The sequence below is a fragment of the Ascidiella aspersa genome, chromosome 3, assembly GCF_963924565.1.
Source record: "Ascidiella aspersa chromosome 3, kaAscAspe10.2, whole genome shotgun sequence".
NCBI lineage: Eukaryota > Metazoa > Chordata > Ascidiacea > Phlebobranchia > Ascidiidae > Ascidiella > Ascidiella aspersa.
The window spans coordinates 7,066,183-7,122,643 of NC_139449.1; the positions used below are offsets into that span (position 1 = coordinate 7,066,183).

General features: G+C 36.7%; 1 protein-coding gene and 2 non-coding genes across 3 annotated transcripts; 2 read left to right on the forward strand and 1 right to left on the reverse strand.

The window, feature by feature from the left end:
* Window positions 1-23,073: 23,073 nt before the first annotated feature.
* On the forward strand, window positions 23,074-54,820 carry LOC146158980 (sushi, von Willebrand factor type A, EGF and pentraxin domain-containing protein 1-like). The gene is made up of 25 exons (XM_083384816.1): window positions 23,074-23,179; window positions 25,497-25,691; window positions 26,372-26,475; window positions 27,742-27,955; window positions 30,877-31,056; window positions 32,309-32,488; window positions 33,334-33,525; window positions 35,161-35,352; window positions 36,453-36,644; window positions 37,681-37,872; window positions 39,159-39,350; window positions 41,018-41,209; window positions 42,027-42,224; window positions 43,071-43,262; window positions 44,374-44,565; window positions 45,088-45,276; window positions 45,952-46,143; window positions 46,405-46,599; window positions 47,215-47,409; window positions 47,991-48,185; window positions 49,532-49,726; window positions 51,636-51,815; window positions 52,515-52,712; window positions 53,492-53,689; window positions 54,633-54,820. The coding sequence occupies exons 1-25, from the start codon at window positions 23,125-23,127 to the stop codon at window positions 54,818-54,820; spliced, it is 4,587 nt and encodes a 1,528-aa protein (XP_083240942.1). The 5' UTR covers window positions 23,074-23,124.
* On the forward strand, window positions 24,864-24,938 carry Trnat-ggu (transfer RNA threonine (anticodon GGU)). Its single transcript has one exon. It is a non-coding gene; the product is annotated as a tRNA-Thr (tRNA).
* On the reverse strand, window positions 40,788-40,863 carry Trnat-ggu (transfer RNA threonine (anticodon GGU)). Its single transcript has one exon. It is a non-coding gene; the product is annotated as a tRNA-Thr (tRNA).
* Window positions 54,821-56,461: the final 1,641 nt, after the last annotated feature.

Below are 56,461 nucleotides of genomic sequence, written 5' to 3' on the forward strand. Positions count from 1 at the left end.
AACTTGACCGGCCTTTAATTACAAAAGGAAACTCGGAATTCGGGGGTTGTTGACCTAACTAGAGTAAGCCGTACTGATAGTCTAACAAATTTCCATGGTATGAATATGGTTATTCATTTTATAACATATGATTTTCCCTGCATTGTGCAATAACAGCATTGGTTTCTGTTAAAGCATACCTGCTCCATGATGTTGTAGATTGAACTATAAAGGCGTTGCAGCTAATCGATACGGTTTTATTGATATTTATGCACATGACCGATATAGCTCGGCAAATGTTCACCCGCAGATATCTTAAACAGTAAAGATGACGCGTTGTATAGTAAGGATGATGGAGCAAAAGTTTAAGTGACAGCTAGAATATTGCTCGGCCGAATTTATCGATCCTAACGGACTATATTCTTGTAAACTCCCTATCATTATGCGACTATAAATTTAATCACCGGTATACTTTTTTAAATCACCGGTATACTTTTTTAGCATTCTCATTTGTGAAATATGATATTTGGTTGCTGAAAAAGAAAAACATTTCGTTAAAGTTTTACAGATGTGTACTTTTATTTCCAAACTATATGAAACGTATAAGCTTGGCAATGAATCTCAAACCACAAAATGTCGAGTGAACCGACATTATTTTGATAAAGACGTTTCGATACGAACGTATCTTCTTTCTTATACTTCAAGTGATGATGATACAAGTACGTATCGAAACGCCTATATCAAGGTAACGTCGGTTTACTCGACATTTTTGGCTTTGAGATTAATTATCAAGTTGCATTACACATCCGTGCATAGTGTACTTAGGCCAGGGGTTCTTGAACTTTTTTTACCGCGGACCCCTAAAATTTTCTTTCATCTCGCGTGGACCACTGTGGGCAAAAAAAAATTAAAAAATGACGTCATAAAATACGGTCACAGTACAAATAGACTTCATAAATTTGCTGATTTTGGTCCAAAATTGTGAAAGTGAAATGGAGTTTAAATACATTCAGTGCAAAACCGTTTTATTGTTAATTAAATTGATTTCTTTAATAAATTGATTACTTCTTAAATAAACACTGATATTTCAATTATACCTTCATGGACACCCTAAAACTAGTTCATGGACCCCCAAGGGGTTCATGGACCCCAGTTTAAGAACCCCTGACTTAGGCGAATGAAATGTTGTTTTGAACTTTAAAATATATTTAAAACTTTTAAATCAGTTTGTTTTTTATGTTGCCGGTTGCAGGTTCAGTGATCTAAACAACTTTACCTTCATCAGCATATTTATTGTGTACAATGTGCCATTGGCCGCCAAACTTGCTCTTAATAAGAGGTCAGGTTGTAACGCGATTGTGGGCGAAATTCGATGTTCTCACAACTCGCGTGTCTGTATGTTACACGTCATTTGGGTTCTTCCGTTCAAAGTTGCATGGCATCAGCCACGTACGCAAGGCTATACGTGATGCATAGCTGGACTGGTATCGACTTTATTTTGATTGCTTGGGTCTGGTTGGCAGCTAAGACAGCTAGGATAACGATTTTGGCCCACTTGGCTGAAGCTAACCAGTGGAACTTTTTAAAGCAGAGTGGAGTAACTTTAACTTTATTTTCTTAGTTTAATGACTAGCGGCCTATCAGCTTGGTAGGTCGCACCAATAAACAACCTATATTTTAACTTTTGTGAATTTTACATTTACCACACGTTAACCATCGCCAGATTTATTACATATTTTAGGTTATTTTACCCTCAAACAAATAAAGATAGAAAAAACATCATTCTCCACTGCTGAGTTGTCGATTACTTAATTTGACGTTTATGTTATTAAAATTTGGCGTTTGATGTAGTGTTTGTGATCGACGTGTTCAACAACCCAGTTTACAATTGTAACAAAACTATTCAACATACCGGCATGCCTAAACTAAAATTTTCATACGGCCTAAATGGGTGACATTAATATAAGTCCAACTTCGTGGTTCCATAGACTGAAGGTTAAATTATACATCGATTAATTACCCATGTTCATTTTCATGCTATTTTATTTCAAGATAAAACGAAAAATTTACAGTTTTTATATATTTGAGTTGGAATTCGTTGATTGTTTTTAACAGCATAAGACAAGTTGTACCAGTAGGTATTCTACAAAAAATTAAACACTACCAATTCACGGTTTCGACTAGCAATTCTCCTCTCGTGTGATAAATGCATTTTTGTTTTTGTATTTTTCACATTAAACCTGTTCCAGGAACACTGTTGATCACGCAGCCTTGCAAGGCTAAATAAAGGATTCGCAGCCGTGATCAAATGTACTGTCTTGAAACGCAAATTGTACAACAATCGATAAAACGATTGGTTCTCATTGAAACAATATCCGGCTTTAGCGGAGCCTTGGAACGCATTACGGCAAGCTCTTTTATTCACAAAAATTATTGGGGAGTTTTGAGGTTTGAGGGGGGGGGGGGGATTTAGAATTTGTGTAAGAAATTGTGGTCTTTGTTAATTTTTTACTGGGACAAGCGAAATCCTCTATGTTTCATTGTACGTGTCGTTTCGCTTGACCCATGTCTTCTAGCTAAACTAAAATTCCCTACAGATGTGGGTCAATGTTTTACATTTTTTTTAAAATCACCTTGATGATATGATCCAATGATCCAATATTTGAAGAAGCGGGCTGATATTTTTTGTCTAATATATCATGAAACTTCCCAAATCAGTTTTTCGAAAATTTGTCCAAACCATGCAACGCAACCGAAAACTAGTTAAAAAAGAAAACCTTGTAATTAGTAAATTATATTTTTTTAGGTATAAGGCATTTGCGCCCCACTTAATTGCGAAATTTTCACGCCTTTTCCTCCATGGGTTCTCGCTCCCAAGTTTAAGAGGAACTGCTCTAGATTGTCTTTAATCTTTCAGCAGCGACAGGTGCTAAGTTCACCGGGTTTAATTATTTCCGGAGCAGGTAAATTTGTTTACCGACCGGGTATTCCCCCGTGGGTGGTGCTTGAAATCACGGCGGTCGGCGTTTCTTTATGGGGAACTCACTCGGGATTGCCGGGGAATTCCCGCGGGGGCTTGGTCGCTTGCATGTCAATGCCAGTGACGTCATGTGACCTATTGTGTGTTTTGCATCTTGCTCGATGCATTGCGAGATAATTGTGCAGCGTTTTTGTTGCATTCACGAATTGTAAAATCAAACGTAATTAAACTGTCGAATTGTATAGTTTAAACTTTAAAGTTTGTTTTGCGGGCTAATTGTGCAGAGTTTGTGCTGCATTCACGATTTTCGCCAAGTTTATTTTAAATCCAATAAACCTACGAATTTTTCTTGAGCTGTTTTTAATCTAATTGCAACCGTACCTAATAATATAATTTATTGATTTCCCCATGAACAAAAAATAATGTAATGCTTAAAGTTTGTTCCTTTACAAAAAGAAGAACAGAAATCTACCCTTAAGTGACATTTTAACGAAATGATTTCTGTTCAACAAGTTTGATTGAAAATGGTTCGATTTCTAATATGGCGCTATAAATAAAAAAATGCCTGAAGTTTGTTTTCTATATGACGCAAAGAAGAAAAAAATTCTACTCCTAAGTGACATTTTTACGAAATGCGGATTCCTTGTTATACAAACGAGCGAAATTCAGCAATTTTGATTGAAAATGGATGTTCGGTTTGTAATACGGCGCTTTATATAAAAAATGCCTAAAGTTTGTTTTCTATAACGTACAAAATAACAAAATTCTACTCCTAAGTGACATTTTAACGAAATGTGGATTCCTTGTTATAACGAGCGAAAATCAGCGAGGTTGATTGAAAATGGATGTTTGATTTGTAATACGGCGCTTTAAATAAAAAAAGTTTAAAGTTTGTTTTTTATAACGTAAAGGAGAAAAAATTCTACACTTAAGTAACAGTTTAACGAAATGCTAGTACCTTGTTATACAAACGAGCGAAAATCAGCAATTTTGATTGAAAATGGATGTGCGATTTGCAAAACGGCGCTTCAAGCTTTCTTTACTTTTTTGTATATCACCAGTAAACGTGCAAGTCACACGTGCTGGAGCGGGCAAGCCCAGGCATGTTTTGGCAAGGCAGACAAGTTAAACCACGCAAATCGGTGTTTTTCTTGAAGCGGCGGTGGCTCAATTACAGGCCGGAGGTGGCAATTCGATCTCTCCGTGTCATGCGGCAAACTTGTTTTCGAGGCCCATTTCAACTAATCGATAAATTCCCCACTGATTAGGAAAACGGGTCCTGATGTGTTTTTGGCGAAGAAAAATAGCTAAGGGTGTTTAACAAAAACACGGCATTGCTGTTGGGCCCTGCGCACCTGTGAAATAACTCTAAACACGAGTGTACGGTGGCTAGTAGGGATGTCCGATACTTGTCATTTTATTCCGATACCAATACTCGATATTTTGGATAAAAAGTATCGCAATCAGATCAGATACCAAATGACAACATTACCATTCTAAAGCAAGCGAAACAGGTGAAATTATAACATTTCAAGGTAATTTTTCTAGATTATGACATCATAATTAGCTTCACTGAAGAAATGTGGTTATCTTAAAATGCTAAGGTATGTTTTTCAATAAGTCTTCGTTTCAAGATCAAAATTGCTGAGTTTGATCACCTTCCTAGTGGCTATATAGTTAAAGCAGTAGGATTTAAATTCAGCAAGAACTAACTTTCTGGATATAGTTAGCAGGTGGCACTATATCAGGGGTGTCCAACTCAAACATGACGGCGTGCTAAGTTTTATCTTATAACTTCTTCCCGTGCCAAAGTTTAACCTTTTACTTGGTCTGCCAAAACCGACATTTAAGCTGCGTAGGCTAATAGCAATGCGCATTACTGCATCTATAAGTGTCCGTCGGTGAGCTGACGTTTGCTTGTTTCTTCACACCAAGCTATATAATTATGTGAAATGCAATTGGATGTATAACAAATTTAATATATTTTGACAATTGGCTGACTAACAAATGAAGTATTTTGGGGGGGCTTGGGTGCCATTTTTTATTAGATCGCGTGTCACATTTGGCACGCGTGCCGCGTATTAGACACCCCTGCACTATATAAAGACATATTGTTTTTTTTCTGGATAGCTATGCAGAATAACTATAACCAGTTAAATCAGCACAAATTGAACTGCCAGTATTGCTCTTGGAAAGCTTCGTTAACTGTCCTAAAAAAGTGTTACGTGCTTAGATTTCAGACAATAGGTTTCAGATTCCTTCAATGCAGCATTTAAATTGAGTCTGGAAAGTGGTGGGGTGTTTACCAGGCAACCCTAATTTACGTGCGAATGTTGTAGATTTAACCAAGGTAATTCCGTTAATAATTTTCACGAAACAGATTCAATCAGCTTAATTACCCATTTATTACCGCAATTGAACCCGCGCGAAACCAATTGTTGGCTAAATATAAGTTAGGCTAATTTTAAATTCTCTCATTTAAGTTCACCTGGTAAACTGGAATGGATCTTAGCAGTGATCAGCAAACATTTTTTGTCGCAGCCAAAATACTCTTTTAAAAGCTATTAGAGGCTCACTAACATGGAAGCATTAAGATAACCGGATTTTGTTTGGGGGCATTCAAATGTTTAGAATGACGTCAAAAAGTACACCATAATGTGACGTAACAAAACAATTATTAAAAAAAACATGATGTTTTAAAACAAACTCGTGGACAAAAGCAGCTAAATCGCAGTCAAATCGCGCAAAGCGAGAAAATAATTTGGTTTATTTGTTTGAAATAGGAAAAACTTAACGTGAACGCGCATAGAAGAGATTCGAATATTGCTCTAGTTCAAATCATTTATACTTAAAATTAACGGAAAGCAAACTGTAAAAATTTATCATTTACACTGCACAGCATAATGTAACATGCATAGAGCCTTTTAAAACGGATAAAAGTTCATAAAAAGCGCCAAAAAATTTGCATTTAAATCGGTAAACTTCTCTAAAAGTATAGTTTGCGTGTTTGGCATATTGACCCTGTAATGTAATGCAACAATTACCAACATAAAAAAATCTCAGCCACACCAACTTTTATAATAAAGTATATAATAATGTACGGCTATTACGCTGTCTATAATTACACCTGATAAAACTGGAACAATAATAACTAACTCGGGGCCCACTAAAAATGGCTGTGTCGCGCCCACAGTTTGCCGACCACTGGATTAAAGTATTAATAGCTATAATATAAGTCAATAAAAATTTATCAGATTATGTAAATTTTTGACAATCTCGAATCAACTTTAATAAATCATTGTGAGTAGAGGAGCACGAAAATAGCCGACTTGACCGGAGAATCGAAAATATCCGTTACGAAATGCCTATTAGTACCTTTGAATTATTAATTCAAATATAAGATGGGGTTGGCGATAATTCAATCAAACTTAGAGTGAAAAGCCTAACGTACCGACAATATAATTGGATAAAAGCCCGCAACTCTAAAGCGGATTTGTCACTTATGAGCGTTTTAAGCAAAACGCAAACAAAATGTTCTTTTTCATTCGATTAACCAATGGCCTATTTGAAATCGACAGTTCAGCTTAATTTTGTTAAACGGTAATAAAGCTTTACAATGTTGTTCTGTTCCTTTAAAAAGTCATTTAAAGAGGCTTACGCAAAACATTTTTTTCTGATCGCTTGCGAAAAGGCAGGAATCTTTTAATTTTCTTATTGATTTGAGGTTTAAAACCTTTTAAAGCCGACACCTGACGCAATTTACCAAATCGAATAATCGGCCAAAATAACTTTCACGAGATTAGAGATTTTAAATTAGGCAATAACATTGAAAAGAAATTAGGTCATAACATTGTTTCTAACCTAATTGCATTTTGCTTTGACGTTTTTTTTATAACCTCAATTGCCTACTTATACAAACGTAAAAAAAACATTAGCGAAATAATAATACGCAGCGAAATTCACTCTTCTGATTCAGATTGCATGTTAGTAAACATTTGCAATTTGGAATCACGCGAGAAAAATAGTTGATAATTTTATCAAACACACAAAATTGTTACAGTATTAAGCAAAGGGCTTTGTTTACCACACGAAAACCAATTAAGAGGCTGAATTAATTTGCTGAATAAGAAATTACACCACTTAGGTCACAATTACACCTAACAAAATTGCCAGGTCGCTAACAGACAGCAAAGGCCTTTTAAGTTGAAAATGAATAAAGAGTTATTCGAAACGTTCAAAATGATACATATTCTGTATGGGCTTTGATGTTCTTATTACGCCTTGTAAAAATGTTTGCCGGAGCAAAGTTCCAATAGCTTAACAATGACGTAAACCCGAAAAATGTTTTTACAAATCGCCCATGCCTGAAAGGTATTCTCAACATTTCGACATACAACGGCGGTACCTTTAGGGACTTTCCCGGGGTTTGTCGTTGAGACAGACAAATATTTGGCGGTGACGTAACTGTTTGACTAAGTTTCGCAATGTTTAAACGTGGTTGTCTGGCTTCCAGAACATTCTTCGCACTTCTAAAACGACTCGTATAGGCGATCTTGCCGGCTGGTCTACGGGAGGCTGGACACGTTCTGTTTGTTAAAACATGTTTAATTGTTCGGACGTAGTATAACAGTTTCCCACTTTTTCTTTTTTGAATCCCACGAAAGCTTAATCTCCGTTTTGCACGGAAACTTGACTTGAAAAGAGAATTTCTAAATCTGTACCTTAAAAAGAGAAATCAAGCTTTCAAATTTATTTTTTTGTTCCATATATTGTGGTTTATTATCTATAAATGTTTTGCTGAATTTCATTTTGAACATATTAAATATTCCAAACACGCCGTAAACAATATGGTAAGTTAACAGTAAATTATGGCCAACTTGTTTTCTGCAAAACGTAGAAACGAACTAACCGCATAAGAAAGCATTGCGACCAAAAATAAGGATCAAGAATATTTTTTAAGTCGTTCACGACGCTTTTTGTTGACAACCTCTGGCTTATTACCAAAGTCGTCAAGTGTCTATGGCAGGGGTTATTAACCAGGGGCCGTGCACCCCTTGGTGGTACGAAGCACCAAAGCAGGGGGTACGACATGCAGTATTAAAGTGTGCGCTATTTAGGCACATTCGTGAAGAATGCGTAATTTACGAAAAGCAACAACAAAAAGCCATTATTAAATGGAATGATTGTTTGTGTGTTGTAAATATTGTTGAACTTACAAGACTGTACTTAATGCAAGCATTCAACACGTAAGTTATAAATACATTGATTTCAGTTCCTATTATAACAATTTTATTTATTTCCGTCGACCTTTGTATACAGGGAGATACGAAAAAATTCCACTGAAAAGGGTACAATCGCTAAAAAGGTTAAGAAACACTGGTCTGGTGTAAAGCAACGAAGGCTCGCTATCGCTACCTGGTGTCCTAAATACTTTGGTATTGCAGAATTGTTATAAGCGTGAATAATAAAACTTTTTTTACACTGAAAAGTATGGAACATTTCGTTCCAGTAAAATGTTATTTATTAAGATTATAGAATCGTTATGAGGATCACTGTAGGGTTTGTGTCCTTTCATTTTTTCCCCGGGTAACACCGATTTTTTGAGGGCAGTATAAACTAAAACTATTACCTAATACTGACACAATATTATTACATACACCACAACCAAAAAGGCGAAAATGTTCTTCTGCCGATGCGCAGTTATAACTCGAGCCCGCCCTCCGCCTTTTCACTTTCACCCTTTACTTTACACTTACTTTCTTTACAATATTTTAGTTAGTAAAAAAAAGTTATCAGGATCACGCGCTTTACAAGTAGAATGGTCGTATATCAAACGTTTTATCTTCGTTTTGGTAGCCAATCTATACTAATGTGATGGAAAATAAATTTGAGCTTTCTGAAGTCAAGTCGTTCGCTCACGTCAACAAGTTAAGTCCCAGTCCTAACGGAATGCGCTAGCGAGTTGAACGACGACGAAATCGACCGCGTGATCACGATTATGCAGAATCCGCGCCAGTACAAGATTCCCGATTGGTTTCTGAACAGGCAGAAGGACGCCCGCGACAACAAGTTCAGCCAGGTGCTCGACAGCACACCAAGACCACCATACGCCGTGGTTGCACTTTCGGTGTTGACCAAGAAGAAGTAGACACTGCTACTACGACATTTTTCGTTTGCTCCCGACAACAAGTTAAGTCCCAGTCCTAACGGAATGCGCCAGCGAGTTGAACGACGACGAAATCGACCGCGTGATCACGATTATGCAGAATCCGTGCCAGTACAAGATTCCCGATTGGTTTCTGAACAGGCAGAAGGACGCCCGCGACAACAAGTTCAGCCAGGTGCTCGACAGCACACCAAGACCACCATACGCCGTGGTTGCACTTTCGGTGTTGACCAAGAAGAAGTAGACACTGCTACTACGACATTTTTCGTTTGCTCCCGACAACAAGTTAAGTCCCAGTCCTAACGGAATGCGCCAGCGAGTTGAACGACGACGAAATCGACCGCGTGATCACGATTATGCAGAATCCGTGCCAGTACAAGATTCCCAATTGGTTCTTGAACAGGCAGAAGGACGCCCGCGACAACAAGTTCGGCCAGGTGCTCTCCAACTAGCTGGACAACAAACTGAGGACATCGAAAGAGTGAAAAAGATTCGCGCCCATCGCGGTCTCCGCCACTACTGGGGCCTGCGCGTGCTCGACAGCACAAGACCACCAGACGCCGTGGTCGCACTGTCGGTGTTGACCAAGAAGAAGTAGACACTGCTACTACCAAATTTTTCGTTTGCCCACGTTAACATGTTCCAATGAGATCGTAACAGCAAGTCAACTTCCAGTCATGTCATCGGGATTAAATTGAAAACGTTAAGCTATTAAATTAGTTAGAAAGTCGTTCGATGATAAGAGCAATTAATTAACTATGAAAAACAATAGGCCTACGCAACATATAGCAACAAATTGTTTCTTTTTTTATGATAACACAAACTTTTAACTAAAGTTATTTGACACAAAGACTTAAGTCTAAGTCAAGTCATTTTTTCCAACTACTTAAGTCATGCCAATAGTTTAAAAACAGTAAGGTTAAATTAAATCATTAGAACACTACAAAGGACTACCAGCCACTGTATACCTGCCAGCCACATTAAATAAGCAAAAATATCACCCATTTTTGAAAGAGGGACAACTACTATTTATTTTTTTACCCAAAAGTTATTGTAGTTTTTTTTACATTTAATATATAGTAACGGCCGTTTTTAGCCATTGTTATCTTTAGCGTATTTGTACACCGAAGTTAGTTTAAACAAAATGTATTGCGGGTAAGGCTTTGAAGCTGCCAAATACCTTGGTTTAACGAATGACTTGTTATTTGTTTTAGCCGATTGTTCAGAAAAACAAAAAGCTGTTGTATACTAATTAGACCGAGCGAAACAGTCTATTCAGATAACTAGCACGGTAGGCCAAATTCATTCTAATTCAAACGACGGTTATAGTTTTTTAATTTTACTACTAATTTTTAAAATATCTCCCGCTAGATGTCACTAGAGTTGTAAACCAATGCATGAAGTTTAATCGAATGTATGCTAAAAACAAAAACAAAGAAGATCGAACGATTACCTAAGACTTCCCGAGATTACTTGTTTTGAATATCCCGTTATGACGTAACTTTGTGACGTCATCATATGAAAAGTTTTATGCGTTCGGGTAAAAGCTTTTTCTACTTTCACCCCTGTTGTTTTGTTGACAAAAACGAAGAAGTGGAAACACTGACTAACGCATTTGTTTTTCGAATCCCTAAATTTCTATGAGTGAGAATAACTTTGCTAAAAAGAAAGTTTTACGTGATGACGATGAATCAACCCTGTATGACGTTCTAAAATGTAATTTTATCTTTGAGCTATGTTCGACAGGATTTGAACTACACATTTTACGAATCAAGAAACTCGAACATTTTTATTGTTGTGTTGTTAAACAACATTGACAAATTTTCCCAGGTATCAAATATGAAATTTTGAACCGATTGTCACTTTTTCAATTGCCTTATACATATTATAAGTTAAACCTAAGCTTGGCTTGTGTTTTATTTGTGTCTTTGCAAAGGTAATGATAACATGATAGTGGATTGGAAGATATTTATGAAGGAATTGTTTTAAAGATACAAGTGAAGGCATTTGATTCAATTTCCTGCGCAAGAAAACGTTTTTGCGTCGTTCGCACGAAATCATTATGACGTCATAAAAGATACTATGGCCGGATAAATTGAGTCACGAAGCTTCGACGTTCAGCGAAGGCGCTTCTTTTTTTCCTGCTACGCCAAATGAGAACCGCAATTGGACCCAAAATAAAGAAATTACCCGTTTCAATTTAACATTGATTTCCTATGCTTGGTTCTTGTAAATATTGAGTGAACTTGTTGCCTTCAGAAGGTTACAACATAAACATTTAAGAGGTAGGCATACAGCTTGATAGGGCAAAACGATATAGGTTGAAATGAGAATAGTTTAGGCCTTACTTTAGTCACCATGAAATAAAAATAGCAAAATTACATGCCACTTAGCTTATTAGTGTAACGCTGTATTTTGTGAGTCAGACCAATATCAATGCGATAAAGATCTTTTTAACTGGTTGTAGTTTAGGTAAAGTTTAGAATATGCTTCGTACTTCATAAAAATGTTGAAAATCTACTATATATTAGAATTTATAGCGATTGTTTATCTGTTTTAAGTCAGAACGTTGGAGAGGTGGTAAAAAATATTTCTAGAAATTAGGAAATAACGTTTAATACTACAACAATACTTGTTAAACTTTAAAATAAACTGGGCATCTTTCAGGTACATATAACATTTAAATGGGGGTGCGTCTGCTATATAGTGGTTCTGCATAATGCACACATGTACCAACACATTTAATGTTTATGCTAAATTTATTTTATTACCGGGGTTATAAGTTGTCTGCCGACTTTTAACGCATTTAGATAGACTGTCAATCGTGAAAAGCTAAAACTTTCTTTTTTGCATACAACTTACAAGACTGGGTAGAGTAGAGTTAGGGGGTTACCATACGCTATGGTGAAACTTTTGTTTCGCTTATTAGCAGTGTTGTAATAACTTGAGTCAACAACTTTGCTTAAGTGCACTTAAGTCACTGTTTTAAAACACCTTGACTTGACTTAAGTCGTTTTATAAAATGAATTGACTTGACTCAAGTCTTTTGGACAAATAACTTGGATTGGACTTCAATCATTAAGTCAAATGACTTGAGCTGAAATTAGGCACCTAGATTTAACAATTTTTGATAAAATTGAGCTATTTATTTCTAAGGTAATTCGATCAATTGTGATATGTTTTTGTTGCTTTGTAGGTTAAATTATTGCTCATAATTGGACGAGTTTTCGATATTTGCTTTTTGCTTTTGTGTATACTTGTATGCAACTTGCGAAACAATACTGAACCGTTAGCAAAGTCACTGACTTAAGTCGTAACAACACTGGCTCATAGCACAAACAAAAAAGCGAATCCGAAAAAAATATATATATATTTGCATTTTGCTGAACCTGGTTTTTATCTCGAAAACTTTTCTTGGCGTTGCAAATCGGATATTATAAAAAGACTCTAGAGACGGTTTTATATTGGATAGATTAAAACGAATTTTTCGTACACGACTGTTTGGTAAAAATTCGGTGGATAGAGATAATAAATTATTCCTAGGCTATTGACTTTGTGTGTTTCTTTTCAGTAGATTTGCGATTTGAACGTAACAAATGGAGCCGCCTTCAGTGGCATTTGAGGAAAAACGTGAACTTTGAAAGAAGTGACAGCCTTTTTTTCTGGGTAACGCGTGGCTTTTTGCCGTAATATTGAGCAAAATGGCACCGACAGCCAACAAAAAGTTTTGCGACACATTCTTTGCTAGTGTCCATCGGCGACTCTCAAATATGGTTCCCGAGCTACAGTTATACCAGGCTTCTAGACTTATTTTGACTTTTAAAAATTAGACTAGAAATAAAAGTAGATTCAGTTTTTCCAAATTAGATTAGAATTAGGTCATTATAGTTTTCTCAAATTAGATTTAAATTAGAATTACCGAATTTTTGAAAAACAGAATTAAAACTAAAATTACATTCTATCATTTTAGAATCAATTTAGTTCAAATGATTTATTCTCATAAGAATGTGAATGATAAATATGAATTAGCATTTATTATAAGTGTTAGCAGTATACTATACTTATCAGAGTGTAAAGAAATTAGTGTGTAAATTAAATTATTTATTTCGGCTGGAGACTATAAATGCCGTTGGAAAAGGAGCATTTTTTATTTTTGGTAAAACACAAATTAGATTAAAACTAACATTATGGCACACAGACAATTCACCAATTTCATTTGAATAAGCCGCATTTTGTTTTAATTCATTGAATTGAAAAATTTCGAAATATCTAGTTGTCTAAGTCTTGGGCCGACAACGAAAGAGAGCGTATTTTTAAAGGAAGAAAATGGTTGGACAATAAACATCATAAAATATATTTTCCACACTCTTTGTGCATTTATTTTGTATAGTTCACATAATATACTCCGGTTGGTGCCTTGACTCTTACCGCTGATAAAAAGTCGAAACTTGTATAAAAAGTTGTTGGTTAAATGTTTTTGACGCCCGCGTGGCAGGATTGAGCGTTAGCCCTGAAAATCACAGCTGTGTTCAGCGGAGTTAATGTCAGAATTTTTTAACTTATATTGTACTGTAGAGAGCGTCAAACGTTTCTAGATCTCTATATTGTTTTAGTTTCTGAATAGCGTATTTAGACCTTAAAATACGTATATTCGAATAAGCGACTCTCTGGGTTGTTTTTGCCAAACGTTGCTCGCCATAAAGTTTGCAAATGTCTTTGAGAACGTGGCAATTTCGTTTCCAATACGAAAAACTAACCACCTTTTTCAAAATATTGTTATTGACAATCTATACAAATGTGAAAGTTGTCACTGACTATTTTATCAATTGGTCTCTAAGTTTCAGATTGGCTTCTGCGAGAGGTTAAATTGACAGATTTAAAGATGAACTGATTTACGGGTTGCGAACGACTTAACGTTTTGTAGTTTTGAGTTTTTACAAAGTTAGTGGTTTCTACGTTTTTACCGCAAATTTAATAGCAGCAAAATGTATAAAATATTTCAAGAACTACAACCCATGGATTCGCATATCGTTAGTTGGCGTAAGCGATTTATAGAATTTTGTTTGTTGTTATTATTACGCGATAATAAATTACACAGTGGAACGACGAGAAATAATAGATAGAGAGCCTATATATATAGTCAGAGGCGACATATATACTTGTACGTTTAAAGACCATTTCTCTCGAAATACCGTAAGATTTCTGATTTTATCTCAGTAAATACCGTGTTATTGAACGCCATTAAAAAGGAAGGCAAATTCTTAGCGTATTTACATCGATAAATCACAATGCGAAAGCATAAATCAATAAACAGTTTAGCAAATCGTTTGTCATTAAGTCGTCGTTCGCGTTTCTGTTAGAACAAAACGCCATAAAGTTTCTCAAATTCTCGCAACAGAATGGCGACCTTTCAATCTAAGCAACTTTGTCACGCAAGGAACCATTACCAAGCATTACTGGTAAACAGAAACGCTCCAGTCTTATACACAGCCTTTGCAACGTGAACTATAAACGCGTCACGCACGTGTTATTTGCGGCTGGCTGGCACGCTTCCATTAATTGCGCCACTGGCACTAAACTTTAAGGAGCGTGACGTCATTGTGACGTGGAATTAGGGTTGTAACATGGCGGTGTCGATATAAAGTAGAATATATATACGGAACCGTTTGAACCAAAAATTTGTTTAGCGCGAAGTTGCGGCGAAAAATGAACGGCGGCATATACATTGTTAATTGTTGAATTAAAAACTTTCAATGTGACATTTTTTGTTATAGTGAAATATATATACGGAACGTCGCGAAATAAATATTTTGCCTACATATTATTAACGTAAAGTTGTGGCGAACAACTTACGGCGGTGATAGCAATTGTTGAATTGGGAACTTTAAATGTGATATTTTTTGTTATTAATTGTATTTGCTGTAATTGAACCTTGTTCTTTTATATAACTGTTATGTTTTGTGTCGAAAATTTCGCAGTTTTCTACTTGTTTTGTCTTAAAATAGTAAAGCTGAAAATCTATAACGCACTCTGTTTAAGCTTTACGTGTATATTTAGTGATGAAAGACTTGTTTCTAAGTATACTTACTTGATTATTACTACTTACGCTTTACCATTTGCAATCGAAATACCTGACTCCTACGTTTAACTGATTATAGTTTTACGTGTGGAAAATTTTGCAAAAGTTTTTGTTCGTCAATTTTGCACTGATACCTTTGCAACCTCTAATGCGAGAGAAGATTTTCACGCTTGTTATGAAAATGTGAGCGCTCAAACTTGGACTCGTTGCTTTCTAAAATCGATGCAGTGGTTAAGATTTCTGCATTGCATGTTCAGTTGTGATGTCACAATCATTTCGGCCGCTTTGGTGATTGGTCGTAGACTGTCCAGCTTTTGATTGACAAGACTAGGTTACGAGCAGTTGTACAAAAAACTACTTTAAAGACGGGAAAATTACATCATATTTAAAGAGAAAATTTTGAGCCAGTGATTTTCGAATGATAAATTAGGTTAAATCAATTTGTTAGTTTTGTTTCAGAACTATACTGTAACCCTTTACATTATTCACAAGTTTTTTGAACTAAATCTGTAAACTGTAAATTGAACTGCGGTTTGGAAATGTATAAAATACGTTTATAAGAAATACAATTATATTTATAATTATATTTTTCAAAACGTTTAACCGAAATGGTTCTACTAAGAATCGGTATTTAATTTCGTTCTCGTTAAATGCATTGTAGTTAAATTTTGAATTGTAACATGGCGGACTTTTCTAATAATTAATGTACAAACAATAGTATGAAACTTTGGTACTTCAATGAAATTTTGCCGGAAGAACAATTTTACAATTGCAACTTTATGTTTCGAAATTTTGTATTGTGCTTGAGCACGCCCAACTCGCAACTCGCTAAGTATTAATCCGAGTCCAGACTCCGACTCAACAGCTTTGTAACAAACAATGAGTTCGAGTTTGTCACAATTTTTAACGATTTAGACGTCAAAGCACAACTATCGATTCTAAATATATCACATAACACATTTTATACAAATTTTATACAAATTTTAGCACAGCGCGAACTAAAATTTGACAATCGAACACGTTTATGTGGTCAAAACGTATTCAGGCTATTTAAAACCCAACTTAGCTATAAATAAAAATACACTTTTTTCGTATCATTTCTTACTTTGACAAAAAGTATTTCATTGACGCTGCTTTAAACGGATGCTAAATTAACGCAAGCAATACGAGTGGTAATTTTCTAGAATAGCCTACGATTTTCGTGAAAGTGGCGGTTAACCAGTAAGCGATCTTGAAATAATGCTGTGTATTTTATTGAGGCGTCTGAAATAAGTCACACCTGGAGGTTGCGATTGCAGTTCTCTGTGTTATTATTACAGAGAAGAAGTGGGCGGCTTGCTGCCCTATTTTAGTAGCAAAAACATCTGGCGAAATTTCGTTTCCAAAATTGAAACTAAAGTGCGTTTTTGCCAATAATAAAACAAAACGCAAGGTGTGAACAATTTAAATAAGGGAAAGAATATTTTATCAGTACCATTCGTTGACTAAACTAAATTAAAAATGTTCCATAAATGATAAAAAATATCTGCTGAAATGACTCCAAAACTTACCTAAAGGGTTTCATATAGTTTGGCTCTATAACCCTACTCGGTATGAATACGGAAAAAAAATTGCACCAAGGTTTCGCAAACAACTACAGTGAGCAAACCGATTCGCGGTTTTCTCGGAAATACTAAAAATACTTTTCAAAAGTGAAAAGCGATCACGTTCGGCACAATTTTGACCGGGAATCATTTCATTTCAGGGCGCGCCGCTTTCAAGTCGCCCTTGCTTTTTTACTCCGGTGGTAATAAACGGTATCAAGTTGCTCGTAACGCGAAGCGAATTGCTTTTTCCCCGGGACGCGCGTCAAGGTCGTTGCCGGCAATTTCGCCGCCGAATATGTGCCCGGGTTGGATCGTGAAACAGCGAGGCCTTCTCCGCATTTCGTGAGCATTTGAGCGAAGGCTTTCGGCAAATCGCTTGCCTTAGATCGTATAGCACAGCTGAGAGTTACTGGCTTTATAGTGAGAGCCTTTGCGTTGGCAAAGGCATTAGATGCATGACTAGAAACAATGGGCTTTGGTGGATTCTTAGGAAGTTCGCTTGTTTCAGCCAAAGCAGTAGGATTTCGTTTTGAAGGCAATACATTAAATGAAATCAAGGAAAAGGTTAAAATCTCATTGACACTCATCCCCAGATCATGCCGTTTTAATTGAAACAATATTTTTTGTTACTCTTGGATTTGAAAACATGATTGTAAAAGTCGTGGCGAAAGACAGAAATTGTCATATTTTGTACTGCTCATTAGTTAGAATTGTCGGAAGCTTTAAAGTGAACAGCTTTGCTAGTAAGAGATTTTAGTTTTAAGATAAACAAAAAGAATCATTTTTCTCCATGATATGCGCCTGCCTTATTACCGACATTTTGGAAATAAACGTAGTTTGTTTCTACGGCAATTCCGGCAATTTCGCCGCCGAATATGTGCCCGACTGCCCGTACTGGATCGTGAAACAGCGAGGCATTCTCTGTATTTCGTGAGAATTTCAGGGCTTTCACCAAATCGCTTAAGTTCGTATAACAGGACTGAGAGTTGCAGGCTTTGTATTGAACTGCGAGCCACTGTGAAATGGAGTTAGCTCCACCAGGCAAGATATCACTAGATGAAAATTGCTCTTTTGGTGTAAACGAAGTATAAACCGACGTTTCAATTTATATTAACCCTGATGAGGTCAGCCGGCATCTGCTGCCGGAACGTTGGTTCATACTTCGTTTACATCAGAAGAGCGATTTCTCTACTGAGAGCCACTGTGTTGGGAAAGAAAAGCATTTCTAGAAACAACGGGCTTTGGTGGATTCTTTGGAAGTTCTCGTTACGCAAATAAATTAACTGAAATTGAGGGAAAAGTTAAAATAGCACTAAAAACTTAAATCTCTTTGACACTCATCTCAAGAGCATGCAGTTTTAATTAAACAATATTTTTTGCTATGTTTTGATTTTCGAACATGATTGGAAAAGTCGTGGTGAAAGAAAGAAAGAAAGTGTCTCATTTTGTGTATATCACATTAGTTAAAATTGTCGGAAGCTTAAAATTGAATAGGATTTCTTGTTAGATATTTTAGTTTTGAAAGAGACGAAAGAATCATTTTGCTTAATGATTTACGCCTGCATTTATTACCAACATTTTGGAATTAAATGTTCTAACCTTAATTAAAATATTTGTTTCTCGCAATATAATCTGTGAAACGTTTACTTTCAGCGTTTTTAGTTCAACCGTTTGTGCTTATTACTTTTAGGTAATTTTAGGTAATTAAGTGAACGTGTATTCACGAAAAAGAAACTATTTAAATGATGAACGGAATGCATAAAAGAGGTAAGGTGAAACTCAATGGAATCTAAAAATAAATTTTCACTATACGTTATAGATTTCAATTTAACAGAAACAACTTGAGCAAACTTAAACAATATAATTTTGTTGTTATGTGTGCGTCAAATCAAGGGTTCGTGACTCTTAAAAATGTTGGGAAAAATCGTGCTGCTTTGTAACGGAAAGGCCCATTCCAAGTGTCAAAGTATTGATCCCCACACAACATGACATTTTATTTATGGCCCTGAATTTGCGCTGGCCTAATAAATGATAGGCAAATACGCCCTTTATTTAAGTCTCGAAACTGTATTCGACTTTAAAATAGATATACCTTGAAAGCTCTTGCCCAAGAAAAATAGGACGGATAAATCGCTATTATCTTAATAACATTAACTGACGATGCGTTCAAAAACACTTTTCGTAGGATTATGTCGATTTATTTGGTCTATTTGGCTTTGGGGAGTTATTTTCAGGGTCGATTACAGATCCGTGCCTACTGTATAGTATATAGGCTATCCTAAAAATAAATAGATTTATTGACCTTTTATTGCGGTTTGGTTCATTTAGGGCCCCTCGTCATCAATTATAATTCTTATAATCATATTTCTATATTACCACCACTTATCTTCTATGATGAAATTCTTGTAACGTATATTATTTAGGTAAAATTTGTTTGTTGGTTAAAGGCCAATTGCAAGAGATATTTAATTCTAAGCAATTTTATAAAAAGCGCTGACGTTAGTCTATCATTTTTTAACTTGAATGGTTGTTATACACACTGAATTTTTTTATGTCTAGTGTCAAATTACATTCCGGGATTTTTTTGTCCGTTTTTGAGTTTGTTGTTCAAAGAATTAATGCAGGAAAATGTAATTTTAAGAAATGTTATATCTGACGTTAATTAATAAATTCTATTCAACTTATAGCGTATTTCTTGATTTATTTAATTCCGCTTCTTTTTACTTGCTAAATATTCTCTATTGCCATTTAGTTGTTAAAGATTATTCTCTATTAACAGCCTATATACGGTGAAGATTTGATTGTGATTTGTGAAGTGCAAAATATTACTTCATTCTAATAAAAGCATTATTTCAAAGTGACAGATGAATATTTAAAAGTCAAAAAAATGCTACACCTTACAAACATTTGTGCAGTCATTTTTAGACAGAGAATAATTTCAAAGTTAAACCTTGGTTTGAAAAATAAATTTTCGTTGGCTATTTGTGAATTAAAAAGAAGGACTTTAAAAAAAAAAATTTGAATCGTGCAAAAAGCAACTTGTGGCCGTTTTCACTATAGAACAGTTTTAGGATAAAATTGATTCGTTTCGAACGTTTGAAAAGCAAGCTCAATCTGAGTTGTTATTTATAGTTTAAATCAACAGACAAGCTGAAATTTCAAGGGGCTTCTTTATAATCCTGGGATTTGTAAAACACGGGCCGTCGAGATTTTTGTTTGCTCATCATCTCAAAACAGACTCGACTTCAAACACGAGTCTCGCATTTCCTGGCGTTTTGTATTGTGACGTCACAGTTAGAAGGTTGATCGAGCGACGCGCGTATAGTCACACTTGAATGGCGCGACAAACACTTCTCAAGTTCGGTGAGAAATTTATCCCAAACTTTCTAATCCCCGAAGCAAACAAGCTACAGTTGCAATACAAACGTCAGTTCCACAAGACGCTCAAGATTATTATTGCCTTGGCGATTTCACACTTCTTTAAACGGATCTCGACTGTTGGACGTTGCACCTAAACCAGCCTATTGAAAAAAAGAATAAACTGTTGACAGCAGGGGTGGCAAACCTTTTGTATACATGCACGACTTTTTTCCGCAAGGTTATTAAGATTCGACAAACTAACAACTGTGGCAATGTATTAGAATAAATCTAATCAAAACTCATTTCTAGGTTTAAGTTAATTAGTTTATCCTTGTTTAAAAAATGGCCATTTCTTAGAAATCTATTATTCTTTTAAATTTTAAAGGATGTAGGTGTGCATTTTCTTTGTTATGTCTTAGTACTTGTAAACGTGCACTGTTGGCAAATGCGCCACAGATTTAAATAAATGTGTAGCCTACTGTTTAACCACACCCTTCTGAAACCTTGCTATCCATCGATTACGACATGCGTACAGTCAATCGACCTTATCAGTATTATCAAACTGTATATGGCATTCTAAAAATATTCGGTGTAATACCTCCTATGTAGTATATTTAAATAGGTTCCTCTGGCTTATATTTAACCAACGTTCGGCTTACTTTAACCAACGTTCGGCTTACTATCCGGCAAACCTTCGTCAGGGACTAACACACAAAGCTATATAGTAATAGCATTTTAATAGTTTTATACGCACCAGAAATCACAAGACTTATGTCTGTATTAGTTTTATCGACATGGAACACAAAACAACAATATAACAACACGTAGTAATCGCGATAACACACTCCCCTGTAAACATTTTTAAAACAGTTCCTTTTTATAATTCTTTAAAGTGGTAGTCTTTTTGTTATCTGTACCTTCGAAATATCGAGATTGAAGACAAACTTGTTGGTGTCGGTTTCATATAAACTATATTCTATCTATAAGGCCGTGGCCAGGTTATTGTAGCGATAAAGGCGACATCAAGCAATATATCCGCAGATTGGCTCAAGTTGCAGCCGACATTTTAAAGGATTTAAATCCGCAATTCACCGAGGTCAAGTTGCTAAATAACATTTGATCGTTGAACAACATAATGGCTGCTGAAGAAATTTATTTCAACAACAGTTTGGCCTTAGAAAGTTTACAAAAACATCATCTTTGCGCCTTAGGAACCTGGTCTTTGTGCAAGTTAAATTGCGATGTTTTATATCCCTTAAGTGCTTCATTTTTAAAGAAACCAAAGACTTTTTTGATGTTTGTAAATTAGGATGATATATGTTTTGTTATATGCTTAAAGTGTTTTATGCACTTTAGTTTAAAGAGACCTAATACCTTTTTGATGTTTGTAAATTGAGATGTTTTTTATGTTTTGTTATATCCTTTAAGTGCTTCATACACTTAATTTTAAAGATAACTAAAAAACTAGTTTTTCCTTTGCAGAGTGTCTCCGGCAAGTTGTACTTCTTCTGTTCGCTTTAATTAACACCCAGATGGTTCAAGGTGAGTACCATCCATTAGCATCTACAAGGCTGGTGCGGTTTTTAACATGCGATCGCAATCTTGTGCTAGCTGCCAATCACCTGTTGCCTGTACTTTGACCTTAATAAGGGCCCCTAGATCAGCGGTTCTCAACCAGTGGGCCATGGGAACATTTTTAGTGGGTCACAGACCAATTTTAAAAAGCTAGATTTAATGAAGAATTAAGTTTTATTTGTGTCACTACACTTAATTTTACAAAAATAATGGCTTGGGAAGGAATTTAGAAGAAATGTAAATTTATTGTTCAGTAGCTAGTATCTTACTAATGCACGGTTAAAGAAATAATCTGTTTTGAAACATCTTGTGCTGTTTTTTGTTCTAAACTTATTTCATAGTTGTTCTTTTCATAAACATTTATTGGGCCACAGAATTTTTGTGCAACGAAACTGGGCCACGAACGAAAAAAGGTTGAGAACCACTGCCCTAGACGCTGTAAAGGCCTTTTGCCTCATAGCTATATTATCGGGCCTGAAAAGTATACCGAAGAAAACGGCAATTTAAACTAACACATGTTTTTTTTAAATGATTACATATAATTTTCTCTTTATTTGATATGACTTAACATTCAAGCACCTAAATAAGCCTATGTGACTCATTTGGCAGATGGACGATCCTGGGATGGCCAAGGTCGTGAGTTTGAACCTCACCGCAGGCTAGGTTTTCGTATCTGCGTAGCGTTGGTCGCATGAAAACGTTTGTTGATTCACTGAATCGGTTAATTTTCTGAAGGCTCCCAGTCTATATTCGAAATGTTTGTAGATCTTCTTACGTTTATTGGAAACTCAACCAGTACAGCTTCAGGAGATTTTAAGCCTTGCTTTTTTTAGTTCATTGTTAGGCCGAATGAGTTCAGATAGGTGCACAAGTCCGTGGTGAATTTTACATGGATAGCATTTATAGTTCTTCTTATACCTAGCTATACTAGCCACGACCTTCAAAGAGCTGTAAAGGTATCTTGAAATGGGGAATTGTTCAAAAGGTAAAAGGTAACTGTAAAAATGGATCAACACCAGATTTCCTTAGTTTCTTCAATTGGTAGCCTAATAGCACGGTGCCCTAAATAGTGGGCAACACCCAGCACAGCTGCATATAACGCTTAATAAGTGATTACTTTTTTATAAGGTTATTAAACAACCATAAACTACTGTCCAATAGCAATACACCAAGCCCGTTAAAGTCTTTAGAAAGAGTTTAACGATGAACATGTAACATAGATATTGTTTATCCCCTTTCCGCCACAGGACAGCGGATATGTCCAAAGGGCTACTTTGTATGGCGGAAGACCACGTGTTTCAAGGTCAGTTCAAGGACGGCGCTGCGCACGTGGCGATCTGCGCAAGACATCTGCGCAGAAGAGGGCGGAAGCCTGGCCTCTGTGCACTCCAAAGCTGAAATGAACTTCGTCAGAGTGCTGATGATGAGTGGTCGGGCGAAAGAGATCTATATCGGTAAGCTGGTTTGCTAATCAGTTTGATAATTTGGTCTAATAACATTGGACATTGTGGTAACTAACCGATCTTATCCAAAGTAGTTTCGTGCATAAGGAATCTCCCGCCGACAATAAAAGGTAAAAGAACTAAACTTGCTTTCGAATCAGTTGACATTACAACTGTTTAGTGTTTAGGGTTAGGTTATACTCAAAATACTTTCTTAGGAACTATTAAAGGCCGGTTACGTGAAACCACTAAGCCAACACGGGCTGATCCAGGATTTGTTTTGTGGAGAAGGGCATGAAAAATTTTAGAATAGCGTGACAAAGATGCGTCCAAAATGAAAATCATTTAATCGATGCTCCAAACTATTTATTTTTTCTTCGGGACTCTTTTCGGCACCGAATCATTTTTAGTACCTAGTCCCGAGTCCAAATCCACAGATTTGCCCAAAAGGATATCACGCGACCAACAATAATATAACTGAACATACTAATAAAAAATCTGCGGCCCACTAAAATTGCTAAAAGGCTCACATTTGAAACAGCGGGCCACAGTTTGTCGACCACTAGGTGAACAACAGACAAAAACAAAAATGAACCAAATAGAGTTCCTAAACTTTCTTTTTACACCAGCAAAACAAATTCTAGGTACGCACCAAGCAGGGTCGACATGAAATTGATGACGTCAAAATTTACATCTTAAAATACAGATTTAAGAAACCTGTGCTATTTTTAGATGACCTCATGCGAAAATATAAAACTGCACTAAAATATCAATAAATTCAAGGAGAAACCGCTCAAGGGTTCTTTTTAATTAATCTCTTTTTATGTAAAACCACCGTCATGGTATAAATCTTTTTTTTGCTAAATATAAAGAACAAAGGGTAAACTAGAAATTTTCAAGAAACGAATATAAAGCATGTATATACTGTTGCTGCCAGGCATAGTAATATAAATCGAAAAAACCGATCATAAATCGAAAAACAGCGAAAAACAAGCTTGCTACAGGCACTTGCTGAAGGACTTGAGGCATAACGTTCTCGATAATTATTATTTTCTTATAGTTTCGTTGCTCGCGTTTTTTTGGATTTTTTTCCTTTGCGTGTTTTCCATGTATTGTACGAGCGTTGGGTGTCGTTAAACCTGAAGAGGGCGACTTGCATAGGTTTCCGAAACGTTGGCAAAGAATTACAATTACCAGTGGAGCTGTTTGTCGATTTATATAGCATAAGATCTGTGTGCAGGTTTCATTGAATAATGATATGGTTACTGATGGTACCTTTCAATATAAAGTTGCTTGTACTAACAGAATGTGGCAAGCATTGGCGTATGGTTGTTCTTCGACTCGCTTCGCTCTGAGCCTATGTAGCTTAGTTGGTAGAGAGACGATCCCGGTATGACCGTGAGTTCGAACCTTACTATTGGCTATTGTTTTTGTAGCTTGCATCATTGTTCGACAGATTTGGTTAGTCTGCAATGGCTTTCGTTGTACTAATTATACGTAAGCCGTAATCGTTGGTCAAAAAGCAGTTTCATAAAGGGCTAGATCTCAGTTGTTAACACACATATGTGTGTTCACTGTTCATGTTTCATTAAATAAATAATGTGGTACTGTGGATCCCCTTCAATATGAAGTTGCTTGTACTAACCAATTGAGCAAGCATTGGCATATGGTTGTTTCTCGACTCGCTTCTTCCTGAGCCTGCGTAGCTCAGTTGGTAGAGCGACGGTCCCGGTTTGACCGGAGGCCGTGAGTTCGAACCTCACTGCAGGCTAGTTGTTTTCTAGCCTGCCCTGCTTGTATCATTCATCGACCGAGTCGTTGATCTGTTATGGCGTTTGGTGTGCAATATATAGCAGTGTTTTTTTAACAGGTGAATAAAAATTTTGCGGGGATGAACCAACCGAAAGGGGTGAATAAGGGTGAACCGCCAGAAATGGATAATAGCGCTGCAGTAAATCGACTACTGAACTGTTTTTTTTGTGTGTGTTTTATGCTTATTGTAATAATGAAGTTGGTTTGCACTAAGTGTATAAGTGCAAAAATTTGGTGACTGTGTTTTGTGCTTTTGTAGCTTTATATCTCTGGACTCGAAAAATTGTAGATTTGCAATGGTAAAACTTAGCGTTGAACTTTGCACTACATCAAAATAACTTAAGTAAATTTGTGCTGTTATATATAGACGAGATGGTTTTATCATATCATGAAACAAGGGTGAATGAAATCTGGAGATAGATGCTAGGGGTGAACAAAACTAAAAAAGTTTAAGAAGCACTGCTATATAGCACAAGCATATAAATATAAATTATGTCACAATTTTTTAACCACTCAGGCGTGACGCGAGATCCGAACGCCGAAGACTTTTCCAACAGCGACGAATCGCAGTTCGACTTCGCCAACTGGAGAAGCTTCAACCTGGCCACGAAACGCGAACAACAATGCGTGGTTGTGACGTCACAGAGCAAGTACAAGTGGACGCCGGTCGATTGCATCCGGGCGCGGAGATACATCTGCAAGTTGACCCCAAGTAAGCTTTCAATATCCTTATAAATAATAATCAGAAAGACCTTGTATATCGAGACCCCAAAATTATGAGTCCCTTTTGTCGGACAATTTTGTCTGGGAACAAATTTTTTTTATGCATTTTACCTCTTTAATCCGCCAACCCTTCATTTGGACTAAAAACAAACTAAAATAAGTGGAGTTACTTGTAAAACCAATGGCAATAAGTCCGATAAACTGCAGTTTTTTTAAGGGTGGGATTTTGCGACCATCACGAAATTTTTAATATATTTCATTTGATTATGTTATGATTTGAAAGACTCTTCGGTCCCGCGTGGCGCCTTAAAAAGTATTGGCTAAGAGTGAAGCGAAAATTATTTACGATATTCCAACATATATGGCATACTTATCTGTTCAAGTGAGCTAGAAAAGCTGCATATTAGTATAAACACCTCATTTGTAAAATAGATTGTTTATCACTTTTTGATAATAATTCTCTTACCCCCTATGATCTAGATTTTCAACCCAAGTTATTTATTAAGTCAGTCATGGCATTTTGTCCAAAAGACTTAAGTCACGTCAAGTAACTTTGCCCAAATGAATTAAGTCAAGTCAAGTCATTTAAAAACATTTTCAAAGTGCACTTAAGTCAAGTCTTTACTCATTACAACACTGGTAAAATGCCTTTATACGCGTGATTTACAGCTACGGTCGTACGGAGAAACCGCCAGCGGTGCTACGTTTGTAAAAACGCACGCACCAATGAAGAGTGCAATGCCAACGGGTTTCAAGAGTGCATCAACACCGAGGTAAAAAACACATTTTTTGGAAAGGGGTTGCTACTGTAATTAGGAATCTGTAAACAAAAACAACTACGTGCAAAATTCAGGTTTAAACGTATCAGCTAAGTATACGTTTTTCAAATGTAAGTATACACATGTATAGTGGGCGCACACATTTCTGCTAAACTCAACCTAATCATGAATGCTCATGGGAGATCCCCAATGCAAATCGTTTTAGAGTTTTCTCAAAGATATAAAGTCTTTGTTAAAAGGCTGTACGACAAATTAAAGACTTTTATTACAAATACTTTTATTTAAAAAAAAACTAAAAACCTTTAACGGACTTATCTATTGCGCTGTTGCCTAAAATTTACGTTGTGTTGGATATGCTACATTTTTCAGGAAATACCTGAGGTAAGGAACATTTTAATTAATGCATCTTTACAGCGATTAAGGTTTAGTGCATTTAGCAAATCTATTATGCATGCTTGAACCTTTTGATTTCCGGGTGAAAGGGTGTGCATTTTGCCACAGTATGAACGATATGGACAGGGCGTGGTAATCATTGCGGCAGTGGTTTGCAAATTTTGCATTTGTAGATGTTTCGGCAACCTTAAACCAATTCTTAATCACCAAAATGAGATACACGATCTTTATTATTTTTCTGCAATGCCAAATTTACTACATTAATCGGACAACTCTGGTTGACGACATTGCGATTTTTTGTAACCGCCATTTTATTACTTTAAATACCGCTTACTGACTATTCTAATAATTATTCAGTAGGTAAACTACTCATTTACACATGATGAACTTCCAAAAACAAATTTTGCATCTACACTTACTCTAATTAATCATCTCTAACTATTTAAACTAAACAATCACTTACGAGTGCCATTTTTCCCGGTTTCCCATACTGTATGTGGGGACTCTCACTTGCAAATCTTAGGATATATGATTCGTATCTCATATATCTTAGGATATATGTTTTCGCATCTTTTTTTTTGCATCTTCCCTCCAAATAAAATTTTATTGATCGAAAATTCAGGGTAACAATTTACGGCCTTTTAATTACTTAATTAACCTATAGCAGACCGATATAGTCTGATATCTGATTTATTCGCCCAAAATTAAGTTAAGTGGGTCATCCAAAAGACAAAACGGAAGTAGACGGCTCAAAACCAGGCACGTTTCTCACGAATATTGTCCTAAATCCAAGAAAAAACATCCCATACACCCCAAACCCTGCCAAATTCCTCGCTAACGCATCATTTACGCAAATTTCTGCCACAGCTCTCGTGCCAGAACGAGATACGAATCCAGGGCGGCGTGAAAACCATCTCAAAGCAGTGCAAACAGCCTCAAGCCTGCGAAAACAACTTCCTGCAGAACCCACAGGCCGCCTGGTACCCTACTCAGTGTTCACCGTCCTTCACAGCTAATAGCGTGTGTCGCTGCTGCTGCAAGGGAGACCTGTGCAACGCTGCTGAGCTACCCTGTCTCGAAGGTAAGACTGGCATTTTGAAAAACAATGATATCACCTACCTGACGGTGGTCTTTACCAGGACTATACCCACATTAATGACCCATTGCTCACGCCATAGCAAAAATACCTTGCTTTGAAAGTGAGAGAAAAAATTGAAAACAAACTGTAAAAAACATTTCGTTGTTATTATACGCTATCGCCTTTGTTAAATTAAGACAGTTTTTTACTCTAATACATGAAAGTCCTTATATTGTATCACAGATTCAGGAAAAAAGGGCTAAGATTAAACAAGGTTAAAAAAGAAACTTTTAAAAAGTGTTGTATTTGTTGGTTTTAACCAATAGAATATACACTTCGCAGAATTTAACTAAATATCGTCCTTCTTTCGAATCGCCTATACATAAAATAAAACCAAGGGGGGTAACGATCCGCTTTTTAAAATTTTGAGATTAATTGTGGTGAACCATGTAAATTAGGGGTTCACTATAAAATATTTTGCACAAGATACGAAAGATTAATACTCAGTTTGTTTTTTTTGAAAAGACCAAGTTGCCGTACTTTTTATTTTATTTAATGAAAAGACCAAGTCGCCGTACTTTTTTTTTGCAGAAAACGTTTCAACGTTATGCATTCCACATAGCACAAAACAACTCTACAATAAAACACTTTTCGCATCAATATGCTTTAACGTTGACAACAATAAAATTTTTCAAACCTTTATTTAATTTTTTAGCTTCTTTGAATTAATGCGGATATGATGAAGTTTAAAAAACAGTATATATAGGGAACATTTCGCAACATTGATGCACTGGTTTTTGTATTCCTAACTCAACAAGGTACATTAAAATCTCGTCAAGGAAACGCACGGTTCTTAATCACTTTCTCAATCAACTTGACTGCATTGTCACGCCTTTCAAGTTTAACAACGTACGTCAGGAAGCAAATAGCCGGATACACGTGACGTACATGAATCGGCCCTGTCTGACCTGAATTATGGATGATTAAAAACACCACGTTTCGGGATAAACATACGAATCAGGGTTAACTCATAAAAGTTGGATGACACGAATTCTGAAACTAAGACCTTGATTGGGGTTGAACTGCCTCCATACAATTACGAAAAGGATAAACACCCCTAAAAAACAATGATTTCTAGTTTGGTCTTTTCGATAAACTCTTGTGAATCTTATATCACCTTTTCAAGATCTCCCTACTGTTCATTCATAACCTTTGTAAAAAATTGTCGTGATCTGCACGTGCTTTACATTTTACTTTAATAGTTTGAAAGGAATTTGTACCGCAAGAAACCTACCGTCAATGTTTCTTGTTATGGTATGTTAGATTCCTTTCATAAAAAAATATATGTACTAACGGGATGGGGAAAGCATTAATGTGATCGCACCCACCACATCGTATTTTTTGTCTGCAGCCTAAACTTAGTTGATCATTTAATTCAATTAGTCTCCAAAAGGCCCCGTAATGATTTTTTTTAATATTTTCTTTAGGACCACATTTTTATACCTGACCATTTTCCGTTATACATTTCCACACAATGAATGTATAATTTCGATGGAATTATCACAAAGCCCACTGCAGACGTAGCATTATCACATTTTTTGTTTTGCTCACTAGCGTTATCTTAATTGTCGTTTCTTACAGCACATGGAGGCTAAACTAAGTACAGAAATTAGTAAACAGAAAATCAGTTTGTTTGGATGTTATAGGCTATGAATTCCCCCTAAAAGCACCATCAGAATCTTACTAAATTAAAAATTTAAATATTTTATTCAAAATGTACTTAGTTTAATCTGTATGTTTGATGTGCAACCAGAATCGTTGTTTTTCACCATTCGGATTCTGGCAGATTTTGTTATTCGAAAGAAAATCTTGATATTATCATTAGCACACGGGGGCAAATAAATCTGGTCTATCAGTTTATATTGTTATGTCAAAATGCAGGTTTAATTTCGATGGAATTTGCACAAAGTGAAATCCCGACAATGTTTTCTCATTTTTGTTTTTTCCTGTAAGTAAATGTATTCAGGTCTTGCAATCCCGCTTTTGCTACTTTGACCCTTCTGAATTGCCGAAAATAGCATACTATATATGGTGCCGTTATCTTTAGTACGGCTCCAAACGGGCTTGATTACAGAATACACACATTATGTATTTAAATGTCAGTTACTGAAACACGGGCTGTTAATCCCCTTAGATTAATTTTGTATGTTCGAACAGGATTCAGTATAGGCAATGGTGCGATGGCTGTTTTAAGACTAGCTCCCCTTTGATCACGTGTAGTTTAGTTGGTAAAGCGACGCCCCGGTATGACTGTAGTAGGTCGTGAGTTCGAACCTCACCGCAGGTTGTTTTTCTAGCCTTGCTTGCACTACAATCCTGATCAGGCCGAATGATTTCGGTAAATATCTCCGTAGACATCTAATGTACTATATATGGGTGCCGTTATCGTTGACCAGTAGGTTGATCACAGAATAAACACTGCATATTAGAGATGGACCGATTTTGGACCGATCCCGATACCCGATTTTTTCACGATTTTGTCAACCGATACCCGATACCGACACCGATTTGTTATATTCCTGGTAAAAGTTCAAAACTTAAATTAATTGAAAATCAATCAAATAATGTTTTAGGTTATCTGCCTTTTTTAATTATTAAACTATTATTTTGCATATTAACTTGGCGTAATGCTAAAACCCAAATAGTTTTGATCCAACAATGTATAAGTTGTTTATTGTACAGAAAAAAATTGTATTATATTTTTATCGTAAAATATTAGCCAAAGTATCGTCCTACATTTACCGATACCGATAAATTGGTAGGCGCCAAAAATTATCGGTAAACCGATATATTGGTCTATCTCTACTGCATATATTCATGTTTCAGTTGGCACAAAAGTTGTTAATCGCTTACTTTATTCGCAGACAACGACTGTCCCGCTATCCCCGTTCCACAACACGCTCTCATCTCGTGCAGTAACGAGTATCGTCCCAACTCAGATTGCTCCTTTAGCTGCCAGCCGGGCTATCGACTGATTGGTGCGTCACAGACCCGTTGCGATGTCGTCACAAGGTCGTGGACCAATCAGAGTCCGCGCTGCGAAAGTACGTTTAGTAGCCGGAGCAGGTTGTTTAGTCCCGCCCTGAGTCTGCTCTCGCTGCGCATTTTCCTAGGAGGTAAGCTCGCGTGCGCCAACTGCCGGTGAGCGGTGAGTAACAAAGGGCGACACCGTGCGACGGAACCGCTACTAACCTTGCGAGGTTTGGCGTTATTTGGAATAATAACAGAGGCCAGACAAGACGCTGGTGATATGGCTTGGTAAAACACGTTTGTGATAGTGCTTTTAATGATATAATTGAAGACGATATTTTTATCCTGCTTTATACATTGATATGTCACTTTACGTTCTACTTTTAATTATTGTGTTAAGCCTTGTCTTAATATTCCTATTTAACAAAGAGTATTTGAAAGAAAATGACAAATCAACGTATTACTAAAAGTGTGTTTTGACTAACCCGTTTTACATAATAATCTGGTGCATTTGCTCTGAGGGAGAACAATGATGTAAAAAAACAATACTGTTTTAAATTGTTGTGTTACAAGCATTGTACCTGACAATTATTCTATTTAGAATTTTTTAACAGATTATATTAACTTTGCAAAGCATTATAAACCCATAGTAGATTTTTGTGTTGTTTGGATAAGTTTGGTTGACAAGAAGCCCTTTTCCTAAATGTTTCTTTGAAATATGCTAAAAATGGAAAAAAGTACTTCAACCAACACATTTAGATTGAATATCCTAGGCTTTATTTGCAACGATTGAAAAAGATCAAATGTTGCCAAATTTAAAAAGTTTTAAACTAAAAATACACCCATTTGCATTAATTTACATGGTTTTGTTGCTCACTATGTTAAAACTGGTAAAAGCGACAAGTTTTTTTGAACTCGCGTCCGATAGAAATGCCCCATCAGTCTAATACTTCCTTGATGATTAATTAAAAATTCCACAATTTTTTCCTAAAGTTTGAAATAGACAGGTTGTTATTTTTTTTTTACTTCCCATCTTTTGTGTTATTTAATATATATATATATTTAAAAGTGTCTAACCTGCATTGTTAGGTTTGCTATTCTGCTGTAACAAAAAATTACTATTTCCTTATAATAAAAACAAATATTATTTCTTACTTAGTTTTCTTTTTCTTTTTTATTACAATTATTTATAGAAGCAATGGGAAGTTCCAATTTCTTGACCGATTTGATTATACATATTGAGAAACATTTTAAATACGGAACTGAACCGGCGTGCTTATGATTGTAAACTGACGGGTTGTTAACACTTGGTCAAAACCTTTTCAGAGATCCAGTGCTCCGATCGCGGCGGGGAATTCCCCAACGGACAGGTGGAATGCACCGACGGGCGGAACTTCGCGTCACGATGCACTTACACCTGCAACGGCAACTACACCCTTAGGGGGCGGGAAACCACCGTTTGTCACGCTACTGGAAGGTGGACTTCACCAATACCAACTTGCCAACGTGAGTAGGCCCTCTGTTTGATAATGTACAATCAAACTGTTTTTAGCTTCTTTAATTTGTTACCAAGCCTTTAATGTGATCGGTGTGATTGAGTTAAACTTCGGTTTAAATTATTATTATTATACATGTTTTTTACCTTTCTTTAGCTGATTTTCAAGTTGTATTTGGTGCTGGTAAGTTATGGTGTCAGTTCTTGAACAGTTATTGTCTTTTCTCTCGTTTTGAAGTCTATATAGAGCAGTGGTTCCCAACCTTTTTCAGTCACGAACTCCTTTGGAAAAAATAACTGGCTTACGGACCTCTAACGTCAATCCAACCATTCCAAATTATAGAACTGTAGTCGTGTTTTTTGATAAAGCTACACGCATATCATGTAAACGTCCGGAACAGTTTTGTATTTGAATTATTACATTATATTCAATTTGTAACTTTTAAATCGGCAACGTTTTTAAAAGGACATTTTAAGATTTTAGTGCACTCGCGGACCCCTGGTTGCAAGTCACTGTGATAGAGCCTAACATGTATCTTTTTAATTTAAGTTTTACTAGTTAAGAAAAAACTAGGGTACACTATGAACCGATCTGTAATGTAGCTTGATAATAAATTGCACAGCCAAAAAGGTCGAGTAGATCGACATCATGTTGATTAGGATGTTTCGATACCAGCTTGTAGTATTACCTGAACGATAATGCGAGCTCGTATCGAAACTACTTAATCAAGATGATGTCGATCTACTCGACCTTTTTCGCACTGCTATTTATTATGAAGAAAAACTAAGCTTTAAACTTCCTGAGTTAAAAAAAGAATCTTTTACACGTCACCAAGAATAATTGATTCTTCTGCAGTGATTCGATGCCCCGACATTACTCGACTGCGCAACGGCCAAGTGCTGAACAACAAGCCGCCAGTCATCGGCGTTTTTCGTCTGTTCCGCTGCGACGAGGGTTACTTCGTTCAGGGTTCGAACCTCACGCGGTGCCTCGACTCTGACAACGACGGCAGGGGCGAGTGGAGCGACGAGACGCCGACCTGCCAACGTAATTGGACGCCATTTTGTGTCTGAATTTAACTGTTATGGTATTTGAGATAAGGCAGGGTTTTGTAAAACCAATACTACTTTACGAGAAGGTCGTGTTGTAGCTTTTTTAGGTATTTTTTTCAAACATTTTAAAGTATTGGTTGTAATTTTAAATCTCTACACCTGTTTGTTCAAGAAGTATAAAATAAGGTTTAAATCAAAATAGTATAGCCTATTGCATCTGTATGATTTTGCAGACAGTTTATTTTTTATTTTTTTTATATATCGATGGTTGTTGGTTTATTTGACAAAAATTGATTTTTATGACAAAATGTCATTTTGTAACCTAAACAAAATTTAGCCCAAGTCAAAAAAATCTTGATCAGAATTTACCATATCGTGTTTGACTAAGGATGACATCCACACTTTAAACAACTTTAAATATTTTAAATAGGAGATTAATATATATATATATATATATTATAGAATGTGAATTTTTTGTTTTGTTTATAGCTGTAACACGCTAATTACTTTGATTAAATTTGCACTGCTTCTTTATATAACATTTTGAGCTTCGCCATTTAGACCTATATAACATTCAATCCCGTTAAACCGGTTTTGAAAGGATTTTTAAAAAGCATTTGTAAATCTATAAACGCTTTAGTTAACGTCTATCCGCATAATTATGTGCATTCCTTGCATACATGTGTTTAACAGTAGCAAAAGTGCTACTTGGACGATTGTACATATTCATAACGTTAAAGCCGTACTAGCTGTCCGGAAATTACCTCATTAGCCAGCATACGATCTCAAAACGAAATTGACCTTTTAAACATTCGTTTCATGTCCAATTTAACTTTTATGGCAGTCGTTATCTTGCACAATGTTTGCAAGATGGAAATGTTAAGGTAATTCTTGATGGGTTGCTTGTTATAATTTTGTAATGATTTGTTCTGTTGGTAAATATTTCAACATCCAATATAGGTTTCCCGCTTTCAATGTAATCACGTTATCTCATAAAACGATTCCCAATGTGGAAAACGTTTTTTTTGTCAGCCCTAACTTTGTTTGTTTTCATTCCATACAATGTGATCCAGTGAGGTTCAAAGATTTGAAATGACTGCACACAAAATCACAATATTGCAAAGCCATTCAGTTCACGATCACCGAATTGCGTAGTTAGTCTAACCAATTGGAGTCTGCCGATAAGAATTTGTTTTCCATCAATGTGTTGGCCAGAAAAACAAACTATCGCATGAGTGGAGATTCGAACTCAAGACATTGACCAAATAGTTCTATTTATCGTTAGCAAGTGCGACTTGCAAAGTAGCAAATTTCCAGTTCGAAATGGACGAATGTGTTTCGCATCGCCAAATTATCAACAATATTGTTTCAAAGTGCGTAGAATATTGGAATAATGCAAGTAAAACCCAACGTAACAAAACCAAAACGGACCAAATCCTATGAAACATAAAGCTGGGAAAGGTGGAGTATATTTAATCAGATTTTAGTTGGTTCAACTACATTTATCCTTAAAAAGTCGCGAAAATGTTTATGCGTCGCATGTGTGTTATGACGTAATAGTGAAACAAATGATCGGTCGCTTTCATGTTACACATTTAGCTCACTTTCCATGTTCATTTCCTTTTTCCAGTTATCCTTTGCCCCGACCCCTTTGCGCCACCCAACGGAACCTTGGAGCTGACCTCGCCCCCGATTTTCGACGCGGTTCTACAGTTCGCCTGTGACGTAGGTCATTTCCTGGTCGGCGACACTACGTCACGATGCAGTGACGTGAACAATGACGGCGTTGGAGAATGGAGCGCCCCCTTTCCACAGTGCCCCGGTAAGACGGCCTTTTTTTCAAGGTGAATGTATATTCGAACGCGAATATTTGGTATAAGAGAACCACAGATTCAAGTGTTTGTGTAAATAAACATATAAAGATAAACATATAACGGAGTGTTGCTCTTCCAGCAGAATATATAATAGATCACCTGGCAACAATAACTTATTTCATGAAAGATAAACATGTTGAAAAACCACGCTCATTTTAAATTATGCGTATATGAATGCTTCGTTGAAAAGTGTAGATCCATCTCAGAATGTTCAAAAACTATTACTCAAAAAATCCAGCTTTGAATGGAGTCTCTTTTAGTGATCATGATTGACGAACACAGCACAAACGTCAAGCACGGACTTCTCAAATGCATTATACTCGATACCCGTCCGCGTCACATTCCTTATCAGTTTATGAAAACAAGTCAAAAATAAAATTCAGCTGGCCGCACGGCAGTGGCTTGAGTCGGGTAAATATCCCGAATCCTGCCAAATTAACGATCCTGTCGAGTTTTGAGTCAGGCCCAACTAAACAACTTGTTATTCGCCGATTTCCTTAACTAAAATATATTAGATATAAAGCCTACTTGTATGGGTTTCTAGTTATTCATCCAACAACAATTCGTGGTTATTCCACCATATGTTATTGTACTTTTACAAAAGGCTTTATAGGCATCGTATTTGGTACAACTCATTCGCACGTCGGACTCGGCACAAGGGTTATCTTACATAGCTTAAATGGACTTCCGAATTTTCGAGTCTGAATCCAGCCAAATTTGTCGAGTGCCTCGTCCCATTTACGACTCCGTAGCCTTGCCACACTGGGCCAGATTGTTGTTGGAGATCATTGTGTTTCGCCATATTGGCATCATCTGCTTCTGTAAAAGGAAAGAAAAAGGTTTTTTAACATTATTGTCACGCTAAAATCACACGGCATGGAACCTGCCTAAAATGTACTGTAAACAAAAGGTTTAGCGGGCAAAAACAACTAGTCTGCAGTGAATTTTGAACTCACGACCTCCGGTGTAGCTCAGTTGGTAGAGACAGTTGTTGAACACACAAGTGCGCGTATCTTTCATTGATTGATTGTTGTTACATTTTTAATAGAAATCCTCTGCTACGCCCTTCTCCCGCCCGACAACGGTCGCCTCTTCAACCCGAAGCGACGCAACTTCGGTTCGACCGTTGACGTCATATGTGACGAGGGCTACTTCTTGATCGGTGATGACGTCATCACTTGCGTCGACCAGAATCGCGATGGAGAAGGTGACTGGGACAAGGAGTTGCCTGTTTGCCAAGGTATAAGAATTATAGCAAAAAAAACTTTAATTAATTGATTTATGTTGAAAATAAATAAAGAGATACTTAAAACGTTCAAAATGCTGCCTACTTCTGACTTCTCCATTGGCGTTGATATTCTTACTTCGTCTTATTACAACCTCCAACCATTATGCTCCAAAATTGATTTTTTTCCAATTTTTTTTCCAAACCATTGTTTTCAGGTACACTATCTTCTGATAAACCTGTTTTTATTTACAGGTGAGCCATTCTCAAAGAATAAGATTTTAAGTTTAAGAGAAATACCCATGCTTTAATTTTGTTTGAAAATATTTTTCGTAGCACTCGGTGTTTATAGCAAGCGCAATACAACATTAAAAACTAGAAATTTCAAAATAAGACTGTTTTTGCCGAAACGTTTTACAAGAGAAAATATATATATTGATATTATAAATTATTTTAAATTTTATATTTTTATTTATGGTACACATATTATACTATAAAGGAACACTTTTTAATCTTTTTTAATTTTTTTATTTTTTTTTTATTTGTAATATTTCTTTTTATTAGTCGGTTTATTTAAAGTAAAATCTATCGCACTAATACAACCAGTGCCGGATTAACCATTAGGCTACTAAGGCTACATCCTTAGACTCTGGAAAAGTTCAGCCCTCATTTTTTGGGGTTTAAGCCTGATGGTGTACAGTACAGTTTGTGCTTAAAAACGAATAAATGAGCCGAGTCAAAATGTGCCTTGTATGTAATTAGATAAATAAATCCTTTCACTTATGCTGTCAAATTAGGCATTTATTTAGTAATTTAAGGACCTGGTTTAGTAAACAGCCTTAGGCCTACAATACCTTTAATCCGGCCTTGAATACAACCTAACCCTGCCGACTTTTATCATGAAGCTTTGAGTTTTTTCAGAAAAAATATTTTAGCAAAAATAAAACCTATGGTTCCAACAGTCAACGTTACTTGACAGCAATGCCAATTCTACTGTTAATAAAACGAAGTCGATATAAATGACTCTTTTTTTTACAATTGATCTTTTCAGAAATCGTTTGCCCCGAACTTCTAGCGCCACCTAACGGAAACGTGACGCTGACGGCATCCACCTCTCATGGTTCGGTGGCATACTTTTCTTGCGGTGTCGGGTATTTCCTATCGAATGACGTCACGAGAAGGTGCGGTGACGTCAACGAAGACGGGATAGGAGAGTGGAGTGACATCACGCCCACTTGTGAAAGTAAGAGTGGTTCTTATCCGGTGTTCTAATCTAATATATGAATAATATGTGCTTGTTTGCTCTAATTCTAGTTCTAATCTAATTCGGATGCTACTTTGTCCAACATTTTTTAGCTCTCAATAAAAACTCTTTGGTTTGAACGACTTGTATGTAATTTGTACAGTCTAAAAAGTATAAAAAGTCATACAAATTAGCACACACATATTTACCAGAAAAATTGCAATTAAATCAAATTGATTGTAAATAATTAAATTTGATTCTAGTACAAATTCTAGTTGAAATTTGCTTTTTCAGGAATTCGGTAAATCTAATTCTAAACTAATTTGAGAAAACTCAAAACGATCTAATTGTAATTCTAATCTAATTTGGAAAAAATAAAATGCTCTAATTTTAATTCCAATCTAATTTTAAAAAGCTAAAACAAATCTAGTTTTCCCAGTCGGCCGCGGAGCCCTGATGTGCTATTTCTAACGCTCTAGGGTGCCGATAGGTATTTAAGATTTTTTAAGAATGTGATTTTTTCTCAATTGCTAAGCTTCTTGATACAACTATTTGTGTACCATTAGCGACCATTACATCAAATTACACTTTGCTAGATCTTTTAAGCTGATTGTGTTGTTCCAGTTCCATTTATAGTGACATTTCAGTAAAATACTCAACAAAAATTCCAATCGGGGTGCCGAAAATCTTTTTCGAGGGGTGCGTTAAGCCATAAAAGGTTGAGAATTACTGGGCTATTCGCATCTTAGTAAGGAGGGAGAAAGGTTATGAACAAAATTACACCAAATGTCACGCAACAATGGGATTGTTTGCAAAACTTATGAAAGAAATGAAAAAATAAAATCAAAGCATAAAACAATGACATGTTTTTTTGTTTACTCAGGTCGGTTTAGGTTATTAAGTGTATTCGTTTTACAATTGAAACCCGAGTTTTGTGGAATTTAAACCCGAGTTTTGTATAAAATATCCTAGAAACATCATTTACAAAAGGCGCAAATATCAGTACAAAATTTAAAAACACTTGAATGAAATTCCCTCAGTTGTTATCGACGCTTAGTTTTAAATTATTTTCATATGCCAAAATATCAACCAAGCATTTTTAAGAGTTTTACATATAACTGAAAAAATAACTGATTTGTGTACCACTTGTCGTCAGTTAAACTCTGGAAGCCCCCAAAAATGTCTTTTTTTTTTAAGTTGGCAATATTTGAATTTTATAGGAAAAATTGATTTTTTTGCAAAAATATTCGCCCAACTCATAACGTTTATGCTTCATTACTTTTCAGGAATAACTTGCCCATTGCTCTCTGAGCCACCCAACGGAAAGTTTGCGAAGATTTTCACTTCGAGTTTCGGTTCGAATGTCCGCGTCGTTTGTGATGAAGGCTTTTTCAATTTTGCTGAGTCATCACTGACTTGCATCGACGTAAACAATGACGGGGTCGGAGAATGGGACTTCCCCTTACCAGAGTGCACGCGTAAGTTGTTTAAATGTCCTGTCACATATTTCCAAACATTACAATAAAATTATTTGCTGCACTTAGTTTATGCGGCCAGCAGTATTTCCAATACAAAATGTTCATACTGAGTAAATGTTTGACTTATTTAGCAGGATAATTTCGTAACATCTCTTTGTTTTTGCGATTTTACAAATGTTCACAAGGTTTGCAAGAAGTTAATTTTACTGTACAAATGGGTTGATGAGTTTTAAAGTCAGCCCTGGCGACCAGGCTATTATTTTTTCGATTAAGTGGCCCGAATCGGTGATCTAACCGTACCCAACCAGTGGCGAGCATATATTTTATGGCGATAAGTGTCGATACATTGAGTTCCTGCCCTTTTTGGTAATTATTTTAAGTGAAATAGCTTTAATCAAATTACACATGCTTTGTTTGTCTTAATCTGCTTTTTGGGAAATAAAATGTATTTATCAACAGTAGCTGATGTAATATATCAGCCATGCTTAAAGTGTAATTGTATAAACGCCCTTTTCATGTCAAATAAACAAACCCGGTTTATTTACACGCCACTTCATGTTGCTGTGAAGTAAAATATGGCGAATAAATAAACAAAGAAGCATAGAAACACCCAAAAAAGCTTTGCGCACGCCACTGTTACAATTTAAGCAAAAATTCGTGTAGGGTTATTTTAAAAGAATTCATCCGGACTTTGAGCGCAGTCAATCATTAAGTCTTTGTAAGAAATGCCAACAGTAGGTCGTATACGTCAAACTCATTATATATAGCTTTTCTAAAATAGGGAACAATGATGAATTTAACATCATTATGTTGATCTCGAGGACAACTTGTCTTACCATTAACGTTAACACGTTATACGAACAGTTATACGAACGTTTGTGATAGATGTCCATTCAATTGTATAACCAGTGATTTTTATACGGTGTTCCGCAACTAATTATTTTGGCTAGGGGTGCATGTAATACCGGTCAAAACTCACTGATGATTTACAAAACTACCAGTTTGAATGTTACATCGGGATTTGCTCCATTTCTTGTTGTGTAATAACAAAGCTCAATAAGTTGTATAATGAGATTGGAATTACGCTGGCCTATTGCTTCTTAAATACAATTGAGCCCGAATATCACTTTTTGGCCCATATATCGCACTACGAAATACTGAAACTGAATAAACTGTTCTTTTGATGCTTATTGAAATGCATAATTATAAACTTTCGTTTTGTGTTTGCAAAATCATTTTAATACCCAGGTGTTCGTGTCTCAAGAAAGGTTCAAACACTCAATATTAGAGAGTACGATAGTATGAAAGATACACACACATATGCGTTTATTAACAACTGTGACCTATCCCTTTGGAAGCTGGTTTTTGGCCAACGATTACGCTGTCCGTATCATAGTACACCGAAAAGCTATCGCAGACTCGCCGAATCACACACACTAACCTACTGTGAGATTCGAACTCACGACCTCCGGTCATACCGGGACCGTCGCTCTACCAACTGAGCTAAAAAGTCTCAGAGGGGACAAGTCGAGAAACCACCATACGCCAATGCTTGCTGCATTCTGTTATTACAGGCAACTTTGAAGGCTATCTATAGTACCATGTCATTCTATAGGCAGTTCTTTCAACAATATGTGTTGTATTAAAAAATTTTACTTGAATTTCAGAGATCACCTGCCCGGTGCTTTCCCCTCCCCCCAACGCAAAGTTTGCTGCGAGATTTGCCTCAAGTTTCGGCTCGAACGTCCGCGTCGTTTGTGACGAAGGCTTTTTCAATTTTGCCGAGTCATCGTTGATTTGTACCGACTCAAACGGTGACGGAATAGGAGAATGGGACTTCCCCCTGCCATCCTGCACGCGTAAGTTTAGTTTTACGGAAATAATTTAAACTATGTAAAACGTTAGCATAGATTTATCATGCAAAAAGAAAATCATAAAAAAGTAAGAAAAAAACATAAGAATTCTTTCGAAAAGATTTATGATCTGTTAATAAATATTTACAAACATTTATTTTTCATTTTTTATTTTTTTTATTTACCCTTGCCATCGTTCAAGCGTAAATGCAGTGCAACGGAAACAAAGAACCTGTGTGATTGAAACGTTTGTTTAGGCAATAAAACATTTAATATTTTTAATTTCAACTTATATATAACTAGATTTATTTTGTATGCATAAATAAAATTAAATCCATTTGTGGGTTTCCCAATGTGTGAAGGTTTACAGACAAACACTAAAGCTATTTCGGAGCGTTTTGCAACAAAATGTTTTGTGCCAAAATACACTCACGGAAGTGGTCGCTTAATGCTCATCCATATCAGTTTTCGAATGCCGGAAGTAGCGATTTTATTTAAAGGTCAAACCACGAAGCATTTTCGACCGGTGTGATATAAAAACAAAAGCACTTGGTTGTTGTTATTTGTTAAGCTTCAAAACAACTTTAATAAACGGGCGGTTTTGCTTACAAAGCCTTCAGCTAAATTCTAAAAACTCTATTTATAATAATTTTTAGGGATGATCCGAAAAAAGAGAACAGATACCTTAATAGGTTTGTCAACATATTTTGTTTAATAAACAAGCATGTTTCATTTAAATGTTTTTCAATTTATATTTAAAGTCGTGCAAAGTATATGACGCGTTTAACCGCACCCATTTTTTCCCGCCACTTTATTTTCATAGAGATCTTATGTCTGGAGGAGGTAGTGGTTCCTTTCAATGGTCACATCGTCAGCATACCGAACGACCTGGCCTACGGGTCTGCCGCCGTACTCGGTTGCAACGAAGGGTATTTCCCGCTGGGGATCCCCTCGAGCGTTTGCGGTGACGTCAATAAGGACGGGGTCGGTGATTGGATGGAATACAACCTCATTTGTCAACGTAAGCAATGTTTTAATGTTTCGCCGTAGTTTAATGCAATGTAATGAAACTGCAAATATTTCGCAAAAGTGCATTTCGATTTCAAGACTTAATTTCACGGAGCACCGCGTAAAAAATTAACTAAACCCAGAAGTTTCAGAAATGACCTACGTTTTTTTCACACACAATGAAATCCCCTGAAATGAGGAAATTTTGCTTATTCGCACAAAATCTTTTTTTGCTTAAGTCGCACAAAATCACAGTATATTTAGGATAACAATTAAACGTCCCCTGCAGTCAAAAAATACTAATCACGTGGCACTATAAAGGCAAATTGTGTTAAATTCTGGATAAGCTTTCGCACAATCGTGCTTCATCAGGTCAAAGTAGAAAATGTTAGAAATAGCATTCCTAGACTTTGACCTTATTAAGCACGGTTGTGCGAAAGCTTGTTTAAATACAGTTTGGTTTTTATAGTGACACCTGATTACCCTATTTAGAACTAGACAAATACGACATTTCACAAATATATGCAGCTAAAACGCAGTAACATAATTTTTCGGAACACCAAACGAAAATTTAGAAAAAATGCATTAAAATAAACAACGTAACAATACAAATTACTCACTTTCGTTTTCCCAGTACGATATCTGCGTGGACCTGTTTGAACGAAGTGTTGAAATTTACCGCTGTGTGAATGAAGTATGAAGCGTCATTTAAACTAATTTAACCTCTTCAATAAATTGTTCGAATCTAATAATAAATCGCTCCCTACACTTTGGTTAGATTCAAATATCCCACGCAATCACCATCCTATTAATACAGATTTGCAGTTTAAAAAAACGTTTCGTATTTTTTGCTTTGCAGTGATCTCGTGTCCGGTGATTTCCCCTCCGGCCAACGGACAGTTCGCGTCACTTGATTCGCTCGAGTTCGGTTCAAAGGTGATCATGGCCTGCAACGATGGCTTCCATATGCAGGGAGGCGCTATATTGAGCTGCCAGGACTCAAACAGGGACGGTGAAGGCGAATGGAACGGGACAGTGGCCTCATGCTCGAGTGAGAAGTCATTTTGAGTTTTGAAGGTTTTTGATCAGATTTCACCAAACTAAATGCGGCCGATGCGGCCCCAAACTAGATAAAGCAGAAAATACTTAGACCAAATGTTAGAGTCTCAGGCAAGATAATGTATGACGCAATGCTTAATGCAGCTACTTAAACAAATTGTTTATATTTTATACGTTTAACAATTTTAATCAACAGTGTTGTAATGACTTAAGCCAATGCACTTTTCAAATGACTTAACTTCAGTAATTTAAACAAATGACTTGACTTAGACTTCAGACTTCCGTCACTAATGACTTGGACCGGGACTTGCTATTTCTTTAAAATGACTTTACATGGACTTGATAAAGTCCGACACAAAATTCTAATAAAGTCCGACACAAAATTCTAAATCCTTTCACCGATCGTTAGTCCTTGACCTTAAAGGTATCTGGTAAGCAAATTATTTAGACCTTTCAATTATCAAGCTCTTTATGCAAAGAGTTCGGTGACTTTTTGCCCAGATGTTTTACCATTTTAAATGAAAAGGATACGCGGTTAACGCCAGTCTAGAAAGGCGTTTATAAAAAATGGAGTAACATTAAAAACGTGCAGATGTTAAACTGCGACTACGAACTTTGCATTCTTCATTTAGGATTACGGTGCAGAATGGGAAATTGTTCTTAAAAAACGTTCATGCATTTAGTTTTTTCAAATTAGTGGATCTGAGCGTTTTTTGGTTCGTTGATCCCTTTACAAAAACAAGGACACTTTTTACACTACTGGAGCGCCGCTAAATAATTATAATTGTTTTTGGAAGTAGTCACTTTTAATCACCTGTTTAATATAAAAATGTTTAAAATTTTGTCTTCCGATAGGTCTACCTTCCTTTTTTGAGGTAGGTTTTGTTATGATGGTTGACAGAAAACTCGAAACACTATCAAACCGATTATTTGGTTCTTAAGTGTCATTTTTTCCTTTATGTGCTTTCTGCTAACTTATGTGGGTTACACAGTTCGTGTATATAGGCCAACTTATCGTTTCGTTCGCATTTTTAACCTTGGGAAACTGAAGACGTGAGTTTAATCGCACCGAGCGATATAAAATGTTTGTCATTTCGTTCCAGGAATTGTCTGCAGCGAAATTGCAGCCCCCCAAAACGGGGTGATTGGCACTTCGTCGCCACCATACTGGGGGAACTCCCTCACATTTGCTTGCGACGAAGGGTATTTCCTAATTGGAAATGACGTCATACTATGCACGGACACCGACAAGAACGGCATCGGCGATTGGGACAGCTTGGCGCCGGTTTGCAACGGTAGAAAAAAAGTTTATTGTTTTGGAAAATATGTTAAAAAATGCATAAATTCATTTCCATTAGTGGTATACTGATATAAGTCTGATTCAGTGTTTCGCTACCTACAAGAGTTTAAGTGGTTTTCTAGGTTTATTCGGATGACAGATTGTATGTGCTCTCTATGTTTCCCTTCTAATACTATTTGTGTTGAGTTGGTAAAATTGGTGTTGGGTAACGTCCTAGCACTTTATGTAGGCTGAAGGGTTGGGTTGTTTTTTTGTCTAGCTGTGAAATATTGAACCCTTCATCCATTCAGCATTGTTTTAGAAACACGTATTTTAATACAAGAAATTCATGTTTTTAAAAAATAATCATGGGTGCTAATAGTGCTGCTGCCAAGCATTGTTTCGATTGTAAAATTGCCAACGTGTGGACTACTTATTTCGTGCATGTAAATACTACTGCTCACGTCTTTTATGACAATTCTTATGACCGCCGCTGAAGTGTTTGCGACATTTTCGACATTTTATGACGTTTTTACAGCTATCACGTGTCCCGCCCTTTCGTCGCCAAGCAACGGGGTGACGCAGTTGCCAAGCAACAGATACGGTTCAGTGGCCTCAATAACTTGCAACCCTGGATTTTTCCTGATCGGTGCGAGGCAGATCTCGTGCGTCGATTCTAACAGCGACGGAACAGGAGAATGGAACCAACCTTTACCATCTTGCAAGCGTGAGTGATCGAATCGGGCGCCATGTTTTGTCTATCTGAAATACCGACTTTGTTATGGTGTTGCTACTGGTCGTTAAAAGTGGAACTTTAATAATGGCATACCTGTTCATAGATTTTAAAACCAGGGAGTCGGACCGTTTAACTTTGGCGGGTCAGGTTTGGTTGTCCGACACCCAAGTGAAATAAATTCATTTTACCTTTTTCTATTATACCGAAACCAAGACTTCTTATAAATAGGGTAATTCATTTTTATCATATAACGACATGTCTATTTGTTTAATCAAAAATTATAGGTAATCCAACGACAGGTCTAGAGTTGAGGCCGATATAAGGAACTGTAGCTCCGATTTCTTACTTTTATTTGTCATTTCGCGTTTTCCCGTTTGAAATATACAATTTTTGTAATGACTTAATTCAGATGACAATGACGTGACTTATGTGCACTTAAGTTTGTTTTGTCAAATGACTTGACTTGACTTAAGTGGTCTTGACTTAAGTGGTTTTGGAAAAATGACTTGACCTTACTTTTTTATTTATTTCTACATAAATGATTTAACCTGGAGTTGACTTGCGCTAACAATAACTTGATTGGGACTGTTATGTTTTGAAGACTTGACTGGAATTTCATTAATCAAAAATGTTTACAATGCTATGAAATTCTACATGTTAATTCAGAAATCAACTGCCCTCAAATTGAACCTCCAGCGAATGGAATATCGGTTGGCGGAATTCTAACCACATGGGGTTCAACAGTAGTGTTTCAATGCAATGCGGAATATTTTTTGAACGGAACCAGTTCGCTTCGTTGCGTGGATGAACAGGATGACGGGGTTGGCGAGTGGGACGGACAGGTGCCAGTCTGCCAGGGTAAGTTATGACCTATATATATATTGTAATATAAGTATGTTATGCACGTCATCGTATGATTCCATCTAAGTGTTTTAGGTCGCACAATGGACATCGTATGTGTTGTAACTTTGGTTGTATAAAGTAAAAAATTATCAGCCTGATAACAAACTAACAAATATCACCCTAGTGTCGAACGGGTACCTACGCAATCAATTGGCATCTGGTATGAGCTTCGAGCTGATAATATCCGACACTTCTACTTGCAATTACTTGTTGCAGTGATACGATGCCCAGCTCCGAGCGACCCAGAGAACGGCTATTTCGAGTTATCGGATCCCCGTAGAGAGATCGGCACCAAACTGACGATCATTTGCGACCAGGGATTCTTCGACTATTCGCTGTCACCTCCGATTTGTCAGGGCAATGGCGACTCGCCAGTTGGCAGCTGGTCACTCGACTTGCCAATATGCCAGAGTGAGTGTTTTCTTATATAGGAGTTAACGATAACGATTACCTATTGCAGAAACCCTGAATTATGTAAACAATTTAGCGGATACAGTAAAAAGTAAACTAAGATTTTTGCTCAACACAGATAAATATTAAGAATATGAAAGCATGTTTTTTTTTGAATGAAAAGAAAGATATATTCCGCCTATAAACACGCAAATGTCTGTTTTTACTCAGTGAAGTGTATCTTTCGGTTTATTTTATTAAATTATTTATATAATTACTTGTTTCTATTAAACAGTTTAAATTATATTAAATAGCCATGATCAGGGTTTTTATTCTACTATTTCATTCAGAAAAACGTCCTTTCTGTTCTTTAAATTTATTTTATAATCAACCTAAATTATATTTAAGCGCCCATGTTAAACTAGAATAGTTTAACGAATTAAAATAGTTGTTTGCATTTTAGAAGTCGACGATTTTGTATTTGAAATAAATTATTTTTCTATTTGCTTAACGCAGCAGGTAAGGTTACGTCTATCTATTTTGCAAACAGCAATCTTGTTTTTTAAGCGAGTTAATTACGTTGGTTAAGGTTATAGATCAGCGTTGCTGTGATTATGAGGGTTTCAATTATTTCAGTGATTACTTGCGACACTCCCCTATCTCCACCCGAAGGAGGCGAGCTTATTTGTACGGAAGACAACTTCTACGGAAGTCAGTGCCTCTTCAGCTGCTTCGAGGGGTTCCACCTAAAGGGCAACTCATCCTTGATATGCGAAGACCAAGATTTTGACGGGAAAGGAAACTGGAATGGAGAATCGCCAACATGCCAACGTGAGAAAAGCTATTTTCATTTTTGCAACTGTTTTTGAGCTGGCTAAAGGACAGTTCATCACAGGAAATGAACAAAACATATTTGCCTTATGGGTTAAACAAAGACAACAGACAATCTGGCAGCAGTAATACTCGCCACAAATTGGCATTAAAAGAGTGTATAATGTGCTCACTTATTTTGAAAGTTAGGCTTTTCGCGGTATTTGGAAAATAAATTATAATTTATAATAAAGCAGCCAGGTAATTTTGCGCTTTCTAAAAGAGCTATTATGTGTGTTTTGTTTCCATGGCTTTTAAACTTCTACAAAACGAACACTTTTCATTTGAACAAGTCGTAAAAATAAAAAAACAGTGAAAAATAGAATGCGTTCCAATACTTTGTAACATAATGGTGATTAGGGTTTAGACGTAGCATGATTATCAAAATCAACATAGAAGATAAAGTTTTGAACGTTTCGAATAACTCCTTATTTATTTTCAACATCATACAAATACAGCAAATCAAATTTCATCTTTCATGTCAAAAGAAGTGATTAGTTGGTACTTATGGAAGAGCAAGCAATAAATCTTCCTCTGTGCAGAGATTATTTGTTCACCCGCCCTCCTGCCACCTGTCAGTGGCAACCTGACATGCTCGGATGGCAACCGGTACGCGTCAGCTTGCCGCTACCAATGCCAAGTCGGCTTTCACCTGGCAGGAAGCGAGGAGGTGACGTGTATTGATGACGACAGCGATGGAGCTGGAGAGTGGAGTGGGGCGCCACCTATCTGTCAACGTAGGTCGTTCGCAATGACGTCATAATTTGTTTTTCATTTTGGCTTCTGGTTTCAACATGAATAGTTTGTTGTAAAACAGTGTTTCTTAACATTTTTTTCGCGCAACTCACTAATTTTTTTGGTGGAAGTAAAAAATCGCCAGCCCGTCGGCTAGAGTAACATATTAAGTAAATTTAGGAACTTCTCGTCTATGGTGAATGAAAAAACTGAGTGTCTAGCATTTAGCACTCGCCCCGACGTAATGCCACTCGCCAAAATGTTTACTGGAAAACAAACCTCTGTCACTCCACTTGTCACGTTTTAGATATAAAGCGATAGTGACCCAATTCTCTCCATTAAACCTTTTTTAGGCTGTAATTTACCAAAACAAAACGAATGCGAAATTTAATTAATATGAGCCATGCCTTTGTATTGCCTCCGCATTGTTCTTGAATAATGGATAAATCTTGCTCAGAGCCTATCTCAACAGATTTATTATAAAACTACTGTAGTCGCCGTTCCACCTAAATCAAACGGCGACCTAATTTTGGAACTGTTGTAATTTTTTTGGCAAACAATTTAGGGGTTGTTTTGTTTCACATGCTTCTCCTTTTTCAATAGTTGTAGCTAAATATGATTATACTTTTCCCAAACACCAAGTGACATGTGATTAGTTTGTCATGATAAGGTAGGCTAACATTGCACTAATCCTTTTATGGAAAGACCTAAAACCAACCTTCAAACGCCCGCAAACATTTAAATCACTGTTTGTCCAAAGGGTTTAGTAGGAAATGATCTAGTAGCTTTTTTGTTGAACAAAACGTACCAAAATTCGATAGATATTCCTTTCGATGGTAATATAAGCCTTTGTTGTTAAATTCGGAACATCTTTGTTTGGGCGTGACGACCGATTCTACACCTTGTTGCACCTGCAGAACGACAATTATGTTCTATAAAACTAAATCAAAAAGTGTCTGACTCTTTAGGCAGTGTTTCCCAGACTTTTATGGCTAGCGGCACCCCTTAGAAATAATAAATAGATTGCGGCTCCGTCTACATGACTTTTCTGGAGGTAATTCACCAGAATGTAACAATAAACGGAACTTGAATACCATACATCAACTCTACACAAAGTATAGGAGGTTATAAATGGATTTATTCCACTCTAATCTTTCCAAAAAAGTTTTAAGATTTGGACAAAAATCAGATTCTTAAAAATTCTTAAATATCTCTCGGCACACTTGAACATTTGAAATGGCAAGCCAGGGTGACGCGGCACTCCGGTTTTGAGCCACTGCTTTCGGTTAAACACATTCCCATTAAAATAATATTTCCGAAATTTTCCAATAAAACTCTGCACTCATAGAAATCACGTGCGAAGTTCGGTTGGCGCCGGACGACGGGAGCGTTGTTTGTACGGACGGCGAAGTATACGGAAGCGAATGCAAATTCGAGTGCGACGTCGGTCACTCATTGGTCGGCTCCGATACGGCTCAGTGCGGACAGCCTGTGATTGAAACACGTGGCCAGTGGAACGATAAGACGAAGCCCGTTTGTCAAGGTAAGGCCAGTTGTAGGATACATAAAAAGTGATGTTGCAGTCCACGTGTAGCTAACTTATGCTTGATTGCGTTCCACTGAAATGTTGTTTAGAGACTTTCGATCGACTGGTTCAGTAAAATCACAAGAAAACTTATTAAACATTTTAAACGGTAATTGCATTCCAAGTCAGCGATGGAGGTTAATTTGTTACGTCAAAGAATGCGTCATTCGGTTTGTCCAGACAACAATTTGTCATTTTAATGGTCCGCTTTTGTGCGACAGCTATACTGTAATGACGCAACACGTATTCCACGTGCTTGGCCAGCTGAATTGTGGCGATCGACGGGTTGGCTACTCCTCTGTCCAACATCACGCTAATTTTTCATTGATCAGTATAAAACAGTGTTTCTCAACCTTGAGTCCACTGACTCATTTCATTTCGTGTAAGGTTCAGTTGAATCCGCGAGCACAATACCTTATAATTTTTTTTTATAATCACTATTGGTTTAAAATACACAGTTTATGTTACAAAACAGGAATTTGGTGCATTTAATACTGAAACAAAGTGGCAGTGTGTACATAAATGAAGTGCTTTTGATTTTTAAATTACTGTTGGAGTGTCGAAAAATCATATTTGAATTTTGAACTACTTGAGTCTGCGAACACTATTGCTAACCGGGAGTTAGTCCGTGGGCCAAAATGATTAAGAACAACACTAGTATATAAAACATGCCGCCACATGAATAGAAAGGATACAATTGTATACAAGTGCATTAATCAAGGATCTAAAAAAACTAAGTTACTAATGTATCACTTTTTCAAAATAAACAATGAACGACGACAAACAACTTGCGAAACTCGTACAGCGGACATTTTGCGTATCACAAAAAGGTTTCTAAATATTGGAGAACCTGGTATAACTTATTGAAACTAAACGAACCTCAAATTTGCAACAGTTTAAACTTTAAAGTATCAGCTGAATTTGTATTCTCCGAAAATCTCAAATGTACCTTTAAATGGGTAAAAAAAACGAGCATTTTTGAGATAAGCAACTGAGCTAATACCACAACCCGATTGACGAAAGAAATTTCCAATTTCTAAATAATCTTTAATATAGCCTAAGATAGTCTGTTTGACCAGTGCTTCCCAACCTTTGTCCGTTCGCGACCCACTTTGAATGCAAGTTTTATTGCGCGACCCACAATTAGGTATGACCAAACAAATAAAGTTGCATAAAACCTGCATCTTTACTACTGGCGTACATACTGAAATAGGTAATGCGACAGTATTTGTGATATTGATGCATAAATGTTACGTAGTGGCAATGCAATAATTCCGCGATCTAATAGAAAACTGTAACGTTTAGAAATGCTTCGCAACCCACCTGAAATAGCTTCGCGACTCACTGCTGTGTCGAGACTCACCGGTTAGGAAGCACTGTGTTAGATCAGTGCTTTCCAACCTTTAAAATTTCCATCCGCACTTTTTTATTTCGGAAAATTGTTATCCGCATGAAATAAGCATAGTAAGTTTGCAACCTTTATTTTTTACCTGTAGTTTATTGAATGAAAGGGTTTGTGTAATAAAAACCGTGGGCCTAAGCCCTAAGCCTTGACCGATAAATAGCTTAAGCTGCAATGAACCACTACGAAACTATATTACTGTACGCATAAGTGAGCGCACCAGCTTATTTGTACTGTATTACACATAATAAAAAATAATAACATGCACCATTTTCATCCGAACGACGTTAGTCTTCCGCATTACAATTTTTTCATCCGCAGCCAATGTGCGTACCATCCACGGGTTGAAAAGCAATGTTTTAGAGTTAGACGATAAGACATCCTCGTAACTTGGCCGAGCCGTGAATTTAAGAGAATTAACCAAACTATCCAAACCCCTAATAAGTCTCTCCCCATGTTATTCAGTAAACCTTTGCGAGGAGAGCAGTAAAGCGCCGGTGAACGGGTCAGTGTCGTGCAGCAGGGGAAACGAGTACCACAGCGAGTGCGAGTACGCGTGCGACGTCGGGTACAGGCTACTCGGCACCGGGTCGCGAAGATGCGGCGCCGATAAAAGCTGGAGTAGCGAGCAGCCGACCTGTCAGCGTGAGTACTTGTCTTGATGTTTCTACTCGTTTGAGTAGCGAGTTGAAATCGGTCAATGTTGCTTATCTTAGTGTTAAGTAGGACAAAAAAGCATTTTTTGGTAAAATCCTAATTAGATTACAACTAGACTTAGAGCCCACTAGCAATTCACAAAATAGTTCATGGAAATATCAAAACTAGAATTATCTGTTGTCCAAGTCTGCGTCCGATAGTAGGACAGCATAGGTGCCGATCTGATAACAGATAAAAGTAGGAATTTCAGCAATGATTGCAATTAAACGCTGTGATGTCTACACTTTGTCAGGCCAACATAACAGGAAATTAGGTTAAACTGAGGGTATAATTAAATTTCTTAATGCTAACGAAAATTTTGGCCTATCAACCTGAAAAATTTGTTTTTTCTATATTGCGTTTTAGGCAAAGTAGAGGCGCCATTTGGTATCGAATTGGATCGCGATACTTTGTGTTCAAAATATCGGAACTAATGTCAAGTATCACGGACATCCCTAATTCACGGTTTTAACAACAAAAATCATTGCAAAAAGCATAAAAAAAGTCAATAACCTACTCTACCTTGAATGTGCTGTTGCTGCCAGGCATAGTTTCAATTGTACAATTGTTCTTCCTGCAAGTTTTTCTTCAGGCAAATTTTAATTGTACTTCCGGCAAAATTTGTGACTACTCTACCTTGTTGCGCAGTGATACGCTGCACACCGTCGCCAAGCAACCCTCCCGACGGGCTTGTGTTTTGCACGGAAGAGGATCGATTCGGGAGTATCTGCAACTACTTCTGCGACCTTGGTTTCGAATTGGTCGGCGAGGGACGGACTGAATGCGGCCCGGACACGGATGGAGACGGTTCTGGAGAGTTCGATAAAGTGCCAGGATCCTGCCAAGGTAAATTGACAAATCTATTTGCCATTTATTGCAGAATGTAGCTATTTATGAACCGGTGTTTGGAGAATGTAGCTATTTATCAACCGGTTTCGGAAAATTTTACCAGTTATGAACCGGTTTTGCGAGAATGTTGCCATTTATGAACCGGATTTTGGAGAATGTTGCCATTTATGAACCGGTATTTGGAGAATGTTGCCAATTATGAACCGTTTTTTGGAGCATGTTCCACTTATGAACCGGTTTTTGAAGAATGTTGCCATTATTGAACTAGTATTTGGAGAATGTTGCCATTTCTGAACCATTTTTTGGAGACGGATCCACTAGGAAACCTGTCGGACCTATTTAGTTTCGTTAAATTTACGACTCGACATTCATTCAAAGAAGTATATCTAGCGGAGCCATTAAAACGTTTTTACTGACCCCTGTTTGAGGACCGCTACACTAGAACAAATCGAAAATTTCGAGGTTCACATAATTGCATTAGATTTTAAAGTGAGCTATAGTTACTACTGGTAGAAATGGGTAACAACTTGTTTCATACGCATCAGCACGAGCACAAACTCACGCACCAGCATAAGCACACACAAACACAAGCACGCACAAGCACACACAACCACACACAACCACACACAGACACAAATAAACACAAACATAAGCACAACACACACACACATGCACGAGCACACACAAGCACTAACACACACACAGGCACACACACTTCAATTTATATTGAAAACAATAACGTATTTTAAATACTAATGAATTATTTATTTTCACAGCAATCTTCTGTCCGAGTATCGAGGGGGTGCGAGATGGTGGAACCGTGATCTGCGGGGTCGGTTCGGCCAATGAGGAACCCAACAGGTACGGCTCCGAGTGCGCCCTCGTGTGTTACGACGGCTTCAGGGCGCGTGGGCCGACCAGGACTCTCTGCCTTGGCCGGGGCGCCTGGACAGAAACCCTTGGGATCTGCGAACGTAAGTTTTGGTTTTAAAATTAAAAAATTGCGATTTGAGCTTAACGCAACGAAAATCGCAAAAATTTGACCGAGATTTAAAATTGGCCAAACTTCTTTGTTCTTTCGCTTTAAACACTTTCAACTCCTGACTGTAAGCCCCACCAATAAAATTCTATAAAGTCAGTGATTAAGTTAATATGTTTAAATTATGTCTTTGCTTTGCTTTTGTGATGCACTTGTCGAGTCTATAGATGGATTGTCGGTTTTTAAGCAGGGCATAGTACTGTGCGTATTGGTTTTTAATCTATAGTTTGGATAAACAGAAATGCTATTATCGCATTATAAAGGATTTAAAAGGAAGATTTGAGGGGAGTTATTAATAATACGAAGTGGGTTTATTTTCCAAGGATTATATAAATATTGACAAGCTGGTTAGAGTAGGAATAAGTGTGGATGACTTACAAGCGTAATGTATTCAATTAAATACGTTAAAATAAAGAAAATATATAAAGGCATAATTTTGCTTAAAAAAGATTTGTAAAAAATGAGCCGCTGACCGGATTAAATTGGTTGCCGTGTCATAGTTTACCAGGGCTCTAGATTAGTGTTTCGCAACCTTTTTGGCTTTTTTATCTATTATAAATGGTCCGCGACACCCTTGCTCGTATTTTTGCTCAGTGGTTAACTGTAACGTTACCATAAACATGATTGAAACAGCACATTAACTGTGCAACAAGGTTGAAAAAGCATTTTAATTATTTGCGCTATAATCTTACACAAAAAATTAAGCTTACCGATAGAGCAAAAATTGCAATTCTAAAGAATTTAACATATTTCACGGCACCCTTAAGCTTTAAAAATGGCATCCTAGAGTGCCGCGGAATCCCGGTTGAGAACCTAAATCCTAAACTGTACGCAGTATCCATGGAAAATTCAGATCCAAATCACCTCTATTTCTTCAGGCTACCGATGCTTTCCGCCACTTTTAACACCGGACTCGGGTACAAAGGTTTGTTCGAGCGATGATGACGTCATCGGTTCCACGTGTCGCTTCCGTTGCGGCGACAAGACCCAGCTCGAGGGCGCCGCCGTGGTCCGTTGCCTTGACGACGGCAACTGGGGCGGAACGGCGCCTTTTTGCGTCCGATGAGCGAGCGGCGAAAATCCCATGAGCGCGAAGCTTTGTACCTCTCTTCACCTTTGACCTCATCGCCTTGAGTCAGTGTTTCTTAAATAGTTCTTTTCTAGGGGGGTGCGTCGCATTTTTGGGACCCCTCAACTTCTCGACGTAGCCCTTCTAATTTTTATTCATACTGCAAATAGGCGCAAAGATCATATTTTTTAAGGCGGAAGTGCAATTTACCTGTTCCTTTTTGCGTATAACGATTTTATTCAACCCTGATATGTGTTATTGATCTATTAAATTTCAGGACATTCACATTCTGCAGTTCTGCCGTTTTATCATTTCAGCAGTACTTTGAACACAATCGCCAGTATTGAATTGAGTTTATAAATCTTTAAGTTTATAAATCAGCAAACCAACTTACAAAATCAATCTCTTCTTTGTTTCATTGTCGCCAGGTGCATTTGCATTTCGAATCTGTGTACCAACGCATTTGTTGTTCCAATGCATGCAGGGATGCGTAATTTTGACTATTGTTGGTTTGGTCAAATCTCTCAAACATTTGATTGTTGATTGATGTTTAATGATAATTTTTCTACGCCATCTTTAAATAAAACACCAAGTAGAAACTATTAAATAGTGTTGATAATATTTTAAGTAAATTACATGCCTCTTCATGTCAAGTTTTTGTCTGAATATATAAATCCAAAATTATAAGCCAAGGAAGTCACCGGTTTAAGCATTACAATTGCATGATTTTTCAGATAAGTACTCAAAGTGTTCGACTTTTTTAATTGTGTTCTGTAAATTATAAAAACTCGTGTGAATAAAATATTGCAATTTTGTTTGTAGAGAAATCGCTAACTTGGAATAATTCAGCAAAGTCTATATGTTAAAAAAATAATACACAAGCGCAGTTTAGACGAAAAACAGATAATTTTGTCGCTAATTGATACACAAAAACAGAAAAGTATTCCTTTTGTTCTTTTTTATACACTTACTGTAAATCAGATTACGTAGCTTAAGAAGTTAATCGAATCTAAAACAAAAAGAGTTTTTGAAACAGACTTGCGTACTTCATGTTCAAACGAAAAGAGAAAGTCAAGAAACTTTGCTGAGAAGAGTAAGTGAATACAATGAGAAAGCGACTCGACTGCACATATGATATAGCAATAATATTATATATATATATATATATATATATGTGGCCTTCATAACCAAGGTGGCTACTAATAGACTATTGTAAAAATTGTCTAGAAGCAACCACGATTTCTCTGGCATACAACACTCATGGTGGGTACGTGCCATTAACCATCCTAAATAGATTTTTATGCATATTTTAATTACATGAACACAAAGTTTCATGCATTAGTCCATTTTGATAAAATTGTTGAAGCCCAAAGGCACCGTGCGTCTTATCACTCGAAAATCAAAGTTCCGGCAACTTGAACGATTAAAGGCGTTTTTTAGCTTTGCGTGAATTGATCACATCTTTAAAATTTGACTTTAGTATTGAGAGTAACACCTTTCCAAACCTTAAGCTAACAAAATACACAAGTTGTCAAGGTAACGTCTTTATAACGCCGTACATAGAGACGTTGTAACGTCACGTTATGACGTAACTGTAATGCAATGTCATTTAAAGAAAGCTCTCCTTCTCTCAAAACA

Bases quoted from the DNA above. Each gene is read 5' to 3' on its own strand.
- LOC146158980 (XM_083384816.1), top strand. From the start codon at position 23,125: ATGAACTTCGTCAGAGTGCTGATGATGAGTGGTCGGGCGAAAGAGATC. The intron at 33,526-35,160 runs GTAATTGGACGC...TCCTTTTTCCAG, and splicing joins CGAGACGCCGACCTGCCAAC to TTATCCTTTGCCCCGACCCC. The intron at 36,645-37,680 runs GTATAAGAATTA...TGATCTTTTCAG, and splicing joins GGAGTTGCCTGTTTGCCAAG to AAATCGTTTGCCCCGAACTT.